A 72,089-nucleotide genomic window follows, 5' to 3' on the forward strand; every position below is an offset into this window, starting at 1 on the left:
GGTCTAGGTTAGGTCTGGGATTTTCACTCATCAGACTCATACTTTCGCATTCTTCACATACTTGTTGAACGGATCCTGGGTTTTTTCTGGTTTGGATCACGTAGTAGTGTGGTACCACTCTGAAACAGTCCATTAAACCTGGTTTGGATCAATATTTTAGAGGATAACGCATGTTAGGTCTAGGTTAGTTCGGGGATTTTCACTCATCAGACTCATACTTTCGCATTCTTCACATACTTGTTGACCGGATCCTGGGTTTTTTCTGGTTTGGATCACGTAGTAATGTGGTACCACACTGAAGCAGTCGATTAAACCTGGTTTCGATCAATATTTTAGAGGATAACTCATGCTAGGTCTAGGTTAGCCCTGGGATTTTCACTCATCAGACTCATACTTTTGCGTTTTTCACATACTTGTTGAACAGATCCTGGGTTTTTTCTGGTTTGGATCACGTAGTAGTGTGGTACCACACTGAAACAGTCCATTAAACCTGGTTTGGATCAATATTTTAGAGGATAACGCATGTTAGGTCTAGGTTAGGTCTGGGATTTTCACTCATCAGACTCATACTTTCGCATTCTTCACATACTTGTTGTACGGATCCTGGGTTTTTTCTGGTTTGGATCACGTAGTAATGTGGGACCACACTGAAACAGTCAATTAAACGTGGTTTCGATCAATATTTTTGAGAATAATACATGTTAGGTCTAGGTTAGGTCTGGGATTTGCTCTCATCAGGCTCATTCTTTCGCATATTTCTCATACTTGATGGCTAGATGCTGGGCTTTTTCTGGATGGTATCACGTAGTAATGAAGTACAACACAGAAACAGTCAATTAAACCTGGTTTCCATCAATATCTTAGAGGACAACGCAAGTCAGGTCTGGGATAGGTCTGGGATTTGCCCTCATCAGGCTCCTACTTTCGCGTTTTTCACATACATGTTGAACAGATCCTGGGTTTTTTCTGGTGTGGATCACGTAGTAGTATGGAACCACACTGAAACAGTCCATTAAACCTGGTTTGGATCAATATTTTAGAGGATAACGCATGTTAGGTCTAGGTTAGGTCTGGGATTTGCTCTCATCAGGCTCATTCTTTCGCATATTTCTCATACTTGATGGCTAGATGCTGGGCTTTTTCTGGATGGTATCACGTAGTAATGAAGTACAACACAGAAACAGTCAATTAAACCTGGTTTCCATCAATATCTTAGAGGACAACGCACATCAGGTCTGGGATAGGTCTGGGATTTGCCCTCATCAGGCTCATACTTTCGCGTTTTTCACATACATGTTGAACAGATCCTGGGTTTTTTCTGATTTGGATCACGTAGTAGTATGGAACCACACTGAAACAGTCCATTAAACCTGGTTTGGATCAATATTTTAGAGGATAACGCATGTTAGGTCTAGGTTAGTTCTGGGATTTTCACTCATCAGACTCATACTTTCGCATTCTTCACATACTTGTTGAACGGATCCTGGGTTTTTTCTGGTTTGGATCACGTAGTAGTGTGGTACCGCACTGAAACAGTCCATTAAACCTGGTTTGGATCAATATTTTAGAGGATAACGCATGTTAGGTCTAGGTTAGTTCGGGGATTTTCACTCATCAGACTCATACTTTCGCATTCTTCACATACTTGTTGACCGGATCCTGGGTTTATTCTGGTTTGGATCACGTAGTAATGTGGTACCACACTGAAGCAGTCGATTAAACCTGGTTTCGATCAATATTTTAGAGGATAACGCATGTTAGGTCTAGGTTAGCCCTGGGATTTTCACTCATCAGACTCATACTTTTGTGTTTTTCACATACTTGTTGAACAGATCCTGGGTTTTTTCTGGTTTGGATCACGTAGTAGTGTGGTACCACACTGAAACAGTCCGTTAAACCTGGTTTGGATCAATATTTTAGAGGATAACGCATGTTAGGTCTAGGTTAGGTCTGGGATTTTCACTCATCAGACTCATACTTTCGCATTCTTCACATACTTGTTGTACGGATCCTGGGTTTTTTCTGGTTTGGATCACGTAGTAATGTGGGACCACACTGAAACAGTCAATTAAACCTGGTTTCGATCAATATTTTTGAGAATAATACATGTTAGGTCTAGGTTAGGTCTGGGATTTGCTCTCATCAGGCTCATTCTTTCGCATATTTCTCATACTTGATGGCTAGATGCTGGGCTTTTTCTGGATGGTATCACGTAGTAATGAAGTACAACACAGAAACAGTCAATTAAACCTGGTTTCCATCAATATCTTAGAGGACAACGCACATCAGGTCTGGGATAGGTCTGGGATTTGCCCTCATCAGGCTCATACTTTCGCGTTTTTCACATACATGTTGAACAGATCCTGGGTTTTTTCTGGTTTGGATCACGTAGTAGTATGGTACCACACTGAAACAGTCCATTAAACCTGGTTTGGATCAATATTTTAGAGGATAACGCATGTTAGGTCTAGGTTAGGTCTGGGATTTTCACTCATCAGACTCATACTTTCGCATTCTTCACATACTTGTTGAACGGATCCTGGGTTTTTTCTGGTTTGGATCACGTAGTAATGTGGTACCACACTGAAACAGTCGATTAAACCTGGTTTCGATCAATATTTTAGAGGATAACGCATGTTAGGTCTAGGTTAGTTCGGGGATTTTCACTCATCAGACTCATACTTTCGCATTCTTCACATACTTGTTGAACGGATCCTGGGTTTTTTCTGGTTTGGATCACGTAGTAATGTGGTACAACACAGAAACAGTCAATTAAACCTGGTTTCCATCAATATCTTAGAGGACAACGCAAGTCAGGTCTGGGATAGGTCTGGGATTTGCCCTCATCAGGCTCCTACTTTCGCGTTTTTCACATACATGTTGAACAGATCCTGGGTTTTTTCTGATTTGGATCACGTAGTAGTATGGTACCACACTGAAACAGTCCATTAAACCTGGTTTGGATCAATATTTTAGAGGATAACGCATGTTAGGTCTAGGTTAGGTCTGGGATTTTCACTCATCAGACTCATACTTTCGCATTCTTCACATACTTGTTGAACGGATCCTGGGTTTTTTCTGGTTTGGATCACGTAGTAATGTGGTACCACACTGAAACAGTCGATTAAACCTGGTTTCGATCAATATTTTAGAGGATAACGCATGTTAGGTCTAGGTTAGTTCGGGGATTTTCACTCATCAGACTCATACTTTCGCATTCTTCACATACTTGTTGAACGGATCCTGGGTTTTTTCTGGTTTGGATCACGTAGTAATGTGGTACAACACAGAAACAGTCAATTAAACCTGGTTTCCATCAATATCTTAGAGGACAACGCAAGTCAGGTCTGGGATAGGTCTGGGATTTGCCCTCATCAGGCTCCTACTTTCGCGTTTTTCACATACATGTTGAACAGATCCTGGGTTTTTTCTGATTTGGATCACGTAGTAGTATGGTACCACACTGAAACAGTCCATTAAACCTGGTTTGGATCAATATTTTAGAGGATAACGCATGTTAGGTCTAGGTTAGGTCTGGGATTTTCACTCATCAGACTCATACTTTCGCATTCTTCACATACTTGTTGAACGGATCCTGGGTTTTTTCTGGTTTGGATCACGTAGTAGTGTGGTACCACACTGAAACAGTCCATTAAACCTGGTTTGGATCAATATTTTAGAGGATAACGCATGTTAGGTCTAGGTTAGTTCGGGGATTTTCACTCATCAGACTCATACTTTCGCATTCTTCACATACTTGTTGACCGGATCCTGGGTTTTTTCTGGTTTGGATCACGTAGTAATGTGGTACCACACTGAAGCAGTCGATTAAACCTGGTTTCGATCAATATTTTAGAGGATAACTCATGTTAGGTCTAGGTTAGCCCTGGGATTTTCACTCATCAGACTCATACTTTTGCGTTTTTCACATACTTGTTGAACAGATCCTGGGTTTTTTCTGGTTTGGATCACGTAGTAGTGTGGTACCACACTGAAACAGTCCATTAAACCTGGTTTGGATCAATATTTTAGAGGATGACGCATGTTAGGTCTAGGTTAGGTCTGGGATTTTCACTCATCAGACTCATACTTTCGCATTCTTCACATACTTGTTGTACGGATCCTGGGTTTTTTCTGGTTTGGATCACGTAGTAATGTGGGACCACACTGAAACAGTCAATTAAACGTGGTTTCGATCAATATTTTTGAGAATAATACATGTTAGGTCTAGGTTAGGTCTGGGATTTGCTCTCATCAGGCTCATTCTTTCGCATATTTCTCATACTTGATGGCTAGATGCTGGGCTTTTTCTGGATGGTATCACGTAGTAATGAAGTACAACACAGAAACAGTCAATTAAACCTGGTTTCCATCAATATCTTAGAGGACAACGCAAGTCAGGTCTGGGATAGGTCTGGGATTTGCCCTCATCAGGCTCCTACTTTCGCGTTTTTCACATACATGTTGAACAGATCCTGGGTTTTTTCTGGTGTGGATCACGTAGTAGTATGGAACCACACTGAAACAGTCCATTAAACCTGGTTTGGATCAATATTTTAGAGGATAACGCATGTTAGGTCTAGGTTAGGTCTGGGATTTGCTCTCATCAGGCTCATTCTTTCGCATATTTCTCATACTTGATGGCTAGATGCTGGGCTTTTTCTGGATGGTATCACGTAGTAATGAAGTACAACACAGAAACAGTCAATTAAACCTGGTTTCCATCAATATCTTAGAGGACAACGCACATCAGGTCTGGGATAGGTCTGGGATTTGCCCTCATCAGGCTCATACTTTCGCGTTTTTCACATACATGTTGAACAGATCCTGGGTTTTTTCTGGTTTGGATCACGTAGTAGTATGGTACCACACTGAAACAGTCCATTAAACCTGGTTTGGATCAATATTTTAGAGGATAACGCATGTTAGGTCTAGGTTAGGTCTGGGATTTTCACTCATCAGACTCATACTTTCGCATTCTTCACATACTTGTTGAACGGATCCTGGGTTTTTTCTGGTTTGGATCACGTAGTAATGTGGTACCGCACTGAAACAGTCGATTAAACCTGGTTTCGATCAATATTTTAGAGGAGAACGCATGTTAGGTCTAGGTTAGCCCTGGGATTTTCACTCATCAGACTCATACTTTTGCGTTTTTCACATACTTGTTGAACAGATCCTGGGTTTTTCCTGATTTGGATCACGTAGTAGTGTGGTACCACACTGAAACAGTCCATTAAACCTGGTTTGGATCAATATTTTAGAGGATAACGCATGTTAGGTCTAGGTTAGGTCTGGGATTTTCACTCATCAGACTCATAATTTCGCACACTTCACATACTCCTTGTACAGATCCTGGGTTATTTTCTGGTTTGGATCACATAGTAATGTGGTACCACACTGAAACAGTCGATTAAACCAGGTTTCGATCAATATATTAGAGAATAATTCATGTTAGGTCTAGGTTAGGTCAAGGATTTGCTCTCATCAGGTTCATTCTTTCGCATATTTCTCATACTTGATGGCTAGATCCTGGACTTTTTCTGGATTGCATCACGTAGTAATGAAGTACAACACTGAAACAGTCAATTAAACCTGGTTTCGATCAATATTTTAGAGAATAATTCATGTTAGGTCTAAATTAGGTCTGGGATTTGCTCTCATCAGGCTCATTCTTTCGCATATTTCTCATACTTGATGGCTAGATCCGGGGCTTTTTCTGGATTGCATGACGTAGTAATGAAGTACAACTCTGAAACTGTCAATTAAACCTGGTTTCCATCAATATTTTAGAGAATAACGCATGTTAGGTCTGGATTAGGTCTAGGATTTGCCCTCATCAGGCTCATATTTTCGCATATTTCTCATACTTCATGGCTAGATCCTGGGCTATTTCTGGATTGGATCACGTAGTAATGTGGTACCACACTGAAACAGTCAATGAAACCTACTTTTGATCAATATTTTAGAGAATAATTCATGTTAGGTCTAGGTTAGGTCAGGGATTTGCTCTCATCAGGCTCATTCTTTCGCATATTTCTCATACTTGATGGCTAGATCCTGGGCTTTTTCTGGATTGCATAATAATTCATGTTAGGTCTAGGTTAGGTCTGGGATTTGCTCTCATCAGGCTCATATTTTCGCATATTTCTCATACTTCATGGCTAGATCCTGGGCTATTTCTGGATTGGATCACATAGTAATGTGGTACCACACTGAAACAGTCGATTAAACCAGGTTTCGATCAATATTTTAGAGAATAACTCATGTTAGGTCTAGGTTAGGTCAAGGATTTGCTCTCATCAGGTTCATTCTTTCGCATATTTCTCATACTTGATGGCTAGATCCTGGACTTTTTCTAGATTGCATCACGTAGTAATGAAGTACAACACTAAAACAGTCAATTAAACCTGGTTTCGATCAATATTTTAGAGAATAATTCATGTTAGGTCTAGGTTAGGTCTGGGATTTGCACTCATCAGGCTCATTCTTTCGCATATTTCTCATACTTGATGGCTAGATCCTGGGCTTTTTCTGGATTGCATCACGTAGTAATAAAGTACAACACTGAAACAGTCAATTAAACCTGGTTTCGATCAATATTTTAGAGAATAATTCATGTTAGGTCTGGGTTAGGTCTAGGATTTGCCCTCATCAGGCTCATTCTTTCGCATATTTCTCATACTTGATGGCTACATCCTGGGCTGTTTCTGGATTGCATCACTTAGTAATGAAGTGCAACACTGAAACAGTCAATTAAACCTGTTTTCGATCAATATTTTAGAGGATAACGGAAGTTAGGTCTGGGATAGGTCTAGGATTTGCCCTCATCAGGCTCTTACTTTCGCATATTTCTCATACTTCATGGCTAGATCCTGGGCTGTTTCTGGATTGTATCACGTAGTAATGTGGTACCACGCTGAAACAGTCAATTAAACCTGGTTTCGATCAATATTTTAGAGGATAACGGAAGTTAGGTCTGGGATAGGTCTAGGATTTGCCCTCATCAGGCTCTTACTTTCGCATATTTCTCATATTTCATGGCTAGCTCCTGGGCGATTTCTGGATTGGATCACGTAGTAAAGTGGTACCACACTGAAACATTCAATGAAACCTGGTCTGGATAAATATCTTAGAGGATATCGCATGTTAGGTCAAGGTTAGGTCTAAGATTTGCCCTCATCAGGCTCACAGTTTCGCGTTTTTCACATACTTGTTGAACAGATCCTGGGCTATTTCGGGATTGGATCACGTAGTAAAGTGGTACCACACTGAAACAGTCCATTAAACCTGGTTTCGCTCAATATTTTAGAGGATAACGCATGTTAGGTCTAGGTTAGGTCTGGGATTTGCTGTCATCAGGCTCATTCTTTCGCATATTTCTCACACTTGATGGCTAGATCCTGGGCTTTTTCTAGATTGCATCACGTAGTAATGTAGTACCACACTGAAACAGTCAATGAAACCAGGTTTCCATGAATATTTTAGAAGACAACGCAAGTTAGGTCTAGGTAAGGCCTGAGATTTTCACTGATCAGACTCATACCTTCGCATTCTTCGCATACTTGTTGAACGGATCCTGGGTTTTTTCTGGTTTGGATGACGTAGTAATGTGGTACCGCACTGAAACATTCAATTAAACCTGGTCTTGATAAATATTTTAGAGAATAACGCATGTTAGGTCTGGGTTAGGTCTAGGATTTGCCCTCATCAGGCTCATACTTTCGCATATTTCTCATACTTCATGGCTAGCTCCTGGGCTATTTCTGGATTGGATCACGTAATAAAGTGGTACCACACTGAAACATTCAATGAAACCTGGTCTGGATAAATATCTTAGAGGATAACGCATGTTAGGTCAAGGTTAGGTCTAAGATTTGCCCTCATCAGGCTCACAGTTTCGCGTTTTTCACATACTTGTTGAACAGATCCTGGGTTTTTTCTGGTTTGGATCACGTAGTAATGTGGGACCACACTGAAACAGTCAAGTAAACCTGGTTTCGATCAATATTTTAGAGAATCATTCATGTTATGTCTAGGTTAGGTCTGGGATTTGCTCCCATCAGGCTCATTCTTCCGCATATTTCTCATACATGTTGAACAGATCCTGGGTATTTTCAGGCATGGAACACGTAGTAATGTGGGACCACACTGAAACAATCAATTAAACCTGGTCTTGATAAATATTTTAGAGGATAACGCATGTTAGGTCTGGGTTAGGTCTAGGATTTGCCCTCATCAGGCTCATACTTTCGCATATTTCTCATACTTCATGGCTAGATCCTGGGCTGTTCCTGGATTGTATCACGTAGTAATGTGGTACCACGCTGAAACAGTCAATTAAACCTGGTTTCGATCAATATTTTAGAGGATAACGGAAGTTAGGTCTGGGATAGGTCTAGGATTTGCCCTCATCAGGCTCTTACTTTCGCATATTTCTCATACTTCATGGCTAGATCCTGGGCTATTTCTGGATTGGATCACGTAGTAAAGTGGTACCACACTGAAACATTCAATGAAACCTGGTCTGGATAAATATTTTAGAGGATAACGCATCTTAGGTCTGGGTTAGGTCTAAGATTTGCCCTCATCACGCTCACAGTTTAGCGTTTTTCGCATACTTGTTGAACAGATCCTGGGTTTTTTCTGGTTTGGATCACGAAGTAGTGTGGTACCACACTGAAACAGTCCATTAAACCTGGTTTCGCTCAATATTTTAGAGGATAACGCATGTTAGGTCTAGGTTAGGTCTGGGATTTGCTCTCATCAGGCTCATTCTTTCGCATATTTCCCATACTTGATGGCTAGATCCTGGGCTTTTTCTGGATTGCATCACGTAATAATGTAGTACCACACTGAAACAGTCAATGAAACCTGGTTTCCATCAATATTTTAGAGGACAACGCAAGTTAGGTCTAGGTAAGGCCTGAGATTTGCTCTCATCAGGGTCATACTTTCGCAGTTTTAACATACATGTTGACCTGATCGACGGTTTTTTCTGCTTTGGATCACGTAGTAAGGTGGTACCACACTGAAACAGTCCATTAAACCTGGTTTGGATCAATATTTTTGAGGATAACGCATGTTAGGTCTAGGTTAGGCCGGGGATTTTCACTCATCAGGCTCTTACTTTCGCATATTTCTCATACTTCATGGCTAGATCCTGGGCTGTTTCTGCATTGTATCACATAGTAATGTGGTACCACGCTGAAACAGTCGATTAAACCTGGTTTCGATCAATATTTTAGAGGATAACGCAAGTTAAGTCTGGGATAGGTCTGGGATTTGATCTCATCAGACTCATACTTTCGCGTTTTTCACATACTTTTTGAACAGATCCGGGGTTTTTTCTGGTTTGGATCACGTAGTAGTGTGGTACCACACTGAAACAGTCAATTAAACCTGGTTTTGATCAATATTTTAGAGAATAATTCATGTTAGGTCTAGGTTAGGTCTGGGACTTGCTCTCATCAGGCTCATTATTTCGCATATTTCTCATACTTGATGGCTAGATCCTGGGCTATTTCTGGATTAGATCACGTAGTAATGTGGTACCACACTGAAACAGTCAATTAAACCTGGTTTCCATCAAACTCTTAGAGGACAACGCAAGTTAGGTCTGGGATAGGTCTTGGATTTGCCCTCATCAGGCTCATACTTTCGCGTTTTTCACATACTTTTTGAACAGATCCTGGGTTATTTTCTGGTTTGGATCACGTAGTAGTGTGGTACCACACTGAAACAGTCCATTAAACCTGGTTTGGATCAATATTTTAGAGGATAACGCATGTTAGGTCTAGGTTAGGTCTGGGAATTTCACTCATCAGACTCATACTTTCGCACACTTCACATACAAGTTGAACAGATCCTAGGTTATTTTCTGGTTTGGATCACATAGTAATGTGGTACCACACTGAAACAGTCGATTATACCAGGTTTCGATCAATATTTTTGAGGATAACGCATGTTAGGTCTAGGTTAGGCCTGGGATTTTCACTCATCAGGCTCATACTTTCGCATTGTTCGCATACTTGTTGTACGGATCCTGGGTTTTTTCTGGTTTGGATCACGTAGTAATGTGGGACCACACTGAAACAGTCAATTAAACCAGGTTTCGATCAATATTTTTGAGAATAATACATGTTAGGTCTAGGTTAGGTCTGGGATTTGCTCTCATCAGGCTCATTCTTTCGCATATTTCTCATACTTGATGGCTAGATGCTGGGCTTTTTCTGGTTTGGATCAGGTAGTAATGTGGTACCACGCTGAAACAGTCGATTAGACCCGGTTTCGATCAATATTTTAGAGGATAACGCAAGTTAAGTCTGGGATAGGTCTGGAATTTGACCTCATCAGACTCATACTTTCGCGTTTTTCACATACTTGTTGAACAGATCCTGGGTTTCTTCTGGTTTGGATCACGTAGTAGTGTGGTACCACACTGAAACAGTCCATTAAACCTGGTTGCGATCAATATTTTTGAGGATAACGCATGTTAGGTCTGGGTTAGCTCTAGGATTTGCCCTCATCAGGCTCATACTTTCGCATTCTTCACATACTTGTTGAACGGAGCCTGGGTTTTTTCTGGTTTGCATCACGTAGTAATGTGGTACCACACTGAAGCAGTCAATTAAATCTGGTTTCGATCAATATTTTAGAGGATAACCCATCTTAGGTCTGGGTTAGGTCTAGGATTTGCTCTCGTCAGGCTCATACTTTCGCATATTTCTGATACTTCATGGCTAGATCCTGGGCTATTTCTGGATTGGATCACGTAGTAATGTGGTACCACACTGAAACATTCAATTAAACCTGGTCTTGGTAAATATTTTAGAGGATAACGCATGTTAGGTTTGGGTTAGGTCTAGGATTTGCCCTCATCAGGCTCATACTTTCGCATATTTCTCATACTTCATGGCTAGATCCTGGGCTGTTTCTGGTTTTGATCACATAGTAATGTGGTACCACACTGAAACAGTCGATTAAACCAGGTTTCGATCAATATTTTTGAGGGTAACACATGTTAGGTCTAGGTTAGGCCTGGGATTTTCACTCATCAGACTCATACTTTCGCATTCTTCACATGCTTGTTGAACGGATCCTGGGTTTTTTCTGGTTTGGATCACGTAGTAATGTGGGACCACACTGAGACAGTCAATTAAACCTGGTTTCGATCAGTATTTTAGAGACTAATTCATGTTAGGTCTAGGTTAGGTCTGGTATTTGCTCTTTTCAGGCTCATTGTTTCGCATATTTCTCATACTTGATGGCTAGATCCTGGGCTTTTTCTGGATTGCATAACGTAGTAATGAAGAACAACACTGAAACAGTCAATTAAACCTGGTTTCCATCAATATTTTAGAGGACAACGCATATTAGGTGTAGGTTAGGCCTGGGATTTGCCCTCATCAGGGTCATACTTTCGCAGTTTTAACATACATGTTGGCCTGATCGAGGGTTTTTCCAGCTTTGGATCACGTAGTAAAGTGGTGCCACTCTGAAACAGTCCATTAAACCTGGTTTCGATCAATATTTTAGAGGATAACGCAAGTTAGGTCTGGGATAGGTCTGGGATTTGACCTCGTCAGACTCATACTTTCGCACCCTTCACATACTCGTTGAACAGATCCTGGGTTATTTTCTGGTTTGGATCACATAGTAATGTGGTACCACACTGAAACATTCAATTAAACCTGGTCTTGATAAATATTTTAGAGGATAACGCATGTTAGGTTTGGGTTAGGTCTAGGATTTGCCCTCATCTGGCTCATACTTTCGCATATTTCTCATACTTCATGGCTAGATCCTGGGCTGTTCCTGGATTGTATCACGTAGTAATGTGGTACCACGCTGAAACAGTCGATTAAACCTGGTTTCGATCAATATTTTAGAGGATAACGCAAGTTAAGTCTGGGATAGGTCTGGGATTTGATCTCATCAGACTCATACTTTCGCGTTTTTCACATACTTGTTGAACAGATCCTGGGTTTTTTCTGGTTTGGATCACGTTGTAGTGTGGTACCACACTGAAACAGTCCATTAAACCTGGTTGCGATCAATATTTTAGGGTTAGGTCTAGGATTTGCCCCCTTCAAGCTTATTCTTTTGCATATTTCTCAAACTTGATGGCTAGATCCTGGGCTTTTTCTGGATTGCATCACGTAGTAATGTGGTACCACACTGAAACATTCAATTAAACCTGGTCTTGATAAATATTTTAGAGGATAACGCATGTTAGGTCTGGGTTAGGTCTAGGATTTGACCTCGTCAGACTCATACTTTCGCACCCTTCACATACTCGTTGAACAGATCCTGGGTTATTCTCTGGTTTGGATCACATAGTAATGTGGTACCACACTGAAACAGTCCATTAAACCTTGTTTCGATCAATATTTTCGAGGATAACGCAAGTTAAGTCTGGTATTGGTCTGGAATTTGACCTCATCAGACTCATACTTTCGCACACTTCACATACTCGTTGAACAGATCTTGGGTTATTTTCTGGTTTGGATCACATAGTAATGTGGTACCACACTGAAACAGTCGATTAAACCAGGTTTCGATCAATATTTTTGAGGATAACGCATGTTAGGTCTAGGTTAGGCCTGGGATTTTCACTCATCAGACTCATACTTTCGCATTCTTCACATACTTGTTGAACGGATCCTGGGTTTTTTCTGGTTTGGATCACGTAGTAATGTGGGACCACACTGAAACAGTCAATTAAACCTGGTTTCGACCAACATTTTAGAGAATAACGCATGTTAGGTCTAGGTTAGGTCTGGGATTTTCACTAATCAGACTCATACTTTCGCATACTTCACATACTTGTTGAACGGATCCTGGGTTTTGTCTGGTTTGGATCACTTAGTAATGTGGTACCACACTGAAACAGTCGATTAAACCAGGTTTCGATCAATATTTTTGAGGATAACGCATGTTAGGTCTGGGATAGGTCTGGGATTAGCCCTCATCAGACTTATACTTTCGCACACTTCACATACTCGTTGATCAGATCCTGGGTTTTTTTCTGCTTTGGATCACGTAGTAATGTGGTACCACACTGAAACAGTCGATTAAACCTGGTTTCGATCAATATTATTCAGGATAACGCATGTTTAGGTCTAGGTTAGGCCTGGGATTTTCACTCATCAGACTCATACTATCGCATTCTTCACATACTTGTTGAACGGATCCTGGGTTTTTTCTCGTTTAGATCACGTAGTAATGTGGGACCACACTGAAACAGTCAATTACACCTGGTATCAATATTATAGAGAATAATTCATGGTCGATCAATATTATAGAGAATAATTCATGTGAGGTCTAGGTTAGGTCTGGGATTTACTCTCATCAGGCTCATTCTTTCGCATATTACTCATACTTGACGGCTAGATCCTGGGCTTTTTCTGGATTGGATCACGTAGTAATGTGGGACCACACTGAAACAGTGAATTGAACCTGGTTTCCATGAATATCTTAGAGGACAACGCATGTTAGGTCTGGGATAGGTCTGGGATTTGCCCTCATCAGACTCATACTTTCGCATTCTTCACATACTTGTTGAATGGTTTTGGGGGTTTTTTCTGGTTTGGATCACGTAGTAATGTGGGACCACACTGAAACAATCAATTAAACCTGGTCTTGATAAATATTTTAGAGGATAACGCATGTTAGGTCTGGGTTAGGTCTAGGTTTGCCCTCGTCAGGCTCATACTTTCGCATATTTCTCATACTTCATGGCTAGATCCTGAGCTATTTCTGGATTGGATCACGTAGTAATGAAGTAGAACACTGAAACAGTCAATTAAACCTGGTTTCGACCAGTATTTTAGAGGATAACGCATGTTAGGTCTAGGTTAGCCCTGGGATTTTCACTCATCAGACTCATACTTTCGCATTCTTCTCATACTTGTTGAACTAAACCTGGGTTTTTTCAGGTTTGGATCACGTAGTAATGTGGTACCACACTGAAACAGTCCATTAAACCTTGTTTCGATCAATATTTTAGAGGATAACGCAAGTTAAGTCTGGTATTGGTCTGGGATTTGACCTCATCAGACTCATACTTTCGCACACTTCACATACTCGTTGAACAGATCTTGGGTTATTTTCTGGTTTGGATCACATAGTAATGTGGTACCACACTGAAACAGTCGATTAAACCAGGTTTCGATCAATATTTTTGAGGATAACGCATGTTAGGTCTAGGTTAGGCCTGGGATTTTCACTCATCAGACTCATACTATCGCATTCTTCACATACTTGTTGAACGGATCCTGGGTTTTTTCTGATTTGGATCACGTAGTAGAGTGGTACCACAATAAAACAGTCAATTAAACCTGGTTTCGATCAATATTTTAGAGGATATCGCAAGTTAGGTCTGGCATTGGTCTGGGATTCGCCCTCATCAGGCTCATACTTTCGCATTCTTCACATACTTGTTGGACGGATCCTGGGTTTTTTCTGGTTTGGATCACGTAGTAATGTGGTACCACACTGAAACAGTCCGTTAAACCTGGTTTGGATCAATATTTTAGAGGATAACGCATGTTAGGTCTAGGTTAGCCCTGGGATTTTCACTCATCAGACTCATACTTTCGCATTCTTCACATACTTGTTGAATGGTTTTGGGGTTTTTTTCTGGTTTGGATCACGTAGTAATGTGGGACCACACTGACACAATCAATTAAACCTGGTCTTGATAAATATTTTAGAGGATAACGCATGTTAGGTCTGGGTTAGGTCTAGGATTTGCCCTCGTCAGGCTCATACTTTCGCATATTTCTCATACTTCATGGCTAGATCCTGGGCTATTTCTGGATTGGATCACGTAGTAATGAAGTACAACACTGAAACAGTCAATTAAACCTGGTTTCGACCAGTATTTTAGAGGATAACGCATGTTAGGTCTTGGTTTGCCCTGGGATTTTCACTCATCAGACTCATACTTTCGCATTCTTCTCATACTTGTTGAACTGAACCTGGGTTTTTTCAGGTTTGGATCACGTAGTAATGTGGTACCACACTGAAACAGTCCATTAAACCTTGTTTCGATCAATATTTTCGAGGATAACGCAAGTTAAGTCTGGTATTGGTCTGGGATTTGACCTCATCAGACTCATACTTTCGCACACTTCACATACTCGTTGAACAGATCTTGGGTTATTTTCTGGTTTGGATCACATAGTAATGTGGTACCACACTGAAACAGTCGATTAAACCAGGTTTCGATCAATATTTTTGAGGATAACGCATGTTAGGTCTAGGTTAGGCCTGGCATTTTCACTCATCAGACTCATACTTTCGCATTCTTCACATACTTGTTGAACGGATCCTGGGTTTTTTCTGGTTTGGATCACGTAGTAATGTGGGACCACACTGAAACAGTCAATTAAACCTGGTTTCGACCAACATTTTAGAGAATAACGCATGTTAGGTCTAGGTTAGGTCTGGGATTTTCACTAATCAGACTCATACTGTCGCATTCTTCACATACTTGTTGAACGGATCCTGGGTTTTGTCTGGTTTGGATCACTTAGTAATGTGGTACCACACTGAAACAGTCGATTAAACCAGGTTTCGATCAATATTTTTGAGGATAACGTAAGTTAGGTCTGGGATAGGTCTGGGATTTGCCCTCATCAGGCTCATACTTTCGCGTTTTTCACATACTTGTTGAACAGATACTGGGATTTTTCTGGTTTGGGTCACGTAGTAGTGTGGTACCACACTGAAACAGTCGATTAAACCTGGTTTGGATCAATATTTTAGAGGATAACGCATGTTAGGTTTGGGTTAGGTCTAGGATTTGCCCTCGTCAGGCTCATACTTTGGCATATTTCTCATACTTCATGGCTAGATCCTGGGCTGTTTCAGGATTGTATCACGTAGTAACGTGGTACCACGCTGAAACAGTCAATTAAACCTGGTTTCGATCAATATTTTAGAGGATAACGCAAGTTAGGTCTGGGATCGGTCTGGGATTTGCCCTCATCAGGCTCATACTTTCGCGTTTTTCACATACTAGTTGAACAGATCCTGGGTTTTTTTCTGGTTTGGATCACGTAGTAGTGTGGTACCACACTGAAACTGTCCATTAAACCTGGTTTCGATCAATATTTTTGAGGATAACGCATGTTAGGTCTAGGTTAGGCCGAGGATTTTCACTCATCAGACTCATACTTTCGCATTCTTCTCATACTTGTTGAACGGATCCTGGGGTTTTACTGGTTTGGATCACGTAGTAATGTGGTACCACACTGAAACAGTCAATTAAACCTGGTTTCGATCAATATCTTAGAGAATAATCCATGTTAGGTCTAGGTTAGGTCTGGGATTTGCTCTCATCAGGCTCATTCTTTCGCATATTTCTCATACTTGATGGCTAGATCATGGGCTTTTTCTGGATTGCATCACGTAGTAATGAAGTACAACACTGAAACAGTCAATTAAACCAAGTTTCCATCAATATTTTAGAGGACAACGCATGCTAGGTCTAGGTTAGGCCTGGGATTTGCCCTCATCAGGGTCATACTTTCGCAGTTTTAACATACATGTTGACCTGATCGAGGGTTTTTTCTGCTTTGGATCACGTAGTAAAGTGGTATCACACTGATGCTGTCCATTAAACCTGGTTTGGATCAATATTTTAGAGGATAACGCATGTTAAGTTTGGGTTAGGTCTAGGATTTGCCCTCGTCAGGCTCATACTTTCGCATATTTCTCATACTTCATGGCTAGATCCTGCGCTGTTTCAGGATTGTATCACGTAGTAACGTGATACCACGCTGAAACAGTCAATTAAACCTGGTTTCGATCAATATTTTAGAGGATAACGCAAGTTAGGTCTGGGATAGGTCTGGGATTCGCCTTTATCAGGCTCATACCTTCGCGTTTTTCACATACTTCTTGAACTGATCCTGGGTTTTTTCTGGTTTGGTTCACGTAGTAATGTGGTACCACACTGAAACAGTCCATTAAACCTGGTTTCGCTCAATATTTTAGAAGATAACGCATGTTAGGTATAGGTTTGGCCTGGGATTTGCCCTCATCAGGGTCATACTTTCGCAGTTTTAACATGCATGTTGACCTGATCGAGGGTTTTTTCTGCTTTGGATCACGTAGTAATGTGGTACCACACTGAAACAGTCAATTAAACCTGGTTTCGATCAATATTTTAGAGAATAATCCATGTTTGGTCTAGGTTAGGTCTGGGATTTACTCCCATCAGGCTCATTCTTTCGCATATTTCTCATACTTGATGGCTAGATCCTGGTCTTTTTCTGGATTGCATCACGTAGTAATGAGGTACCACACTGAAACAGTCAATTAAACCTGGTTTCGATCAATATTTTAGAGGACAACCCAAGTTAGGTCTGGGATAGGTCTGGGATTTGCCCCCATCAGGATCATACTTTCGCATTTTTCACATACTTGTTGAACAGATCCTGGGCTATTTCTGGATTGTATCACGTAGTAATGTGGTACCACGCTGAAACAGTCAATTAAACCTGGTTTCGATCAATATTTTAGAGGATAACGCAAGTTAGGTCTGAGATAGGTCTGGGATTCGCCCTTATCAGGCTCATACTGGTTTCGATCAATATTTTAGAGGACAACACAAGTTAGGTCTGGGATAGGTCTGGGATTTGCCCTCTTCAGGGTCATACTTTCGCATATTTCTCATACTTGATGGCTAGATCCTGGGCTATTTCTGGATTGTATCACGTAGTAATGTGGTACCACGCTGAAACAGTCAATTAAACCTGGTTTCGATGAATATTTTAGAGGATAACGCAAGTTAGGTCTGAGATAGGTCTGGGATTCGCCCTCATCAGGCTCATACTTTCGCGTTTTTCACATACTTGTTGAACTGATCCTGGGTTTTTTCTTGTTTGGATCACGTAGTAATGTGGTACCACACTGAAACAGTCCATTAAACCTGGTTTCGGTCAATATTTTAGAGGATAACGCATGTTCGGTCTGGGATAGGTCTGGGATTTGCCCTCATCAGGCTCATACTTTCGCGTTTTTCACATACTTGTTGAACTGATCCTGGGTTCTTTCTGGTTTGGATCACGTAGTAATGTGGTACCACACTGAAACAGTCCATTAAACCTGGTTTCGTTCAATATTTTAGAAGATAACGCATGTTAGGCCTGGGATTTGCCCTCATCAGGGTCATACTTTCGCAATTTTAACATGCATGTTGACCTGATCGAGGGTTTTTTCTGCTTTGGATCACGTAGTAAAGTGGTACCACAAATAAAACAGTCAATTAAACCTGGTTTCTATCAATATTTTAGAGGATAACGCAAGCTAGGTCTGGGATAGGTCAGAGATTTGCCCTCATCAGACTCATACTTTCGCACACTTCACATACTCGTTGAACAGATCCTGGATTTTTTTCTGGTTTGGATCACGTAGTATTGTGGTACCACACTGAAACTGTCGATTAAACCTGGTTTCGATCAATATTATTGAGGATAACGCATGTTAGGTCTAGGTTAGGCCTGGGATTTTCTCTGATCAGACTCATACTTTCGCGTTTTTCACATACCTGTTGAACAGATCCTGGGTTTTTTCTGGTTTGGATCACGTAGTAGTGTGGTACCACACTGAAACAGTCCATTAAACCTGGTTTCGATCAATATTTTAGAGAATAATTTATGTTAGGTCTAGGTTAGGTCTGGCATTTGCTCCCATCAGGCTCATTCTTTCGCATATTTCTCATACTTGATGGCTAGATCCTGGTCTTTTTCTGGATTGCATCACGTAGTAATGTGGTACCACACTGGAACAGTCCATTAAACCTGGTTTCGATCAATATTTTAGAGGACAACCCAAGTTAGGTCTGGGATAGGTCTGGGATTTGCCCTCATCAGGATCATACTTTCGCATTTTTCACATACTTGTTGAACAGATCCTGGGCTATTTCTGGATTGTATCACGTAGTAATGTGGTACCACGCTGAAACAGTCACTTAAACCTGGTTTCGATCAATATTTTAGAGGATAACGCAAGTTAGGTCTGGGATAGGTCTGGGATTCGCTCTTATCAGGCTCATACTGGTTTCGATCAATATTTTAGAGGATATAGCATGTTAGGTCTGGGTTAGGTCTAGGATTTGCCCTCATCAGGCTCATACCTTCGCGTTTCTCACATACTTGTTGAACAGATCCTGGGTTTTTTCTGATTTGGATCACGTAGTAATGTGGTACCACACTGAAACAGTCCATTAAACCTGGTTTCGATCAATATTTTTGAGGATAACGCATGTTAGGTCTAGGTTAGGCCGAGGATTTTCACTCATCAGACTCATACTTTCGCATTCTTCACATACTTGTTGTACGGATCCTGGGGTTTTACTGGTTTGGATCACGTAGTGATGTGGTACCACACTGAAACAGTCAATTAAACCTGGTTTCGATCAATATTTTAGAGAATAATCCATGTTAGGTCTAGGTTAGGTCTGGGATTTGCTCTCATCAGGCTCATTCTTTCGCATATTTCTCATACTTGATGGCTAGATCCTGGGCTGTTTCAGGATTGTATCACGTAGTAACGTGGTACCACGCTGAAACAGTCAATTAAACCTGGTTTCGATCAATATTTTAGAGGATATCGCATGTTAGGTCTGGGTTAGGTCTAGGATTTGCCCTCATCAGGATCATACTTTCGCATTTTTCACATACTTGTTGAACAGATCCTGGGCTATTTCTGGATTGTATCACGTAGTAATGTGGTACCACGCTGAAACAGTCAATTAAACCTGGTTTCGATCAATATTTTAGAGGATAACGCAAGTTAGGTCTGAGATAGGTCTGGGATTCGCCCTCATCACGCTCATACTGGTTTCGATCAATATTTTAGAGCACAACGCAAGTTAGGTCTGGGATAGGTCTGGGATTTGCCCTCATCAGGGTCATACTTTCGCATATTTCTCATACTTCATGGCTAGATTCTGGGCTATTTCTGGATTGGATCACGTAGTAATGTGGTGCCACACTGAAACAGTCAATTAAACCTGGTTTCGATCAATATTTTAGAGGATAACGCATGTTAGGTCTAGGTTAGGCCGAGGATTTTCACTCATCAGACTCATACTTTCGCATTCTTCACATACTTGTTGTACGGATCCTGGGGTTTTACTGGTTTGGATCACGTAGTAATGTGGTACCACACTGAAACAGTCAATTAAACCTGGTTTCGATCAATATTTTAGAGAATAATCCATGTTAGGTCTAGGTTAGGTCTGGGATTTGCTCTCATCAGGCTCATTCTTTCGCATATTTCTCATACTTGATGGCTAGATCCTGGGCTTTTTCTGGATTGCATCACGTAGTAATGAAGTACAACACTGAAACAGTCAATTAAACCAAGTTTCCATCAATATTTTGGAGGAGAACGCATGTTAGGTCTGGGATCGGTCTGGGATTTGCCTTCATCAGGGTCATACTTTCGCAGTTTTAACATACATGTTGACCTGATCGAGGGTTTTTTCTGCTATGGATCACGTAGTAAAGAAGTACCACACTGAAGCTGAACATTAAACCTTGTTTGGATCAATATTTTAGAGGATAACGCATGTTAGGTTTGGGTTAGGTCTAGGATTTGCCCTCGTCAGGCTCATACTTTGGCATCTTTCTCATACTTCATGGCTAGATCCTGGGCTGTTTCAGGATTGTATCACGTAGTAACGTGGTACCACGCTGAAACAGTCAATTAAACCTGGTTTCGATCAATATTTTAGAGGATAACGCAAGTTAGGTCTGGGATCGGTCTGGGATTTGCCCTCATCAGGCTCATACTTTCGCGTTTTTCACATACTAGTTGAACAGATCCTGGGTTTTTTTCTGGTTTGGATCACGTAGTAGTGTGGTACCACACTGAAACTGTCCATTAAACCTGGTTTCGATCAATATTTTTGAGGATAACGCATGTTAGGTCTAGGTTAGGCCGAGGATTTTCACTCATCAGACTCATACTTTCGCATTCTTCACATACTTGTTGAACGGATCCTGGGGTTTTACTGGTTTGGATCACGTAGTAATGTGGTACCACACTGAAACAGTCCATTAAACCTGGTTTCGATCAATGTTTTAGAGGATAACGCGTGTTAGGTCTGGGTTAGGCCTGGGATTTGCGCTCATCAGACTCATACTTTCGCATACTTCACATACTTGTTGATCGGATCCTGGGTTTTTTCCGGTTTGGTTCACGTAGTAATGTGGTACCACACTGAAACATTCAATTAAACCTTGTCTTGATAAATTTTTTAGAGGATAACGTATGTTAGGTCTGGGTTACGTGTAGGGTGCCCTCATCAGGCTCATACTTTCGCATATTTCTCATACTTCATGGCTAGATCCTGGGCTATTTCTGGATTGTATCACGTAGTAATGTGGTACCACGCTGAAACAGTCAATTAAACCTGGTTTCGATCAATATTTTAGAGGATAGCGCATGTTAGGTCCAGGTTAGGCCGTGGATTTTCACTCATCAGACTCATACTTTCGCATTCTTCACATACTTGTTGAACGGCTCCTGTGTTTTTTCTGGTTTGGTTCACGTAGTAATGTGGTACCACACTGAAACAGTCCATTAAACCTGGTTTCGATCAATATTTTAGAGGATATCGCATGTTAGGTCTGGGTTAGGTCTAGGATTTGCCCTCATCAGGCTCATACCTTCGCGTTTCTCACATACTTGTTGAACAGATCCTGGGTTTTTTCTGATTTGGATCACGTAGTAATGTGGTACCACACTGAAACAGTCAATTAAACCTGGTTTCGATCAATATTTTTGAGGATAACGCGTGTTAGGTCTGGGTTAGGCCTGGGATTTTCACAAATCAGACTCATACCTTCGCATTCTTCACATACTTGTTGAACGGATCCTGGGTTTTTCCTGGTTTGGATCACGTAGTAATGTGGGACCACACTGAAACAATCAATTAAACCTGGTCTTGATAAATATTTTAGAGGATAACGCATGTTAGGTCTGGGATAGGTCAGAGATTTGCCCTCATCAGACTCATACTTTCGCACACTTCACATACTCGTTGAACAGATCCTGGATTTTTTTCTGGTTTGGATCACGTAGTATTGTGGTACCACACTGAAACTGTCGATTAAACCTGGTTTCGATCAATATTATTGAGGATAACGCATGCTAGGTCTAGGTTAGGCCTGGGATTTTCTCTGATCAGACTCATACTTTCGCATTCTTCACATACTTGTTGAACAGATCCTGGGTTTCTTCCGGTTTGGTTCGCGTAATAATGTGGTACCACACTGAAACATTCAATTAAACCTGGTCTTGATAAACATTTTAGAGGATAACGTATGTTAGGTCTGGGTTACGTCTAGGATTTGCCCTCATCAGGCTCATACTTTCGCATATTTCTCATACTTCATGGCTAGATCCTGGATTTTCTTCTGGTTTGGATCACGTAGTATTGTGGTACCACACTGAAACTGTCGATTAAACCTGGTTTCGATCAATATTATTGAGGATAACGCAAGTTAGGTCTGGGATAGGTCTGGGATTTGCCCTCATCAGGCTCATACTCGCTTCGATCAATATTTTAGAGCACAACGCAAGTTAGGTCTGAGATAGGTCTGGGATTCGCCCTCATCAGGCTCTTACTTTCGCGTTTTTCACATACTTGTTGAACTGATCCTGGGTTATTTCTGGTTTGGATCACGTAGTAATGTGGTACCACACTGAAACAGTCGATTAAACCTGGTTTCGATCAATATTTTAGAGGACAACACAAGTTAGGTCTGGGATAGGTCTGGGATTTGCCCTAATCAGGGTCATACTTTCGCAGTTTTAACATACATGTTGACCTGATCGAGGGTTTTTTCTACATTGGATCACGTAGTAGTGTGGTACCACACTGAAACAGTCCATTAAACCTGGTTTCGATCAATATTTTAGAGAATAATTCATGGTAGGTCTAGGTTAGGCCTGAGATTTTCACTCATCAGACTCACAGCTTCGCATTCTTCACATACTTGTTGAACGGATCCTGGGTTTTTTCTGGTTTGGTTCACGTAGTAATGTGGTACCACACTGAAACATTCAATTAAACCTGGTCTTGATAAATATTTTAGAGGATAACGTATGTTAGGTCTGGGTTACGTCTAGGATTTGCCCTCATCAGGCTCATACTTTCGCATATTTCTCATACTTCATGGCTAGATCCTGGGCTATTTCTGGATTGTATCACGTAGTAATGTGGTACCACGCTGAAACAGTCCATTTAACCTGGTTTCGATCAATATTTTAGAGGATAACGCAAGTTAGGTCTGAGATAGGTCTGGGATTCGCCCTCATCAGGCTCTTACTTTCGCGTTTTTCACATACTTGTTGAACTGATCCTGGGTTATTTCTGGTTTGGATCACGTAGTAATGTGGTACCACACTGAAACAGTCGATTAAACCTGGTTTCGATCAATATTTTTGAGGATAACGCAAGTTAGGTCTGGGATAGGTCTGGGATTTGCCCTCATCAGACACATACTTTCGCACACTTCACATACTCGTTGAACAGATCCTGGGTTATTTTCTGGTTTGGATCACATAGTAATGTGGTACCACACTGAAACAGTCCATTAAACCTGGTTTCGATCAATATTTTAGAGGATAACGCATGTTAGGTCTAGGTTAGGCCTGGGATTTTCACTGATCAGACTCATACTTTCGCATTCTTCACATACTTGTTGAACGGATCCTGGGTTTTTTCCGGTTTGGTTCACGTAGTAATGTGGTACCACACTGAAACATTCAATTAAACCTTGTCTTGATAAATTTTTTAGAGGATAACGTATGTTAGGTCTGGGTTACGTCTAGGGTGCCCTCATCAGGCTCATACTTTCGCATATTTCTCATACTTCATGGCTAGATCCTGGGCTATTTCTGGATTGTATCACGTAGTAATGTGGTACCACGCTGAAACAGTCAATTAAACCTGGTTTCGATCAATATTTTAGAGAATAATTCATGTTAGGTCTAGGTTAGGTCTAGGATTTGCACTCATCAGGCTCATACTTTCGCATATTTCTCATACTTCATGGCTAGATCCTGGGCTGTTTCTGGATTGTATCACGTAGTAATGCGGTACCACGCTGAAACAGTCAATTAAACCTGGTTTCGATCAATATTTTAGAGGATAACGCAAGTTAGGTCTGGGATAGGTCTGGGATTCGCCCTCATCAGGCTCATACTTTCGCGTTTTTCACGTACTTGTTGAACTGATCCTGTGTTTTTTCTGGTTTGCATCACGTAGTAAAGTGGTACCACACTGAAGCAGTCCATTAAACCTGGTTTGGATCAATATTTTAGAGGATAACGCATGTTAGGTTTGGTTAGGTCTAGGATTTTCCCTCATCAGGCTCATACTTTCGCATATTTCTCATACTTCATGGCTAGATCCTGGGCTGTTTCTGGATTGTATCACGTAGTAATGCGGTACCACGCTGAAACAGTCAATTAAACCTGGTGTCGATCAATATTTTAGAGGATAACGCAAGTTAGATCTGGGATAGGTCTGGGATTCGCCCTCATCAGGGTCATACTTTCGCGTTTTTCACGTACTTGTTGAACTGATCCTGGGTTTTTTCTGGTTTGGATCACGTAGCAATGTGGTACCACACTGAAACGGTCGATTAAACCTGGTTTCGATCAATATTTTAGAGGATAACGCAAGTTTGGTCTGGGATAGGTCTGGGATTTGCCCTCATCAGGCTCATACTTTCGCGTTTTTCACATACTTGTTGAACAGATCCTGGGTTTTTTCTGGTTTGGGTCACGTAGTAATGTGGTACCACACTGAAACAGTCGATTAAACCAGGTTTCGATTAATAATTTTGAGGATAACGCATGTTAGGTCTAGGTTAGGCCTGGGATTTTCACTCATCAGACTCATACTTTCGCGTTCTTCACATACTTGTTGAACGGATCCTGGGTTTTTTCTGGTTTGGGTCATGTAGTAATGTGGTACCACACTGAAACAGTCGATTAAACCAGGTTTCGATCAATATTTTTGAGGATAACGCATGTTAGGTCTAGGTTAGGCCTGGGATTTTCACTCATCAGACTCATACTTTCGCGTTCTTCACATACTTGTTGAACGGATCCTGGGTTTTTTCTGGTTTGGGTCACGTAGTAATGTGGTACCACACTCAAACAGTCGATTAAACCAGGTTTCGATTAATAATTTTGAGGATAACGCATGTTAGGTCTAGGTTAGGCCTGGGATTTTCACTCATCAGACTCATACTTTCGCGTTCTTCACATACTTGTTGAACGGATCCTGGGTTTTTTCTGGTTTGGGTCACGTAGCAATGTGGTACCACACTGAAACAGTCGATTAAACCTGGTTTCGATCAATATTTTGGAGGATAACGCAAGTTTGGTCTGAGATAGGTCTGGGATTTGCCCTCATCAGGCTCATACTTTCGCGTTTTTCACATACTTGTTGAACAGATCCTGGGTTTTTTCTGGTTTGGATCACGTAGTAGTGTGGTACCACACTGAAACAGTCCATTAAACCTGGTTTGGATCAATATTTTAGAGGATAACGTATGTTCGGTCTAGGTTAGGTCTGGGATTTTCACTCTTCAGACTCATACTTTCGCATTCTTCACATACTTGTTGAACGGATCCTGGGTTTTTTCTGGTTTGGATCACGTAGTAATGTGGGACCACACTGAAACAATCAATTAAACCTGGTCTTGATAAATATTTTACAGGATAACGCATGTTAGGTCTGGGATAGGTCTGGGATTTGCCCTCATCAGACCCATACTTTCGCACACTCCACATACTCGTAGAACAGATCCTGGGTTATTTTCTGGTTTGGATCACATAGTAATGTGGTACCACACTGAAACAGTCGATTAAACCAGGTTTCGATCAATATTTTTGAGGATAACGCGTGTTAGGTCTAGGCCTGGGATTTTCACTCATCAGACTCATACCTTCGCATTCTTCACATACTTGTTGAACGGATCCTGGGTTTTTTCTGGTTTGCATCACGTAGTAATGAAGTACAACACTGAAACAGTCAATTAAACCAGGTTTCGATCAATATTTTTGAGGATAACGCATGTTAGGTCTAGGTTAGGCCTGGGATTTTCACTCTTCAGACTCATACTTTCGCATTCTTCACATACTTGTTGAACGGATCCTGGGTTTTTTCTGGTTTGGATCACGTAGTAATTTTGGACCACACTGAAACAATCAATTAAACCTGGTCTTGATAAATATTTTAGAGGACAACGCATGTTAGTTCTGGGTTAGGTCTAGGATTTGCCCTCATCAGGCTCATACTTTCGCATATTTCTCATACTTCATGGCTAGATCCTGGGCTATTCCTGGATTGGATCACGTAGTAATGTGGTACCACACTGAAACAGTCAATTAAACCTGGTTTCGCTCAATATTTTAGGAGATAACGCATGTTAGGTCTAGGTTAGGCCTGGGATTTGCCCTCATCAGAGTCATACTTTCGCAGTTTTAACATGCATGTTGACCTGATCAAGAGTTTTTTCTGCTTTGGATCACGTAGTAAAGTGGTACCACAACTAAAACAGTCAATTAAACCTGGTTTCGATCACTATTTTAGCGGATAACGCAAGTTAGGTCTGGGATAGGTCTGGGATTATCCCTCATCAGACTCATACTTTCGCGTTTTTCACATACTTGTTGAACTGATCCTGGGTTTTTTCTGGTTTGGATCACGTAGCAATGTGGTACCACACTGAAACAGTCGATTAAACCTGGTTTCGATCAATATTTCAGAGCATAACGCAAGTTTGGTCTGGGATAGGCCTGGGATTTTCACTCATCAGACTCATACTTTCGCATTCTTCACATACTTGTTGAACGGATCCTGGGTTTTTTCTGGTTTGGATCACGTAGTAATGTGGGACCACACTGAAACAATCAATTAAACCTGGTCTTGATAAATATTTTAGAGGATAACGCAAGTTTGGTCTGGGATAGGTCTGGGATTTGCCCTCATCAGACTCATACTTTCGCACACTTCACATACTCGTTGAACAGATCCTGGGTTATTTTCTGGTTTGGATCACATAGTAATGTGGTACCACACTGAAACAGTCGATTAAACCAGGTTTCGATCAATATTTTTGAGGATATCGCATGTTAGGTCTAGGTTAGGCCTGGGATTTTCACTCATCAGACTCATACTTTCGCATTCTTCACATACTTGTTGAACCGATCCTGGGTTTTTTCTGGTTTGGATCACGTAGTAATGTGGGACCATACTGAAACAATCAATTAAACCTGGTCTTGATAAATATTTTAGAGGACAACGCATGTTAGGTCTGGGTTAGGTCTAGGATTTGCCCTCATCAGGCTCATACTTTCGCATATTTCTCATACTTCATGGCTATATCCTGGGCTGTTTCTGGATTGTATCACGTAGTAATGCGGTACCACGCTGAAACAGTCAATTAAACCTGGTTTGGATCAATATTTTAGAGGATAACGCATGTTAGGTTTGGTTAGGTCTAGGATTTTCCCTCGTCGGGCTCATACTTTCGCATATTTCTCATACTTCATGGCTAGATCCTGCGCTTTTTCTGGTTTGCATCACGTAGTAATGAAGTACAACACTGAAACAGTCGATTAAACATGGTTTCCATCAATATCTTAGAGGACAACGCAAGTTAGGTCTTGCATAGGTCTGGGATTTGCCCTCATCAGGCTCATACTTTCGTGATTTTCACATACTTGTTGAACAGATCCTGGGTTTTTTCTGGTTTGGATCACGTAGTAGTGTGGTACCACACTGAAACGGTCCATTAAACCTGGTTTGGATCAATATTTTAGAGGATAACGCATGTTAGGTCTAGGTTAGGTCTGTGATTTTCACTCATCAGACTCATACTTTCGCATTCTTCACATACTTGTTGAACGGATCCTGGGTTTTTTCTGGTTTGGATCACGTAGTAATGTGGGACCACACTGAAACAATCAATTAAACCTGGTCTTGATAAATATTTTAGAGGACAACGCATGTTAGGTCTGGGATAGGTCGGGGATTTGCCCTCACCGGACTCATACTTTCGCACACTTCACATACTCGTTGAACTGATCCTGGGTTATTTTCTGATTTGGATCACATAGTAATGTGGTACCACACTGAAACAGACGATTAAACCAGGTTTCGATAAATATATTTGAGGATAACGCATGTTAGGTCTAGGTTAGGCCGGGGTTTTTCACTCATCACACTCATACTTTCGCATTCTGCACATACTTGTTGAACGGATCCTGGGTTTTTACTGGTTTGGATCACGTAGTAATGAAATGCAACACTGAAACAGTCAATTAAACCTGGTTTCCATCAATATTTTTGAGGATAACGCAAGTTAGGTCTGGGATAGGTCTGGGATTCGCCCTCATCAGGCTCATACTTTCGCATATTTCTCATACTTGATGGCTAGATCCTGGGTTTTTTCCGGTTTGGGTCACGTAGTAGTGTGGTACCACACTGAAACAGTCGATTAAACCTGGTTTCGAACAATATTTTTTAGGATAACGCACGTTAGGTCTAGGTTAGGCCGGGGATTTTCACTCATCAGACTCTTACTTTCGCATTCTTCACATACTTGTTGAACGGATCCTGGGTTTTTACTGGATTGTACCACGTAGTAATGAAGTACGACACTGAAACAGTCAATTAAACCTGGTTTCCATCAATGTTTTATAGGATAAGGCATGTTAGGTCTGGGTTTGGCCTGGGATTTTCACTCATCAGACTCATACTTTCGCATACTTCACATACTTGTTGAACGGATCCTGGGCTATTGCTGGATTGGATCACGTAGTAATGTGGTACCCCACTGAAACAGTCAATTAAACCTGGTTTCGATGAATATTTTACAGAATAATTCATGTTAGGTCTGGGTTAGGTCTGGGATATGCTCTCATCAGGCTCATTCTTTCGCATATCTCTTATACTTGATGGCCAGATCCTGGGCTTTTTCTTGATTGCACCACGTAGTAATGAAGTACAACACTGAAACAGTCAATTAAATCAGGTTTCGATCAATATTTTAGAGAATAATTCATGTTGGGTCTAGGTTAGGCCTGGGATTTGCCCTCATCAGGCTCATACTTTCGCATATTTCTCATACTTCATGGCTAGATCCTGGGCTGTTTCTGGATTGTATCACATAGTAATGTGGCACCACGCTGAAACAGTCGATTAAACCTGGTTTCCATCAATATTTTAGAGGACAACGCATGTTAGGTCTAGGTTAGGCCTGGTATTTGCCCTCATCAGGGTCATACTTTCGCAGTTTTAACATACATGTTGACCTGATCGAGGGTTTTTTCTGCTTTGGATCACGTAGTAAAGTGGTACCACACTGAAACAGTCCATTAAACCTGGTTTGGATCAATATTTTAGAGGATAACGCATGTTAGGTCTAGGTTAGCCCTGGGATTTTCACTCATCAGACTCATACTTTCGCATTCTTCACATACTTGTTGAACGGATCCTGGGTTTTTTCTGGTTTGGTTCACGTAGTAATGTGGTACCACACTGAAACATTCGATTAAACCTGATCTTGATAAATATTTTAGAGGATAACGCATGTTAGGTTTGGGTTAAGTCTAAGATTTGCCCTCATCAGGCTCATACTTTCGCATATTTCTCATACTTCATGGCTAGATCCTGGGCTGTTTCTGGATTGTATCACGTAGTAATGTGGTACCACGCTGAAACAGTCAATTAAACCTGGTTTCGATCAATATTTTAGAGGATAACGCAAGTTAGGTCTGGCATCGGTCTGGGATTCGCCCTCATCAGGCTCATACTTTCGCGTTTTTCACATACTTGTCGAACTGATCCTGGGCTTTTTCTGGTTTGGATCACGTAGTAATGTGGTACCACACTGAAACAGTCGATTAAACCAGGTTTCGATCAATATTTTTGAGGATAACGCATGTTAGGTCTAGGTTAGGCCTGGGATTTTCACTCATCAGACTCATACTTTCGCATTATTCACATACTTGTTGAACGGATCCTGGGTTTTTTCTGGTTTGGATCACGTAGTAATGTGGGACCACACTGAAACAGTCAATTAAACCTGGTTTCGATCAATATATTAGAGAATAATTCATGTTAGGTCTAGGTTAGGTCTGGGATTTACTCTCATCAGGCTCATTCTTTCGCATATTTCTCATACTTGATGGCTAGATCCTGGGCTTTTTCTGGATTGCATCACGTAGTAATGAAGTACAACACTGAAACAGTCAATTAAACCTGGTTTCCATCAATATCTTAGAGGACAACGCAAGTTAGGTCTGGGATAGGTCTGGGATTTGCCCACATCCGGCTCATACTTTCGCGTTTTTCACATACTTGTTGAACAGATCCTGGGTTTTTTCTGGTTTGGATCACGTAGTAGTGTGGTACCACACTGAAGCAATCAATTAAACCTGGTCTTGATAAATATTTTAGAGGATAACGCATGTTAGGTCTAGGTTAGGCCTGGAATTTTCACTCATCAGACTCATACTTTCGCATTCTTCTCATACTTGTTGAACGGATCCTGGGTTTTTTCTGGATTGGGTCACGTAGTAGTGCGGTACCACACTGAAACAGTCGATTAAACCTGGTTTCGATCAATATTTTTGAGGATAACGCAAGTTAGGTCTGGGATAGGTCTGGGATTTTCCCTCATCAGGCTCATACTTTCGCGTTTTTCACATACTTGTTGAACAGATCCTGGGTTTTTTCTGGATTGGGTCACGTAGTAGTGTGGTACCACACTGAAACAGTCGATTAAACCTGGTTTCGATCAATATTTTTGAGGATAACGCATGTTAGGTCTGGGTTAGGTCTGGGATTTGCTCTCATCAGGCTCATTCTTTCGCATATCTCTTATACTTGATGGCCAGATCCTGGGCTTTTTCTGGATTGCACCACGTAGTAATGAAGTACAACACTGAAACAGTCAATTAAATCTGGTTTCGATCAATATTTTAGAGAATAATTCATGTTGGGTCTAGGTTAGGCCTGGGATTTGCCCTCATCAGGCTCATACTTTCGCATATTTCTCATACTTCATGGCTAGATCCTGGGCTATTTCTGGATTGTATCACGTAGTAATGTGGTACCACACAGAAACAGTCAATTAAACCTGGTTTCGATCAATATTTTAGAGGATAACGCAAGTTAGGTCTGGGATAGGTCTGGGATTTTCACTCATCAGACTCATACTTTCGCATTCTTAACATACTTGTTGAACGGATCCTGGGTTGTTTCTGGTTTGGATCACGTAGTAATGTGGTACCACACTGAAACAATCAATTAAACCTGGTCTTGATAAATATTTTAGAGGACAACGCATGTTAGGTCTGGGATAGGTCGGGGATTTGCCCTCACCGGACTCATACTTTCGCACACTTCACATACTCGTTGAACAGATCCTGGGTCATTTTCTGATTTGGATCACATAGTAATGTGGTACCACACTGAAACAGACGATTAAACCAGGTTTCGATAAATATTTTTGAGGATAACGCATGTTAGGTCTAGGTTAGGCCGGGGTTTTTCACTCATCACACTCATACTTTCGCATTCTTCACATACTTGTTGAACGGATCCTGGGTTTTTACTGGTTTGGATCACGTAGTAATGAAATGCAACACTGAAACAGTCAATTAAACCTGGTTTCCATCAATATTTTTGAGGATAACGCAAGTTAGGTCTGGGATAGGTCTGGGATTCGCCCTCATCAGGCTCATACTTTCGCATATTTCTCATACTTGATGGCTAGATCCTGGGTTTTTTCCGGTTTGGGTCACGTAGTAGTGTGGTACCACACTGAAACAGTCGATTAAACCTGGTTTCGAACAATATTTTTTAGGATAACGCACGTTAGGTCTAGGTTAGGCCGGGGATTTTCACTCATCAGACTCTTACTTTCGCATTCTTCACATACTTGTTGAACGGATCCTGGGTTTTTACTGGATTGTATCACGTAGTAATATGGGACCACACTGAAACAATCAATTAAACCTGGTCTTGATAAATATTTTAGAGGATAACGCATGTTAGGTCTGGGTTAGGTCTAGGATTTGCACTCGTCAAGCTCAAACTTTCGCATATTTCTCATACTTCATGGCTGGATCCTGGGCTATTGCTGGATTGGATCACGTAGTAATGTGGTACCCCACTGAAACAGTCAATTAAACCTGGTTTCGATGAATATTTTAGAGAATAATTCATGTTAGGTCTGGGTTAGGTCTGGGATTTGCTCTCATCAGGCTCATTCTTTCGCATATCTCTTATACTTGATGGCCAGATCCTGGGCTTTTTCTGGATTGCACCACGTAGTAATGAAGTACAACACTGAAACAGTCAATTAAATCTGGTTTCGATCAATATTTTAGAGAATAATTCATGTTGGGTCTAGGTTAGGCCTGGGATTTGCCCTCATCAGGCTCATACTTTCGCATATTTCTCATACTTCATGGCTAGATCCTGGGCTGTTTCTGGATTGTATCACATAGTAATGTGGCACCACGCTGAAACAGTCGATTAAACCTGGTTTCCATCAATATTTTAGAGGACAACGCATGTTAGGTCTAGGTTAGGCCTGGTATTTGCCCTCATCAGGGTCATACTTTCGCAGTTTTAACATACATGTTGACCTGATCGAGGGTTTTTTCTGCTTTGGATCACGTAGTAAAGTGGTACCACACTGAAACAGTCCATTAAACCTGGTTTGGATCAATATTTTAGAGGATAACGCATGTTAGGTCTAGGTTAGCCCTGGGATTTTCACTTATCAGACTCATACTTTCGCATTCTTCACATACTCGTTGAACAGATCCTGGGTTATTTTCTGGTTTGGATCACATAGTAATGTGGTACCACACTGAAACAGTCGATTAAACCAGGTTTCGATCAATATTTTTGAGGATATCGCATGTTAGGTCTAGGTTAGGCCTGGGATTTTCACTCATCAGACTCATACTTTCGCATTCTTCACATACTTGTTGAACCGATCCTGGGTTTTTTCTGGTTTGGATCACGTAGTAATGTGGGACCATACTGAAACAATCAATTAAACCTGGTCTTGATAAATATTTTAGAGGACAACGCATGTTAGGTCTGGGTTAGGTCTAGGATTTGCCCTCATCAGGCTCATACTTTCGCATATTTCTCATACTTCATGGCTATATCCTGGGCTGTTTCTGGATTGTATCACGTAGTAATGCGGTACCACGCTGAAACAGTCAATTAAACCTGGTTTGGATCAATATTTTAGAGGATAACGCATGTTAGGTTTGGTTAGGTCTAGGATTTTCCCTCGTCGGGCTCATACTTTCGCATATTTCTCATACTTCATGGCTAGATCCTGCGCTTTTTCTGGTTTGCATCACGTAGTAATGAAGTACAACACTGAAACAGTCGATTAAACATGGTTTCCATCAATATCTTAGAGGACAACGCAAGTTAGGTCTTGCATAGGTCTGGGATTTGCCCTCATCAGGCTCATACTTTCGTGATTTTCACATACTTGTTGAACAGATCCTGGGTTTTTTCTGGTTTGGATCACGTAGTAGTGTGGTACCACACTGAAACGGTCCATTAAACCTGGTTTGGATCAATATTTTAGAGGATAACGCATGTTAGGTCTAGGTTAGGTCTGTGATTTTCACTCATCAGACTCATACTTTCGCATTCTTCACATACTTGTTGAACGGATCCTGGGTTTTTTCTGGTTTGGATCACGTAGTAATGTGGGACCACACTGAAACAATCAATTAAACCTGGTCTTGATAAATATTTTAGAGGACAACGCATGTTAGGTCTGGGATAGGTCGGGGATTTGCCCTCACCGGACTCATACTTTCGCACACTTCACATACTCGTTGAACTGATCCTGGGTTAGTTTCTGAGTTGGATCACATAGTAATGTGGTACCACACTGAAACAGACGATTAAACCAGGTTTCGATAAATATTTTTGAGGATAACGCATGTTAGGTCTAGGTTAGGCCGGGGTTTTTCACTCATCACACTCATACTTTCGCATTCTGCACATACTTGTTGAACGGATCCTGGGTTTTTACTGGTTTGGATCACGTAGTAATGAAATGCAACACTGAAACAGTCAATTAAACCTGGTTTCCATCAATATTTTTGAGGATAACGCAAGTTAGGTCTGGGATAGGTCTGGGATTCGCCCTCATCAGGCTCATACTTTCGCATATTTCTTATACTTGATGGCTAGATCCTGGGTTTTTTCCGGTTTGGGTCACGTAGTAGTGTGGTACCACACTGAAACAGTCGATTAAACCTGGTTTCGAACAATATTTTTTAGGATAACGCACGTTAGGTCTAGGTTAGGCCGGGGATTTTCACTCATCAGACTCTTACTTTCGCATTCTTCACATACTTGTTGAACGGATCCTGGGTTTTTACTGGATTGTACCACGTAGTAATGAAGTACGACACTGAAACAGTCAATTAAACCTGGTTTCCATCAATGTTTTATAGGATAAGGCATGTTAGGTCTGGGTTTGGCCTGGGATTTTCACTCATCAGACTCATACTTTCGCATACTTCACATACTTGTTGAACGGATCCTGGGCTATTGCTGGATTGGATCACGTAGTAATGTGGTACCCCACTGAAACAGTCAATTAAACCTGGTTTCGATGAATATTTTACAGAATAATTCATGTTAGGTCTGGGTTAGGTCTGGGATATGCTCTCATCAGGCTCATTCTTTCGCATATCTCTTATACTTGATGGCCAGATCCTGGGCTTTTTCTGGATTGCACCACGTAGTAATGAAGTACAACACTGAAACAGTCAATTAAATCAGGTTTCGATCAATATTTTAGAGAATAATTCATGTTGGGTCTAGGTTAGGCCTGGGATTTGCCCTCATCAGGCTCATACTTTCGCATATTTCTCATACTTCATGGCTAGATCCTGGGCTGTTTCTGGATTGTATCACATAGTAATGTGGCACCACGCTGAAACAGTCGATTAAACCTGGTTTCCATCAATATTTTAGAGGACAACGCATGTTAGGTCTAGGTTAGGCCTGGTATTTGCCCTCATCAGGGTCATACTTTCGCAGTTTTAACATACATGTTGACCTGATCGAGGGTTTTTTCTGCTTTGGATCACGTAGTAAAGTGGTACCACACTGAAACAGTCAATTAAACCTGGTTTCCATCAATATCTTAGAGGACAACGCAAGTCAGGTCTGGGATAGGTCTGGGATTTGCCCTCATCAGGCTCCTACTTTCGCGTTTTTCACATACATGTTGAACAGATCCTGGGTTTTTTCTGATTTGGATCACGTAGTAGTATGGTACCACACTGAAACAGTCCATTAAACCTGGTTTGGATCAATATTTTAGAGGATAACGCATGTTAGGTCTAGGTTAGCCCTGGGATTTTCACTCATCAGACTCATACTTTCGCATTCTTCACATACTTGTTGAACGGATCCTGGGTTTTTTCTGGTTTGGTTCACGTAGTAATGTGGTACCACACTGAAACATTCGATTAAACCTGATCTTGATAAATATTTTAGAGGATAACGCATGTTAGGTTTGGGTTAAGTCTAAGATTTGCCCTCATCAGGCTCATACTTTCGCATATTTCTCATACTTCATGGCTAGATCCTGGGCTGTTTCTGGATTGTATCACGTAGTAATGTGGTACCACGCTGAAACAGTCAATTAAACCTGGTTTCGATCAATATTTTAGAGGATAACGCAAGTTAGGTCTGGCATCGGTCTGGGATTCGCCCTCATCAGGCTCATACTTCCGCGTTTTTCACATACTTGTCGAACTGATCCTGGGCTTTTTCTGGTTTGGATCACGTAGTAATGTGGTACCACACTGAAACAGTCAATTAAACCTGGTTTCGATCAATATTTTAGAGAATAATTCATGTTAGGTCTAGGTTAGGTCTGGGATTTGCTCTCATCAGGCTCATACTTTCGCACACTTCACATACTCGTTTGACAGATCCTGTGTTATTTTCTGGTTTGGATCGCATAGTAATGTGGTACCACACTGAAACAGTCGATTAAACCAGGTTTCGATCAATATTTTTGAGGATAACGCATGTTAGGTCTAGGTTAGGCCTGGGATTTTCACTCATCAGACTCATACTTTCGCATTATTCACATACTTGTTGAACGGATCCTGGGTTTTTTCTGGTTTGGATCACGTAGTAATGTGGGACCGCACTGAAACAGTCAATTAAACCTGGTTTCGATCAATATATTAGAGAATAATTCATGTTAGGTCTAGGTTAGGTCTGGGATTTACTCTCATCAGGCTCATTCTTTCGCATATTTCTCATACTTGATGGCTAGATCCTGGGCTTTTTCTGGATTGCATCACGTAGTAATGAAGTACAACACTGAAACAGTCAATTAAACCTGGTTTCCATCAATATCTTAGAGGACAACGCAAGTTAGGTCTGGGATAGGTCTGGGATTTGCCCACATCCGGCTCATACTTTCGCGTTTTTCACATACTTGTTGAACAGATCCTGGGTTTTTTCTGGTTTGGATCACGTAGTAGTGTGGTACCACACTGAAGCAATCAATTAAACCTGGTCTTGATAAATATTTTAGAGGATAACGCATGTTAGGTCTAGGTTAGGCCTGGAATTTTCACTCATCAGACTCATACTTTCGCATTCTTCTCATACTTGTTGAACGGATCCTGGGTTTTTTCTGGATTGGGTCACGTAGTAGTGCGGTACCACACTGAAACAGTCGATTAAACCTGGTTTCGATCAATATTTTTGAGGATAACGCAAGTTAGGTCTGGGATAGGTCTGGGATTTTCCCTCATCAGGCTCATACTTTCGCGTTTTTCACATACTTGTTGAACAGATCCTGGGTTTTTTCTGGATTGGGTCACGTAGTAGTGTGGTACCACACTGAAACAGTCGATTAAACCTGGTTTCGATCAATATTTTTGAGGATAACGCATGTTAGGTCTGGGTTAGGTCTGGGATTTGCTCTCATCAGGCTCATTCTTTCGCATATCTCTTATACTTGATGGCCAGATCCTGGGCTTTTTCTGGATTGCACCACGTAGTAATGAAGTACAACACTGAAACAGTCAATTAAATCTGGTTTCGATCAATATTTTAGAGAATAATTCATGTTGGGTCTAGGTTAGGCCTGGGATTTGCCCTCATCAGGCTCATACTTTCGCATATTTCTCATACTTCATGGCTAGATCCTGGGCTATTTCTGGATTGTATCACGTAGTAATGTGGTACCACACAGAAACAGTCAATTAAACCTGGTTTCGATCAATATTTTAGAGGATAACGCAAGTTAGGTCTGGGATAGGTCTGGGATTTTCACTCATCAGACTCATACTTTCGCATTCTTAACATACTTGTTGAACGGATCCTGGGTTGTTTCTGGTTTGGATCACGTAGTAATGTGGTACCACACTGAAACAATCAATTAAACCTGGTCTTGATAAATATTTTAGAGGACAACGCATGTTAGGTCTGGGATAGGTCGGGGATTTGCCCTCACCGGACTCATACTTTCGCACACTTCACATACTCGTTGAACAGATCCTGGGTCATTTTCTGATTTGGATCACATAGTAATGTGGTACCACACTGAAACAGACGATTAAACCAGGTTTCGATAAATATTTTTGAGGATAACGCATGTTAGGTCTAGGTTAGGCCGGGGTTTTTCACTCATCACACTCATACTTTCGCATTCTTCACATACTTGTTGAACGGATCCTGGGTTTTTACTGGTTTGGATCACGTAGTAATGAAATGCAACACTGAAACAGTCAATTAAACCTGGTTTCCAACAATATTTTTGAGGATAACGCAAGTTAGGTCTGGGATAGGTCTGGGATTCGCCCTCATCAGGCTCATACTTTCGCATATTTCTCATACTTGATGGCTAGATCCTGGGTTTTTTCCGGTTTGGGTCACGTAGTAGTGTGGTACCACACTGAAACAGTCGATTAAACCTGGTTTCGAACAATATTTTTTAGGATAACGCACGTTAGGTCTAGGTTAGGCCGGGGATTTTCACTCATCAGACTCTTACTTTCGCATTCTTCACATACTTGTTGAACGGATCCTGGGTTTTTACTGGATTGTATCACGTAGTAATATGGGACCACACTGAAACAATCAATTAAACCTGGTCTTGATAAATATTTTAGAGGATAACGCATGTTAGGTCTGGGTTAGGTCTAGGATTTGCACTCGTCAAGCTCAAACTTTCGCATATTTCTCATACTTCATGGCTGGATCCTGGGCTATTGCTGGATTGGATCACGTAGTAATGTGGTACCCCACTGAAACAGTCAATTAAACCTGGTTTCGATGAATATTTTAGAGAATAATTCATGTTAGGTCTGGGTTAGGTCTGGGATTTGCTCTCATCAGGCTCATTCTTTCGCATATCTCTTATACTTGATGGCCAGATCCTGGGCTTTTTCTGGATTGCACCACGTAGTAATGAAGTACAACACTGAAACAGTCAATTAAATCTGGTTTCGATCAATATTTTAGAGAATAATTCATGTTGGGTCTAGGTTAGGCCTGGGATTTGCCCTCATCAGGCTCATACTTTCGCATATTTCTCATACTTCATGGCTAGATCCTGGGCTGTTTCTGGATTGTATCACATAGTAATGTGGCACCACGCTGAAACAGTCGATTAAACCTGGTTTCCATCAATATTTTAGAGGACAACGCATGTTAGGTCTAGGTTAGGCCTGGTATTTGCCCTCATCAGGGTCATACTTTCGCAGTTTTAACATACATGTTGACCTGATCGAGGGTTTTTTCTGCTTTGGATCACGTAGTAAAGTGGTACCACACTGAAACAGTCCATTAAACCTGGTTTGGATCAATATTTTAGAGGATAACGCATGTTAGGTCTAGGTTAGCCCTGGGATTTTCACTTATCAGACTCATACTTTCGCATTCTTCACATACTTGTTGAACGGATCCTGGGTTTTTTCTGGTTTGGTTCACGTAGTAATGTGGTACCACACTGAAACAGTCAATTAAACCTGGTTTCCATCAATATCTTAGAGGACAACGCAAGTTAGGTCTGGGATAGGTCTGGGATTTGCCCACATCAGGCTCATACTTTCGCGTTTTTCACATACCTGTTGAACAGATCCTGGGTTTTTTCTGGTTTGGATCACGTAGTAGTGTGGTACCACACTGAAACAATCAATTAAACCTGGTCTTGATAAATATTTTAGAGGATAACGCATGTTAGGTTTGGGTTAAGTCTAAGATTTGCCCTCATCAGGCTCATACTTTCGCATATTTCTCATACTTCATGGCTAGATCCTGGGCTGTTTCTGGATTGTATGACGTAGTAATGTGGTACCACGCTGAAACAGTCAATTAAACCTGGTTTCGATCAATATTTTAGAGGATAACGCAAGTTAGGTCTGGCATAGGTCTGGGATTCGCCCTCATCAGGCTCATACTTTCGCGTTTTTCACATACTTGTTGAACTGATCCTGGGCTTTTTCTGGTTTGGATCGCATAGTAATGTGGTACCACACTGAAACAGTCGATTAAACCAGGTTTCGATCAATATTTTTGAGGATAACGCATGTTAGGTCTAGGTTAGGCCTGGGATTTTCACTCATCAGACTCATACTTTCGCATTATTCACATACTTGTTGAACGGATCCTGGGTTTTTTCTGGTTTGGATCACGTAGTAATGTGGGACCACACTGAAACAGTCAATTAAACCTGGTTTCCATCAATATCTTAGAGGACAACGCAAGTTAGGTCTGGGATAGGTCTGGGATTTGCCCACATCAGGCTCATACTTTCGCGTTTTTCACATACCTGTTGAACAGATCCTGGGTTTTTTCTGGTTTGGATCACGTAGTAGTGTGGTACCACACTGAAACAATCAATTAAACCTGGTCTTGATAAATATTTTAGAGGATAACGCATGTTAGGTCTAGGTTAGGCCTGGAATTTTCACTCATCAGACTCATACTTTCGCATTCTTCTCATACTTGTTGAACGGATCCTGGGTTTTTTCTGGATTGGGTCACGTAGTAGTGCGGTACCACACTGAAACAGTCGATTAAACCTGGTTTCGATCAATATTTTTGAGGATAACGCAAGTTAGGTCTGGGATAGGTCTGGGATTTTCCCTCATCAGGCTCATACTTTCGCGTTTTTCACATACTTGTTGAACAGATCCTGGGTTTTTTCTGGATTGGGTCGCGTAGTAGTGTGGTACCACACTGAAACAGTCGATTAAACCTGGTTTCGATCAATATTTTTGAGGATAACGCATGTTAGGTCTGGGTTAGGTCTGGGATTTTCACTCATCAGACTCATACTTTCGCATTCTTCACACACTTGTTGAACGGATCCTGGGTTTTTTCTGGTTTGGATCACGTAGTAATGTGGGACCACACTGAAGCAGTCAATTAAACCTGGTTTCGATCATTATATTAGAGAATAATTCATGTTAGGTCTAGGTTAGGTCTGGGATTTGCTCTCATCAGGCTCATACTTTCGCATGTTTCTCATACTTCATGGCTAGATCCTGGGCTATTTCTGGATTGTATCACGTAGTAATGTGGTACCACACAGAAACTGTCAATTAAACCTGGTTTCGATCAATATTTTAGAGGATAACGCATGTTAGGTCTGGGATAGGTCTGGGATTTGCCCTCATCAGACTCATACTTTCGCACACTTCACATACTCGTTGAACAGATCCTGGGTTATTTTCTGGTTTGGATCGCATAGTAATGTGGTACCACACTGAAACAGTCGATTAAACCAGGTTTCGATCAATATTTTTGAGGATAACGCATGTTAGGTCTAGGTTAGGCCTGGGATTTTCACTCATCAGACTCATACTTTCGCATTCTTCACACACTTGTTGAACGGGTCCTGGGTTTTTTCTGGTTTGGATCACGCAGTAATGTGGGGCCACACTGAAACGGTCAACTAAACCTGGTTTCGATCAATATATTAGAGAATAATTCATGTTAGGTCTAGGTTAGGTCTGGGATTTGCTCTCATCAGGCTCATTCTTTCGCATATTTCTCATACTTGATGGCTAGATCCTGGGCTTTTTCTGGATTGCATCACGTAGTAATGAAGTACAACACTGAAACAGTCAGTTAAACATGGTTTCCATCAATATCTTAGAGGACAACGCAAGTTAGGTCTGGGATAGGTCTGGGATTTGCCCACATCAGGCTCATACCTTCGCGTTTTTCACATACTTGTTGAACAGATCCTGGGTTTTTTCTGGTTTGGATCACGTAGTAGTGTGGTACCACACTGAAACAGTCCATTAAACCTGGTTTCGATCAACATTTTAGAGGATAACGCATGTTAGGTCTAGGTTAGGTCAGGGATTTTCACTCATCAGACTCATACTTTCGCATTCTTCACATACTTGTTGAACGGATCCTGGGATTTTTCTGGTTTGGATCACGTAATAATGTGGGACCACACTGAAACAATCAATTAAACCTGGTCTTGATAAATATTTTAGAGGATAACGCATGTTAGGTCTGGGATAGGTCTGGGATTTGCCCTCATCAGACTCATACTTTCGCACACTTCACATACTTGTTGAACAGATACAGGGTTTTTTCTGGTTTGGTTCACGTAGTAATGTGGTACCACACTGAAACATTCAATTAAACCTGGTCTTGATAAATATTTTAGAGGATAACTCATGTTAGGTTTGGGTTAGGTCTTGGATTCGCCCTCATCAGGCTCATACTTTCGCATATTTCTCATACTTGTTGAACTGATCCTGGGCTTTTTCTGGTTTGGATCACTTAGTAATGTGGTACCACACCGAAACAGTCAATTAAACCTGGTTTCGATCAATATTTTAGAGAATAATTCATGTTAGGTCTAGGTTAGGTCTGGGATTTGCTCTCATCAGGCTCATACTTTCGCACACTTCAGATACTCGTTTGGCAGATCCTGTGTTATTTTCTGGTTTGGATCGCATAGTAATGTGGTACCACACTGAAACAGTCGATTAAGCCAGGTTTCGATCAATATTTTTGAGGATAACGCATGTTAGGTCTAGGTTAGGCCTGGGATTTTCACTCATCAGACTCATACTTTCGCATTCTTCACATACTTGTTGAACGGATCCTGGGTTGTTTCTGGTTTGGATCACGTAGTAATGTGGGACCACACTGAAACAGTCGATTAAACCTGGTTTCGATCAATATTTTTGAGGATAACGCAAGTTAGGTCTGGGATAGGTCTGGGATTTTCCCTCATCAGGCTCATACTTTCGCACACTTCACATACTCGTTGAACAGATCCTGGGTTATTTTCTGGTTTGGATCGCATAGTAATGTGGTACCACACTGATATAGTCGATTAAACCAGGTTTCGATCAATATTTTTGAGGATAACGCATGTTAGGTCTAGGTTAGGCCTGGGATTTTCACTCATCAGACTCATACTTTCGCATTCTTCTCATACTTGTTGAACGGATCCTGGGTTTTTTCTGGTTTGGATCACGTAGTAATGTGGTACCACACTGAAACAGTCAATTAAACCTGGTTTTGATCAATATTTTAGAGAATAATTCATGTTAGGTCTAGGTTAGGTCTGGGATTTGCTCTCATCAGGCTCATTCTTTCGCATATTTCTCATACTTGATGGCTAGATCCTGGCCTTTTTCTGGATTGCATCACGTAGTAATGAAGTACAACACTGAAACAGTCAATTAAACCTGGATTCCATCAATATCTTAGAGGACAACGCAAGTTAGGTCTGGGATAGGTCTGGGATTTGCCCACATCAGGCTCATACTTTCGCGTTTTTCACATACTCGTTGAACAGATCCTGGGTTATCTTCTGGTTTGGATCGCATAGTAATGTGGTACCACACTGAAACAGTCGATTAAACCAGGTTTCGATCAATATTTTTGAGGATAACGCATGTTAGGTCTAGGTTAGGCCTGGGATTTTCACTCATCAGACTCATACTTTCGCATTCTTCTCATACTTGTTGAACGGATCCTGGGTTTTTTCTGGATTGGGTCACGTAGTAGTGCGGTACCACACTGAAACAGTGATTTAAACCTGGTTTCGATCAATATTTTTGAGGATAACGCAAGTTAGCTCTGGGATAGGTCTGGGATTTTCCCTCATCAGGCTCATACTTTCGCGTTCTTCTCATACTTGTTGAACAGATCCTGGGTTTTTTCTGGATTGGGTCACGTAGTAGTGTGGTACCACACTGAAACAGTCGATTAAACCTGGTTTCGATCAATATTTTTGAGGATAACGCATGTTAGGTCTAGGTTAGGCCGGGGATTTTCACTCATCAAACTCATACTTTCGCATTCTTCACACACTTGTTGAACGGATCCTGGGTTTTTTCTGGTTTGGATCACGCAGTAATGTGGGGCCACACTGAAACGGTCAACTAAACCTGGTTTCGATCAATATATTAGAGAATAATTCATGTTAGGTCTAGGTTAGGTCTGTGATTTGCTCTCATCAGGCTCATTCTTTCGCATATTTCCCATACTTGATGGCTAGATCCTGGGCTTTTTCTGGATTGCATCACGTAGTAATGAAGTACAACACTGAAACAGTCAATTAAACCTGGTTTCCATCAATATCTTAGAGGACAACGCAAGTTAGGTCTGGGATAGGTCTGGGATTTGCCCACATCAGGCTCATACCTTCGCGTTTTTCACATACTTGTTGAACAGATCCAGGGTTTTTTTGGTTTGGATCACGTAGTAGTGTGGTACCACACTGAAACAGTCCATTAAACCTGGTTTGGATCAACATTTTAGAGGATAACGCATGTTAGGTCAAGGTTAGGTCAGGGATTTTCACTCATCAGACTCATACTTTCGCATTCTTCACATACTTGTTGAACGGATCCTGGGTTTTTTCTGGTTTGGATCACGTAATAATGTGGGACCACACTGAAACAATCAATTAAACCTGGTCTTGATAAATATTTTAGAGGATAACGCATGTTAGGTCTGGGATAGGTCTGGGATTTGCCCTCATCAGACTCATACTTTCGCACACTTCACATACTTGTTGAACAGATACAGGGTTTTTTCTGGTTTGGTTCACGTAGTAATGTGGTACCACACTGAAACATTCAATTAAACCTGGTGTTGATAAATATTTTAGCGGATAACTCATGTTAGGTTTGGGTTAGGTCTTGGCTTTGCCATCATCAGGCTCATACTTTCGCATATTTCTCAGACTTCATGGCTAGATTCTGGGCTGTTTCTGGATTGTATCAAGTAGTAATGTGGTACCACGCTGAAACAGTCAATTAAACCTGGTTTCGATCAATATTTTAGAGGATAACGGAAGTTAGGTCTGGGATAGGTCTAGGATTTGCCCTCATCAGGCTCTTACTTTCGCATATTTCTCATACTTCATGGCTAGATCCTGGGCTATTTCTGGATTGGATCACGTAGTAAAGTGGTACCACACTGAAACATTCAATGAAACCTGGTCTGGATAAATATTTTAGAGGATAACGCATCTTGGGTCTGGGTTAGGTCTAAGATTTGCCCTCATCACGCTCACAGTTTAGCGTTTTTCGCATACTTGTTGAACAGATCCTGGGTTTTTTCTGGTTTGGATCACGAAGTAGTGTGGTACCACACTGAAACAGTCCATTAAACCAGGTTTCGCTCAATATTTTAGAGGATAACGCATGTTAGGTCTAGGTTAGGTCTGGGATTTGCTCTCATCAGGCTCATTCTTTCGCATATTTCTCATACTTGATGGCTAGATCCTGGGCTTTTTCTGGATTGCATCACGTAATAATGTAGTACCACACTGAAACAGTCAATGAAACCTGGTTTCCATCAATATTTTAAAGGACAACGCAAGTTAGGTCTAGGTAAGGCCTGAGATTTGCTCTCATCAGGGTCATACTTTCGCAGTTTTAACATACATGTTGACCTGATCGAGGGTTTTTTCTGCTTTGGATCACGTAGTAAGGTGGTACCACACTGAAACAGTCCATTAAACCTGGTTTGGATCAATATTTTTGAGGATAACGCATGTTAGGTCTGGGATAGGTCTAGGATTTGCCCTCATCAGGCTCTTACTTTCGCATATTTCTCATACTTCATGGCTAGATCCTGGGCTATTTCTGGATTGGATCACGTGGTAAAGTGGTACCACACTGAAACATTCAATGAAACCTGGTCTGGATAAATATTTTAGAGGATAACGCATCTTTGGTCTGGGTTAGGTCTAAGATTTGCCCTCATCACGCTCACAGTTTAGCGGTTTTCGCATACTTGTTGAACGGATCCTGGGTTTTTTCCGGTTTCGATCACGTAGTAATGTGGTACCACACTGAAACATTCAATTAAACCTGGTCTTGATAAATATTTTAGAGGATAACGCATGTTAGGTTTGGGTTAGGTCTAGGACTTGCCCTCATTAGGCTCATACTTTCGCATATTTCTCATACTTCATGGCTAGATCCTGGGCTTTTTCTGGATTGCATCACGTAGTAATGTAGTACCACACTGAAACATTCAATTAAACTTGGTCTTGATAAATATTTCAGAGGATAACGCATGTTAGGTCTGGGTTAGGTCTAGGATTTGCACTCATAAGGCTCATACTTTCGCGTTTTTCACATACTTGTTGAACAGATCCTGGGTTTTTTCTGGTTTGGATCACGTAGTAGTGTGGTACCACACTGAAACAGTCCATTAAACCTGGTTGCGATCAATGTTTTAGAGGATAACGCATGTTAGGTCTGGGTTAGGTCTAGTATTTGCCCTCATCAGGCTCATTCTTTCGCATATTTCTCAAACTTGATGGCTAGATCCTGGGCTTTTTCTGGATTGCATCACGTAGTAATGTAGAACCACACTGAAACATTCAATTAAACCTGGTCTTGATAAATATTTCAGAGGATAACGCATGTTAGGTCTGGGTTAGGTCTAGGATTCGCACTCATCAGGCTCATACTTTCGCATATTTCTCATACTTCATGGCTAGATCCTGGGCTATTTCTAGATTGTATCACGTAGTAATGTAGTACCACACTGTAACAGTCAATGAAACCTGGTTTCCATCAATATTTTAGAGGACAACGCATGTCAGGTCTAGGTTAGGCCTGGGATTTGCTCTCATCAGGGTCATACTTTCGCAGTTTTAACATACATGTTGACCTGATCGAGGGTTTTTTCTCCTTTGGATCACGTAGTAAGGTGGTACCACACTGAAACAGTCCATTAAACCTGGTTTGGATCAATATTTTTGAGGATAACGCATGTTAGGTCTAGGTTAGGTCTGGGATTTGCTCTCATCAGGCTCATTCTTTCGCATATTTCTCATACTTGTTGGCTAGATCCTGGGCTTTTTCTGGATTGCATCACGTAATAATGTAGTACCACACCGAAACAGTCAATGAAACCTGGTTTTCATCAATATTTTAGAGGACAACGCAAGTTAGGTCTAGGTACGGCCTGAGATTTTCACTGATCAGACTCATACTTTCGCATTCTTCACATACTTGTTGAACGGATCCTGGGTTTTTTCTGGTTTGGATGGCGTAGTAATGTGGTACCACACTGAAACATTCAATTAAACCAGGTCTTGATAAATATTTTAGAGAATAACGCATGTTAGGTCTGGGTTAGGTCTAGGATTTGCCCTCATCAGGCTCATACTTTCGCATATTTCTCATACTTCATGGCTAGATCCTGGGCTATTTCTGGATTGGATCACGTAGTAAAGTGGTACCACACTGAAACATTCAATGAAACCTGGTCTGGATAAATATTTTAGAGGATAACGCATCTTGGGTCTGGGTTAGGTCTAAGATTTGCCCTCATCACGCTCACAGTTTAGCGTTTTTCGCATACTTGTTGAACAGATCCTGGGTTTTTTCTGGTTTGGATCACGAAGTAGTGTGGTACCACACTGAAACAGTCCATTAAACCAGGTTTCGCTCAATATTTTAGAGGATAACGCATGTTAGGTCTAGGTTAGGTCTGGGATTTGCTCTCATCAGGCTCATTCTTTCGCATATTTCTCATACTTGATGGCTAGATCCTGGGCTTTTTCTGGATTGCATCACGTAATAATGTAGTACCACACTGAAACAGTCAATGAAACCTGGTTTCCATCAATATTTTAAAGGACAACGCAAGTTAGGTCTAGGTAAGGCCTGAGATTTGCTCTCATCAGGGTCATACTTTCGCAGTTTTAACATACATGTTGACCTGATCGAGGGTTTTTTCTGCTTTGGATCACGTAGTAAGGTGGTACCACACTGAAACAGTCCATTAAACCTGGTTTGGATCAATATTTTTGAGGATAACGCATGTTAGGTCTGGGATAGGTCTAGGATTTGCCCTCATCAGGCTCTTACTTTCGCATATTTCTCATACTTCATGGCTAGATCCTGGGCTATTTCTGGTTTGGATCACGTGGTAAAGTGGTACCACACTGAAACATTCAATGAAACCTGGTCTGGATAAATATTTTAGAGGATAACGCATCTTTGGTCTGGGTTAGGTCTAAGATTTGCCCTCATCACGCTCACAGTTTAGCGTTTTTCGCATACTTGTTGAACGGATCCTGGGTTTTTTCCGGTTTCGATCACGTAGTAATGTGGTACCACACTGAAACATTCAATTAAACCTGGTCTTGATAAATATTTTAGAGGATAACGCATGTTAGGTTTGGGTTAGGTCTAGGACTTGCCCTCATTAGGCTCATACTTTCGCATATTTCTCATACTTCATGGCTAGATCCTGGGCTTTTTCTGGATTGCATCACGTAGTAATGTAGTACCACACTGAAACATTCAATTAAACTTGGTCTTGATAAATATTTCAGAGGATAACGCATGTTAGGTCTGGGTTAGGTCTAGGATTTGCACTCATAAGGCTCATACTTTCGCGTTTTTCACATACTTGTTGAACAGATCCTGGGTTTTTTCTGGTTTGGATCACGTAGTAGTGTGGTACCACACTGAAACAGTCCATTAAACCTGGTTGCGATCAATGTTTTAGAGGATAACGCATGTTAGGTCTGGGTTAGGTCTAGTATTTGCCCTCATCAGGCTCATTCTTTCGCATATTTCTCAAACTTGATGGCTAGATCCTGGGCTTTTTCTGGATTGCATCACGTAGTAATGTAGAACCACACTGAAACATTCAATTAAACCTGGTCTTGATAAATATTTCAGAGGATAACGCATGTTAGGTCTGGGTTAGGTCTAGGATTCGCACTCATCAGGCTCATACTTTCGCATATTTCTCATACTTCATGGCTAGATCCTGGGCTATTTCTGGATTGTATCACGTAGTAATGTAGTACCACACTGAAACAGTCAATGAAACCTGGTTTCCATCAATATTTTAGAGGACAACGCATGTCAGGTCTAGGTTAGGCCTGGGATTTGCTCTCATCAGGGTCATACTTTCGCAGTTTTAACATACATGTTGACCTGATCGAGGGTTTTTTCTCCTTTGGATCACGTAGTAAGGTGGTACCACACTGAAACAGTCCATTAAACCTGGTTTGGATCAATATTTTTGAGGATAACGCATGTTAGGTCTAGGTTAGGTCTGGGATTTGCTCTCATCAGGCTCATTCTTTCGCATATTTCTCATACTTGTTGGCTAGATCCTGGGCTTTTTCTGGATTGCATCACGTAATAATGTAGTACCACACCGAAACAGTCAATGAAACCTGGTTTTCATCAATATTTTAGAGGACAACGCATGTTAGGTCTAGGTTAGGCCTGGGATTTGCCCTCATCAGGGTCATACTGCCGCAGTTTTAACATACTTGTTGAACGGATCCTGGGTTTTTTCTGGTTTGGTTCACGTAGTAATGTGGTACCACACTGAAACATTCAATTAAACCTGGTCTTGATAAATATTTTAGGGGATAACGCATGTTAGGTTTGGGTTAGGTCTGGGATTTGCCCTCATCAGGCTCATACTTTCGCATATTTCTCATACTTCATAGCTAGATCCTGGGCTTTTTCTGGATTGCATCACGTAGTAATGTGGTACCACGCTGAAACAGTCAATTGAACCTGGTCACCATCAATATCTTAGAGGACAACGCAAGTTAGGTCTGGGATAGGTCTGGGATTTGCCCACATCAGGCTCATACCTTCGCGTTTTTCACATACTTGTTGAACAGATCCAGGGTTTTTTTGGTTTGGATCACGTAGTAGTGTGGTACCACACTCAAACAGTCCATTAAACCTGGTTTGGATCAACATTTTAGAGGATAACGCATGTTAGGTCAAGGTTAGGTCAGGGATTTTCACTCATCAGACTCATACTTTCGCATTCTTCACATACTTGTTGAACGGATCCTGGGTTTTTTCTGGTTTGGATCACGTAATAATGTGGGACCACACTGAAACAATCAATTAAACCTGGTCTTGATAAATATTTTAGAGGATAACGCATGTTAGGTCTGGGATAGGTCTGGGATTTGCCCTCATCAGACTCATACTTTCGCACACTTCACATACTTGTTGAACAGATACAGGGTTTTTTCTGGTTTGGTTCACGTAGTAATGTGGTACCACACTGAAACATTCAATTAAACCTGGTCTTGATAAATATTTTAGCGGATAACTCATGTTAGGTTTGGGTTAGGTCTTGGATTTGCCATCATCAGGCTCATACTTTCGCATATTTCTCAGACTTCATGGCTAGATTCTGGGCTGTTTCTGGATTGTATCAAGTAGTAATGTGGTACCACGCTGAAACAGTCAATTAAACCTGGTTTCGATCAATATTTTAGAGGATAACGGAAGTTAGGTCTGGGATAGGTCTAGGATTTGCCCTCATCAGGCTCTTACTTTCGCATATTTCTCATACTTCATGGCTAGATCCTGGGCTATTTCTGGATTGGATCACGTAGTAAAGTGGTACCACACTGAAACATTCAATGAAACCTGGTCTGGATAAATATTTTAGAGGATAACGCATCTTGGGTCTGGGTTAGGTCTAAGATTTGCCCTCATCACGCTCACAGTTTAGCGTTTTTCGCATACTTGTTGAACAGATCCTGGGTTTTTTCTGGTTTGGATCACGAAGTAGTGTGGTACCACACTGAAACAGTCCATTAAACCAGGTTTCGCTCAATATTTTAGAGGATAACGCATGTTAGGTCTAGGTTAGGTCTGGGATTTGCTCTCATCAGGCTCATTCTTTAGCATATTTCTCATACTTGATGGCTAGATCCTGGGCTTTTTCTGGATTGCATCACGTAATAATGTAGTACCACACTGAAACAGTCAATGAAACCTGGTTTCCATCAATATTTTAAAGGACAACGCAAGTTAGGTCTAGGTAAGGCCTGAGATTTGCTCTCATCAGGGTCATACTTTCGCAGTTTTAACATACATGTTGACCTGATCGAGGGTTTTTTCTGCTTTGGATCACGTAGTAAGGTGGTACCACACTGAAACAGTCCATTAAACCTGGTTTGGATCAATATTTTTGAGGATAACGCATGTTAGGTCTGGGATAGGTCTAGGATTTGCCCTCATCAGGCTCTTACTTTCGCATATTTCTCATACTTCATGGCTAGATCCTGGGCTATTTCTGGATTGGATCACGTGGTAAAGTGGTACCACACTGAAACATTCAATGAAACCTGGTCTGGATAAATATTTTAGAGGATAACGCATCTTTGGTCTGGGTTAGGTCTAAGATTTGCCCTCATCACGCTCACAGTTTAGCGTTTTTCGCATACTTGTTGAACGGATCCTGGGTTTTTTCTGGTTTGGATCACGTAGTAATGTGGGACCACACTGAGACAGTCAATTAAACCTGGTTTCGATCAGTATTTTAGAGACTAATTCATGTTAGGTCTAGGTTAGGTCTGGTATTTGCTCTTTTCAGGCTCATTGTTTCGCATATTTCTCATACTTGATGGCTAGATCGTGGGCTTTTTCTGGATTGCATCACGTAGTAATGTAGAACCACACTGAAACATTCAATTAAACCTGGTCTTGATAAATATTTCAGAGGATAACGCATGTTAGGTCTGGGTTAGGTCTAGGATTCGCACTCATCAGGCTCATACTTTCGCATATTTCTCATACTTCATGGCTAGATCCTGGGCTATTTCTAGATTGTATCACGTAGTAATGTAGTACCACACTGTAACAGTCAATGAAACCTGGTTTCCATCAATATTTTAGAGGACAACGCATGTCAGGTCTAGGTTAGGCCTGGGATTTGCTCTCATCAGGGTCATACTTTCGCAGTTTTAACATACATGTTGACCTGATCGAGGGTTTTTTCTCCTTTGGATCACGTAGTAAGGTGGTACCACACTGAAACAGTCCATTAAACCTGGTTTGGATCAATATTTTTGAGGATAACGCATGTTAGGTCTAGGTTAGGTCTGGGATTTGCTCTCATCAGGCTCATTCTTTCGCATATTTCTCATACTTGTTGGCTAGATCCTGGGCTTTTTCTGGATTGCATCACGTAATAATGTAGTACCACACCGAAACAGTCAATGAAACCTGGTTTTCATCAATATTTTAGAGGACAACGCAAGTTAGGTCTAGGTACGGCCTGAGATTTTCACTGATCAGACTCATACTTTCGCATTCTTCACATACTTGTTGAACGGATCCTGGGTTTTTTCTGGTTTGGATGGCGTAGTAATGTGGTACCACACTGAAACATTCAATTAAACCAGGTCTTGATAAATATTTTAGAGAATAACGCATGTTAGGTCTGGGTTAGGTCTAGGATTTGCCCTCATCAGGCTCATACTTTCGCATATTTCTCATACTTCATGGCTAGATCCTGGGCTATTTCTGGATTGGATCACGTAGTAAAGTGGTACCACACTGAAACATTCAATGAAACCTGGTCTGGATAAATATTTTAGAGGATAACGCACCTTGGGTCTGGGTTAGGTCTAAGATTTGCCCTCATCACGCTCACAGTTTAGCGTTTTTCGCATACTTGTTGAACAGATCCTGGGTTTTTTCTGGTTTGGATCACGAAGTAGTGTGGTACCACACTGAAACAGTCCATTAAACCAGGTTTCGCTCAATATTTTAGAGGATAACGCATGTTAGGTCTAGGTTAGGTCTGGGATTTGCTCTCATCAGGCTCATTCTTTCGCATATTTCTCATACTTGATGGCTAGATCCTGGGCTTTTTCTGGATTGCATCACGTAATAATGTAGTACCACACTGAAACAGTCAATGAAACCTGGTTTCCATCAATATTTTAAAGGACAACGCAAGTTAGGTCTAGGTAAGGCCTGAGATTTGCTCTCATCAGGGTCATACTTTCGCAGTTTTAACATACATGTTGACCTGATCGAGGGTTTTTTCTGCTTTGGATCACGTAGTAAGGTGGTACCACACTGAAACAGTCCATTAAACCTGGTTTGGATCAATATTTTTGAGGATAACGCATGTTAGGTCTGGGATAGGTCTAGGATTTGCCCTCATCAGGCTCTTACTTTCGCATATTTCTCATACTTCATGGCTAGATCCTGGGCTATTTCTGGATTGGATCACGTGGTAAAGTGGTACCACACTGAAACATTCAATGAAACCTGGTCTGGATAAATATTTTAGAGGATAACGCATCTTTGGTCTGGGTTAGGTCTAAGATTTGCCCTCATCACGCTCACAGTTTAGCGTTTCTCGCATACTTGTTGAACGGATCCTGGGTTTTTTCCGGTTTCGATCACGTAGTAATGTGGTACCACACTGAAACATTCAATTAAACCTGGTCTTGATAAATATTTTAGAGGATAACGCATGTTAGGTTTGGGTTAGGTCTAGGACTTGCCCTCATTAGCCTCATACTTTCGCATATTTCTCATACTTCATGGCTAGATCCTGGGCTTTTTCTGGATTGCATCACGTAGTAATGTAGTACCACACTGAAACATTCAATTAAACTTGGTCTTGATAAATATTTCAGAGGATAACGCATGTTAGGTCTGGGTTAGGTCTAGGATTTGCACTCATAAGGCTCATACTTTCGCGTTTTTCACATACTTGTTGAACAGATCCTGGGTTTTTTCTGGTTTGGATCACGTAGTAGTGTGGTACCACACTGAAACAGTCCATTAAACCTGGTTGCGATCAATGTTTTAGAGGATAACGCATGTTAGGTCTGGGTTAGGTCTAGTATTTGCCCTCATCAGGCTCATTCTTTCGCATATTTCTCAAACTTGATGGCTAGATCCTGGGCTTTTTCTGGATTGCATCACGTAGTAATGTAGAACCACACTGAAACATTCAATTAAACCTGGTCTTGATAAATATTTCAGAGGATAACGCATGTTAGGTCTGGGTTAGGTCTAGGATTCGCACTCATCAGGCTCATACTTTCGCATATTTCTCATACTTCATGGCTAGATCCTGGGCTATTTCTGGATTGTATCACGTAGTAATGTAGTACCACACTGAAACAGTCAATGAAACCTGGTTTCCATCAATATTTTAGAGGACAACGCATGTCAGGTCTAGGTTAGGCCTGGGATTTGCTCTCATCAGGGTCATACTTTCGCAGTTTTAACATACATGTTGACCTGATCGAGGGTTTTTTCTCCTTTGGATCACGTAGTAAGGTGGTACCACACTGAAACAGTCCATTAAACCTGGTTTGGATCAATATTTTTGAGGATAACGCATGTTAGGTCTAGGTTAGGTCTGGGATTTGCTCTCATCAGGCTCATTCTTTCGCATATTTCTCATACTTGTTGGCTAGATCCTGGGCTTTTTCTGGATTGCATCACGTAATAATGTAGTACCACACCGAAACAGTCAATGAAACCTGGTTTTCATCAATATTTTAGAGGACAACGCAAGTTAGGTCTAGGTACGGCCTGAGATTTTCACTGATCAGACTCATACTTTCGCATTCTTCACATACTTGTTGAACGGATCCTGGGTTTTTTCTGGTTTGGATGGCGTTGTAATGTGGTACCACACTGAAACATTCAATTAAACCAGGTCTTGATAAATATTTTAGAGAATAACGCATGTTAGGTCTGGGTTAGGTCTAGGATTTGCCCTCATCAGGCTCATACTTTCGCATATTTCTCATACTTCATGGCTAGATCCTGGGCTATTTCTGGATTGGATCACGTAGTAATGTGGCACCACACTGGAACAGTCAATTAAACTTGGTTTCCATCAATATTTTAGAGGACAACGCATGTTAGGTCTAGGTTAGGCCTGGGATTTGCCCTCATCAGGGTCATACTGCCGCAGTTTTAACATACTTGTTGAACGGATCCTGGGTTTTTTCTGGTTTGGTTCACGTAGTAATGTGGTACCACACTGAAACATTCAATTAAATCTGGTCAGGATAAATATTTTAGAGGATAACGCATGTTAGGTTTGGGTTAGGTCTAGGATTTGCCCTCATTAGGCTCATACTTTCGCATATTTCTCAAACTTGATGGCTAGATCCTGGGCTGTTTCTGGATTGTATCACGTAGTAATGTGGTGCCACGCTGAAACAGTCGATTAAACCTGGTTTCGATCAATATTTTAGAGGATAACGCAAGTTAAGTCTGGGATAGGTCTGGGATTTGACCTCATCAGACTCATACTTTCGCGTTTTTCACGTACTTGTTGAACAGATCCTGGGTTTTTTCTGGTTTGGATCACGTAGTAGTGTGGTACCACACTGAAACAGTCCATTAAACCTGGTCTCCATCAATATCTTAGAGGACAACGCAAGTTAGGTCTGGGATAGGTCTTGGATTTGCCCTCATCAGGCTCATACTTTCGCATATTTCTCATACTTCATGGCTAGATCCTGGGCTATTTCTGGATTGGATCACGTAGTAAAGTGGTACCACACTGAAACATTCAATGAAACCTGGTCAGGATAAATATTTTAGAGGATAACGCATGTTTGGTCTGGGTTAGGTCTAGGATTTGCCCTCATCAGGCTCATTCTTTCGCAAATTTCTGATACTTGATGGCTAGATCCTGGGCGTTTTCTGGATTGCATCACGTAGTAATGTAGTACCACACTGAAACAGTCAATGAAACCTAGTTTCCATCTATATTTTAGAGGACAACGCAAGTTAGGTCTAGGTAAGGCCTGAGATTTTCACTGATCAGACTCATACTTTCGCATTCTTCACATACTTGTTGAACGGATCCTGGGTTTTTTCTGGTTTTGATCACGTAGTAATGTGGTACCACACTGAAACATTCAATTAAACCTTGTCTTGATAAATATTTTGGAGAATAACGCATGTTAGGTCTGGGTTAGGTCTAGGATTTGCCCTCATCAGGCTCATACTTTCGCATATCTCTCATACTTCATGGCTAGATCCTGGGCTATTTCTGGATTGGATCATGTAGTAATGTGGCACCACACTGAAACAGTCAATTAAACCTGGTTTTGATCAATATTTTAGAGAATAATTCATGTTAGGTCTAGGTTAGGTCAGGGATTTGCTCTCATCAGGCTCATTCTTTCGCATATTTCTCATACTTGATGGCTAGATCCTGGCTATTTCTGGATTGCATCACGTAGTAATGAAGCACAACACTGAAACAGTCAATTAAACTTGGTTTCCATCAATATTTTAGAGGACAACGCATGTTAGGTCTAGGTTAGGCCTGGGATTTGCCCTCATCAGGGTCATACTGCCGCAGTTTTAACATACTTGTTGAACGGATCCTGGGTTTTTTCTGGTTTGGTTCACGTAGTAATGTGGTACCACACTGAAACATTCAATTAAACCTGGTCTTGATAAATATTTTAGGGGATAACGCATGTTAGGTTTGGGTTAGGTCTGGGATTTGCCCTCATCAGGCTCATACTTTCGCATATTTCTCATACTTCATAGCTAGATCCTGGGCTTTTTCTGGATTGCATCACGTAGTAATGTGGTACCACGCTGAAACAGTCAATTGAACCTGGTCACCATCAATATCTTAGAGGACAACGCAAGTTAGGTCTGGGATAGGACTTGGATTTGCCCTCATCAGGCTCATACTTTCGCATATTTCTCATACTTCATAGCTAGGTCCTGGGCTATTTCTGGATTGGATCACGTAGTAAAGTGGTACCACACTGAAACATTCAATGAAACCTGGTCTGGATAAATATTTTAGAGGATAACGCATGTTAGGTCTGGGTTAGGTCTAGGATTTGCCCTCATCAGGCTCATTCTTTCGCATATTTCTCATACTTGATGGCTAGATCCTGGGCTTTTTCTGGATTGCATCACGTAGTAATGTGGTACCACGCTGAAACAGTCAATTAAACCTGGTTTCGATCAATATGTTAGAGGATAACGCAAGCTAAGTCTGGGATAGGTCTGGAATTTGACCTCATCAGACTCATCCTTTCGCGTTTTTCACATACTTGTTGAACAGATCCTGGGTTTTTCCTGGTTTGGATCACGTAGTAATGTGGGACTACAATGAAACAATCAATTAAACCTGATCTTGATAAATATTTTAGAGGATAACGCATGTTAGGTTTGGGTTAGGTCTAGGATTTGCCCTCGTCAGGCTCATACTTTCGCATATTTCTCATACTTGATGGCTAGATCCTGGGCTTTTTCTGGATCGCATCACGTAGTAATGAAGTACAACACTGAAACATTCAATTAAACCGGGTCTTGATAAATATTTTAGAAGATAACGCATGTTAGGTCTGGGTTAGGCCTAGGATTTGCCCTCATCAGGCTCATACTTTCGCATATTTCTCATACTTCATGGCTAGATCCTGGGCTATTTCTGGATTGGATCTCGTAGTAAAGTGGTACCACACTGAAACATTCAATGAAACCTGGTCTGGATAAATATTTTAGAGGATAACGCATGTTAGGTCTGGGTTAGGTCTAGGAATTGCCCTCATCAGGCTTATTCTTTCGCATATGTCTCATACATGATGGCTAGATCCTGGGCTTTTTCTTGATCGCATCACGTAGTAATGAGGTACAACACTGAAGCAGTCACTTAAACCTGGTTTCCATCAATATCTTAGAGGACAACGCAAGTTAGGTCTGGGATAGGTCTGAAATTTGCCCTCATCAGGCTCATACTTTCGCGTTTTCACATACTTGTTGAACAGATCCTGGGTTTTTTCTGGTTTGGATCACGTAGTAATGTGGTACCACGCTGAAACAGTCGATTAGACCCGGTTTCGATCAATATTTTAGAGGATAACGCAAGCTAAGTCTGGGATAGGTCTGGAATTTGACCTCATCAGACTCATCCTTTCGCGTTTTTCACATACTTGTTGAACAGATCCTGGGTTTTTTCTGGTTTGGATCACGTAGTAATGTGGGACCACACTGAAACAATCAATTAAACCTGGTCTTGATAAATATTTTGGAGGATAACGCATGTTAGGTCTAGGTTAGGTCTAGGATTTGCCCTCATCAGGCTCATACTTTCGCATATTTCTCATACTTCATGGCTAGATCCTGGGCTGTTTCTGGATTGTATCACGTAGTAATGTGGTACCACGCTGAAACAGTCAATTAAACCTGGTTTCGATCAATATTTTGGAGGATAACGCAAGTTAGGTCTGGGATAGGTCTAGGATTTGCCCTCATCAGGCTCTTACTTTCGCATATTTCTCATACTTCATGGCTAGATCCTGGGCTATTTCTGGATTGGATCACGTAGTAATGCGGTACCACGCTGAAACAGTCAATTAAACCTGGTTTCGATCATTATTTTGGAGGATAACGCAAGTTAGGTCTGGGATAGGTCTAGGATTTGCCCTCATCAGGCTCTTACTTTCGCATATTTCTCATACTTCATGGCTAGATCCTGGGCTATTTCTGGATTGGATCACGTAGTAAAGTGGTACCACACTGAAACATTCAATGAAACCTGGTCTGGATAAATATTTTAGAGGATAATGCATCTTAGGTCTAGGTTAGGTCTGGGATTTTCACTCATCAGACTCATACTTTCGCATTCTTCACATACTTGTTGAACGGATCCTGGGTTTTTCCTGGTTTCGATCACGTAGTAATGTGGGACCACAATGAAACAATCAATTAAACCTGGTCTTGATAAATATTTTAGAGGATAACGCATGTTAGGTTTGGGTTAGGTCTAGGATTTGCCCTCGTCAGGCTCATTCTTTCGCATATTTCTCATACTTCATGGCTAGATCCTGGGCTATTTCTGGATTGGATCACGTAGTAATGTGGTACCACACTGAAACATTCAATGAAACCTGGTCTGGATAAATATCTTAGAGGATAACGCATGTTAGGTCAAGGTTAGGTCTGGGATTTGCCCTCATCAGGCTCATACTTTCGCGTTTTTCACATACTTGTTGAACAGATCCTGGGTTTTTTCTAGTTTGGGTCACGTAGTAACGTGTTACCACACTGAAACATTCAATTAAACCTGGTCTTGATAAATATTTTAGAGGATAACGCATGTTAGGTCTGGGTTAGGTCTAGGATTTGCCCTCATCAAGCTCATACTTTCGCATATTTCTCATACTTGATGGCTAGATCCTGGGCTTTTTCTGGATTGCATCACGTAGTAATGAAGTACAACACTGAAACAGTCAATTAAACCTGGTTTCGATCAATATTTTAGAGAATAATTCATGTTAGGTCTAGGTTAGGTCTGGGATTTGCTCTCATCAGGCTCATTCTTTCGCATATTTCTCATACTTGATGGCTAGATCCTGGGCTTTTTCTGGATCGCATCACGTAGTAATGAAGTACAACACTGAAACAGTCAATTAAACCTGGTCTGGATAAATATCTTAGAGGACAACGCAAGTTAGGTCTGGGTTAGGTGTGGGATTTGCCCTCATCAGACTCATACTTTCGCGTTCTGCACATACTTGTTGGACAGATCCTGGGTTTTTTCTGGTTTGGATCACGTAGTAGTGTGGTGCCACACTGAAACAGTCCATTAAACGTGGTTTGGATCAATATTTTAGAGGATAACGCATGTTAGGTCTAGGTTAGGTCTGGGATTTTCACACATCAGACTCATACTTTCGCATTCTTCACATACTTGTTGAACGGAACCTGGGTTTTTTCTGGTTTGGATCACGTAGTAATGTGGTACCACACTGAAACAGTTGACTAAACCTGGTTACGATCAATATTTTAGAGGATAACGCAAGTTAGGTCTGGGATAGGTCTGGGATATGACCTCATCAGACTCTTACTTTCGCACACTTCACATACTCGTTGAACAGATCCTGGGATATTTTCTGGTTTGGATCACGTAGTAATGTGGTACCACACTGAAACAGTCGATTAAACCTGGTTTCGATCAATATTATTGAGGATAACGCATGTTAGGTCTAGGTTAGGCCTGGGATTTGCCCTCATCAGGGTCATACTGCCGCAGTTTTAACATACTTGTTGAACGGATCCTGGGTTTTTTCTGGTTTGGTTCACGTAGTAATGTGGTACCACACTGAAACATTCAATTAAACCTGGTCTTGATAAATATTTTAGAGGATAACGCATGTTAGGTTTGGGTTAGGTCTAGGATTTGCCCTCATTAGCCTCATACTTTCGCATATTTCTCAAACTTGATGGCTAGATCCTGGGCTGTTTCTGGATTGTATCACGTAGTAATGTGGTACCACGCTGAAACAGTCGACTAAACCTGGTTTCGATCAATATTTTAGAGGATAACGCAAGTTAAGTCTGGGATAGGTCTGGGATTTGACCTCATCAGACTCATACTTTCGCGTTTTTCACATACTTGTTGAACAGATCCTGGGCTTTTTCTGGATTGCATCACGTAGTAATGTAGTACCACACTGAAACATTCAATTAAACCTGGTCTTGATAAATATTTCAGAGGATAACGCATGTTAGGTCTGGGTTAGGTCTAGGATTTGCACTCATCAGGCTCATACTTTCGTATATTTCTCATACTTCATGACTAGATCCTGGGCTTTTTCTGGATTGCATCACGTAGTAATGAAGTACAACACTGAAATAGTCAATTGAACCTGGTCTCCATCAATATCTTAGACGACAACGCAAGTTAGGTCTGGGATAGGTCTTGGATTTGCCCTCATCAGGCTCATACTTTCGCATATTTCTCATACTTCATGGCTAGATCCTGGGCTATTTCTGGATTGGATCACGTAGTAAAGTGGTACCACACTGAAACATTCAATGAAACCTGGTCAGGATAAATATTTTAGAGGATAACGCATGTTAGGTCTGGGTTAGGTCTAGGATTTGCCCTCAACAGGCTCATTCTTTCGCATATTTCTGATACTTGATGGCTAGATCCTGGGCGTTTTCTGGATTGCATCACGTAGTAATGTAGTACCACACTGAAACAGTCAATGCAACCTAGTTTCCATCAATATTTTAGAGGACAACGCAAGTTAGGTCTAGGTAAGGCCTGAGATTTTCACTGATCAGACTCATACTTTCGCATTCTTCACATACTTGTTGAACGGATCCTGGGTTTTTTCTGGTTTTGATCACGTAGTAATGTGGTACCACACTGAAACATTCAATTAAACCTTGTCTTGATAAATATTTTAGAGAATAACGCATGTTAGGTCTGGGTTAGGTCTAGGATTTGCCCTCATCAGGCTCATACTTTCGCATATCTCTCATACTTCATGGCTAGATCCTGGGCTATTTCTGGATTGGATCATGTAGTAATGTGGCACCACACTGAAACAGTCAATTAAACCTGGTTTTGATCAATATTTTAGTGAATAATTCATGTTAGGTCTAGGTTAGGGCAGGGATTTGCTCTCATCAGGCTCATTCTTTCGCATATTTCTCATACTTGATGGCTAGATCCTGGGCTTTTTCTGGATTGCATCACGTAGTAATGTGGTACCACGCTGAAACAGTCAATTAAACCTGGTTTCGATCAATATGTTAGAGGATAACGCAAGTTAGGTCTGGGATAGGTCTAGGATTTGCCCTCATCAGGCTCTTACTTTCGCATATTTCTCATACTTCATGGCTAGATCCTCGGCTTTTTCTGGATTGCATCACGTAGTAATGAAGTACAACACTGAAACAGTCAATTAAACTTCGTTTCCATCAATATTTTAGAGGACAACGCATGTTAGGTCTAGGTTAGGCCTGGGATTTGCCCTCATCCGGGTCATACTGTCGCAGTTTTAACATACTTGTTGAACGGATCCTGGGTTTTTTCTGGTTTGGTTCACGTAGTAATGTGGTACCACACTGAAACATTCAATTAAACCTGGTCTTGATAAATATTTTAGGGGATAAGGCATGTTAGGTTTGGGTTAGGTCTAGGATTTGCCCTCATCGGGCTCATACTTTCGCATATTTCTCATACTTCATGGCTAGATCCTGTGCTGTTTCTGGATTGTATCACGTAGTAATGTGGTACCACACTGAAACATTCAATGGAACCTGGTCTGGATAAATATTTTAGAGGATAACGCATGTTAGGTCTGGCTTAGGTCTAGGATTTGCCCTCATCAGGCTCATTCTTTCGCATATTTCTCATACTTGATGGCTAGATCCTGGGCTTTTTCTGGATTGCATCACGTAGTAATGTGGTACCACGCTGAAACAGTCAATTAAACCTGGTTTCGATCAATATGTTAGAGGATAACGCAAGTTAGGTCTGGGATAGGTCTAGGATTTGCCCTCATCAGGCTCTTACTTTCGCATATTTCTCATACTTCATGGCTAGATCCTCGGCTTTTTCTGGATTGCATCACGTAGGAATGAAGTACGACACTAAAACAGTCAATTAAACCTGGTTTCCATCAATATTTTAGAGGACAACGCATGTTAGGTCTAGGTTAGGCCTGGGATTTGCCCTCATCAGGGTCATACTGTCGCAGTTTTAACGTACTTGTTGAGCGGATCCTGGGTTTTTTCTGGTTTGGTTCACGTAGTAATGTGGTACCACACTGAAACATTCAATTAAACCTGGTCTTGATAAATATTTTAGAGGATAACGCAAGTTAAGTCTGGGATAGGTCTGGGATTTGACCTCATCAGACTCATACTTTCGCGTTTTTCACATACTTGTTGAACAGATCCTGGGTTTTTTCTGGTTTGGATCACGTAGTAGTGTGGTACCACACTGAAACAGTCCATTAAACCTGGTTGCGGTCAATATTTTAGAGGATAACGCATGTTAGGTCTGGGTTAGCTCTAGGATTTGCCCTCATCAGGCTCATTCTTTCGCATATTTCTCAAACTTCATGGCTAGATCCTGGGCTTTTTCTGGATTGCATCACGTAGTAATGTGGTACCACACTGAAACATTCAATTAAACCTGGTCTTGATAAATATTTTAGAGGATAACGCATGTTAGGTCTGGGTTAGGTCTAGTATTTGCTCTCATCAGACTCATACTTTCGCATTCTTCACATACTTGTTGAACGGATCCTGGGTTTTTTCTGGTTTGGATCATGTAGTAATGTGGGACCACACTGAAACAGTCAATTAAACCTGGTTTCGATCAATATTTTAGAGAATAATTCATGTTAGGTCTAGGTTAGGTCTGGGATTTGCTCTTATCAGGATCATTCTTTCGCATATTTCTCATACTTGATGGCTAGATCCTGGGCTTTTTCTGGATTGCATAACGTAGTAATGAAGTACAACACTGAAACAGTCAATTAAACCTGGTTTCCATCAATATTTTAGAGGACAACGCAAGTTAGGTCTGGGATAGATCTGGGATTCGCCCTAATCAGGCTCATACTTTCGCGTTTTTCACATACTTGTTGAACAGATCCTGGGTTTTTTCCGGTTTGGATCACGTAGTAATGTGGTACCACACTGAAACAGTCGATTGAACCTGGCTTCGATCAATATTTTAGAGGATAACGCATGTTAGGTCTGGAATAGGTCTGGGATTTGACCTCGTCAGACTCATACTTTCGCACCCTTCACATACTCGTTGATCAGATCCTGGGTTATTTTCTGGTTTGGATCACATAGTAATATGGTACCACACTGAAACAGTCGATTAAACCAGGTTTCGGTCAATATTTTTGAAGATAACGCATGTTAGGTCTAGATTAGGCCTGGGATTTTCACTCATCAGACTCATACTTTCGCATTCTTCACATACTCGTTGAACAGATCCTGGGTTATTTTCTGGTTTGGATCACATAGTAATGTGGTACTACACTGAAACAGTCGATTATACCAGGTTTCGATCAATATTTTTGAGGATAACGCATGTTAGGTCTAGGTTAGGCCTGGGATTTTCACTCATCAGGCTCATACTTTCGCATTCTTCGCATACTTGTTGTACGGATCCTGGGTTTTTTCTGGTTTGGATCACGTAGTAATGTGGGACCACACTGAAACAGTCAATTAAACCAGGTTTCGATCAATATTTTTGAGAATAATACATGTTAGGTCTAGGTTAGGTCTGGGATTTGCTCTCATCAGGCTCATTCTTTCGCATATTTCTCATACTTGATGGCTAGATGCTGGGCTTTTTCTGGATTGCATCACGTAGTAATGAAGTACAACACAGAAACAGTCAATTAAACCTGGTTTCCATCAATATCTTAGAGGACAACGCAAGTTAGGTCTGGGATAGGTCTGGGATTTGCCCTCATCAGGCTCACACTTTCGCGTTTTTCACATACATGTTGAACAGATCCTGGGTTTTTTCTGGTTTGGATCACGTAGTAGTGTGGTACCACACTGAAACAGTCCATTAAACCTGGTTTGGATCAATATTTTAGAGGATAACGCATGTTAGGTCTAGGTTAGCCCTGGGATTTTCACTCATCAGACTCATACTTTTGCGTTTTTCACATACTTGTTGAACAGATCCTGGGCTTTTTCTGGATTGCATAACGTAGTAATGAAGTACAACACTGAAACAGTCAATTAAACCTGGTTTCCATCAATATTTTAGAGGACAACGCAAGTTAGGTCTGGGATAGATCTGGGATTCGCCCTAATCAGGCTCATACTTTCGCGTTTTTCACATACTTGTTGAACAGATCCTGGGTTTTTTCCGGTTTGGATCACGTAGTAATGTGGTACCACACTGAAACAGTCGATTAAACCTGGTTTCGATCAATATTTTAGAGGATAACGCATGTTAGGTCTGGAATAGGTCTGGGATTTGACCTCGTCAGACTCATACTTTCGCACCCTTCACATACTCGTTGATCAGATCCTGGGTTATTTTCTGGTTTGGATCACATAGTAATATGGTACCACACTGAAACAGTCGATTAAACCAGGTTTCGGTCAATATTTTTGAAGATAACGCATGTTAGGTCTAGATTAGGCCTGGGATTTTCACTCATCAGACTCATACTTTCGCATTCTTCGCATACTTGTTGTACGGATCCTGGGTTTTTTCTGGTTTGGATCACGTAGTAATGTGGGACCACACTGAAACAGTCAATTAAACCAGGTTTCGATCAATATTTTTGAGAATAATACATGTTAGGTCTAGGTTAGGTCTGGGATTTGCTCTCATCAGGCTCATTCTTTCGCATATTTCTCATACTTGATGGCTAGATGCTGGGCTTTTCCTGGATTGCATCACGTAGTAATGAAGTACAACACAGAAACAGTCAATTAAACCTGGTTTCCATCAATATCTTAGAGGACAACGCAAGTTAGGTCTGGGATAGGTCTGGGATTTGCCCTCATCAGGCTCATACTTTCGCGTTTTTCACATACATGTTGAACAGATCCTGGGTTTTTTCTGGTTTGGATCACGTAGTAGTGTGGTACCACACTGAAACAGTCCATTAAACCTGGTTTGGATCAATATTTTAGAGGATAACGCATGTTAGGTCTAGGTTAGCCCTGGGATTTTCACTCATCAGACTCATACTATTGCGTTTTTCACATACTTGTTGAACAGATCCTGGGTTTTTTCTGGTTTGGATCACGTAGTAGTGTGGTACCACACTGAAACAGTCCATTAAACCTGGTTTGGATCAATATTTTAGAGGGTAACGCATGTTAGGTCTAGGTTAGGTCTGGGATTTTCACTCATCAGACTCATACTTTCGCATTCTTCACATACTTGTTGTACGGATCCTGGGTTTTTTCTGGTTTGGATCACGTAGTAATGTGGGACCACACTGAAACAGTCAATTAAACCTGGTTTCGATCAATATTTTTGAGAATAATACATGTTAGGTCTAGGTTAGGTCTGGGATTTGCTCTCATCAGGCTCATTCTTTCGCATATTTCTCATACTTGATGGCTAGATGCTGGGCTTTTTCTGGATGGTATCACGTAGTAATGAAGTACAACACAGAAACAGTCAATTAAACCTGGTTTCCATCAATATCTTAGAGGACAACGCAAGTCAGGTCTGGGATAGGTCTGGGATTTGCCCTCATCAGGCTCCTACTTTCGCGTTTTTCACATACATGTTGAACAGATCCTGGGTTTCTTCTGGTGTGGATCACGTAGTAGTATGGTACCACACTGAAACAGTCCATTAAACCTGGTTTGGATCAATATTTTAGAGGATAACGCATGTTAGGTCTAGGTTAGGTCTGGGATTTGCTCTCATCAGGCTCATTCTTTCGCATATTTCTCATACTTGATGGCTAGATGCTGGGCTTTTTCTGGATGGTATCACGTAGTAATGAAGTACAACACAGAAACAGTCAATTAAACCTGGTTTCCATCAATATCTTAGAGGACAACGCACATCAGGTCTCGGATAGGTCTGGGATTTGCCCTCATCAGGCTCATACTTTCGCGTTTTTCACATACATGTTGAACAGATCCTGGGTTTTTTCTGGTTTGGATCACGTAGTAGTATGGTACCACACTGAAACAGTCCATTAAACCTGGTTTGGATCAATATTTTAGAGGATAACGCATGTTAGGTCTAGGTTAGCCCTGGGATTTTCACTCATCAGACTCATACTATTGCGTTTTTCACATACTTGTTGAACAGATCCTGGGTTTTTTCTGGTTTGGATCACGTAGTAGTGTGGTACCACACTGAAACAGTCCATTAAACCTGGTTTGGATCAATATTTTAGAGGGTAACGCATGTTAGGTCTAGGATAGGTCTGGGATTTTCACTCATCAGACTCATACTTTCGCATTCTTCACATACTTGTTGAACGGATCCTGGGTTTTTTCTGGTTTGGATCACGTAGTAATGTGGTACCACACTGAAACAGTCGATTAAACCTGGTTTCGATCAATATTTTAGAGGAGAAGGCATGTTAGGTCTAGGTTAGCCCTGGGATTTTCACTCATCAGACTCATACTTTTGCGTTTTTCACATACTTGTTGAACAGATCCTGGGTTTTTTCTGATTTCGATCACGTAGTAGTGTGGTACCACACTGAAACAGTCCATCAAACCTGGTTAGGATCAATATTTTAGAGGATAACGCATGTTAGGTCTAGGTTAGGTCTGGGATTTTCACTCATCAGACTCATACTTTCGCATTCTTCACATACTTGTTGAACGGATCCTGGGTTTTTTCTGGTTTGGATCACGTAGTAATGTGGGCCCACACTGAAACAATCATTTAAACCTGGTCTTGATAAATATTTTAGAGGATAACGCAAGTTAGGTCTGGGATAGGTCAGGGATTTGACCTCATCAGACTCATAATTTCGCACACTTCACATACTCCTTGTACAGATCCTGGGTTATTTTCTGGTTTGGATCACATAGTAATGTGGTACCACACTGAAACAGTCGATTAAACCAGGTTTCGATCAATATTTTAGAGAATAATTCATGTTAGGTCTAGGTTAGGTCAAGGATTTGCTCTCATCAGGTTCATTCTTTCGCATATTTCTCATACGTGATGGCTAGATCCTGGACTTTTTCTGGATTGCATCACGTAGTAATGAAGTACAACACTGAAACAGTCAACTAAACCTGGTTTCGATCAATATTTTAGAGGATATCGCAAGTTAGGTCTGGGATAGGTCTGGGATTTGCCCTCATCAGACTCATACTTTCGCACACTTGACATAATCGTTGATCAGATCCTGGGTTTTTTTCTGGATTGGATCACGTAGTAATGTGGTACCACACTGAAACAGTCAATTAAACCTACTTTTGATCAATATTTTAGAGAATAATTCATGTTAGGTCTAGGTTAGGTCAGGGATTTGCTCTCATCAGGCTCATTCTTTCGCATATTTCTCATACTTGATGGCTAGATCCTGGGCTTTTTCTGGATTACATAATAATTCATGTTAGGTCTAGGTTAGGTCTGGGATTTGCTCTCATCAGGCTCATATTTTCGCATATTTCTCATACTTCATGGCTAGATCCTGGGCTATTTCTGGATTGGATCACATAGTAATGTGGTACCACACTGAAACAGTCGATTAAACCAGGTTTCGATCAATATTTTAGAGAATAATTCATGTTAGGTCTAGGTTAGGTCAAGGATTTGCTCTAATCAGGTTCATTCTTTCGCATATTTCTCATACTTGATGGCTAGATCCTGGACTTTTTCTGGATTGCATCACGTAGTAATGAAGTACAACACTGAAACAGTCAATTAAACCTGGTTTCGATCAATATTTTAGAGAATAATTCATGTTAGGTCTAGGTTAGGTCTGGGATTTGCTCTCATCAGGCTCATTCTTTCGCATATTTCTCATACTTGATGGCTAGATCCTGGGCTTTTTCTGGATTGCATCACGTAGTAATAAAGTACAACACTGAAACAGTCAATTAAACCTGGTTTCGATCAATATTTTAGAGAATAATTCATGTTAGGTCTGGGTTAGGTCTAGGATTTGCCCTCATCAGGCTCATTCTTTCGCATATTTCTCATACTTGATGGCTTGATCCTGGGCTGTTTCTGGATTGCATCACTTAGTAATGAAGTGCAACACTGAAACAGTCAATTAAACCTGTTTTCGATCAATATTTTAGAGGATAACGGAAGTTAGGTCTGGGATAGGTCTAGGATTTGCCCTCATCAGGCTCTTACTTTCGCATATTTCTCATACTTCATGGCTAGATCCTGTGCTGTTTCTGGATTGTATCACGTAGTAATGTGGTACCACGCTGAAACAGTCAATTAAACCTGGTTTCGATCAATATTTTAGAGGATAACGGAAGTTAGGTCTGGGATAGGTCTAGGATTTGCCCTCATCAGGCTCTTACTTTCGCATATTTCTCATACTTCATGGCTAGCTCCTGGGCTATTTCGGGATTGGATCACGTAGTAAAGTGGTACCACACTGAAACAGTCCATTAAACCTGGTTTCGCTCAATATTTTAGAGGATAACGCATGTTAGGTCTAGGTTAGGTCTGGGATTTGCTGTCATCAGGCTCATTCTTTCGCATATTTCTCACACTTGATGGCTAGATCCTGGGCTTTTTCTAGATTGCATCACGTAGTAATGTAGTACCACACTGAAACAGTCAATGAAACCTGGTTTCGATCAATATTTTAGAGAATAATTCATGTTAGGTCTGGGTTAGGTCTGGGACTTGCTCTCATCAGGCTCATTATTTCGCATATTTCTCATACTTGATGGCTAGATATTGGGCTTTTTCTGGATTGCATCACGTAGTAATGAAGTACAACACTGAAACAGTCAATTAAACCTGGTTTCCATCAATATCTTAGAGGACAACGCAAGTTAGGTCTGGGATAGGTCTGGGATTTGCCCTCATCAGGCTCAAACGTTCCGCGTTTTTCACATACTTGTTGAACAGATCCTGGGTTTTTTCTGGTTTGGATGACGTAGTAATGTGGTACCGCACTGAAACATTCAATTAAACCTGGTCTTGATAAATATTTTAGAGAATAACGCATGTTAGGTCTGGGTTAGGTCTAGGATTTGCCCTCATCAGGCTCATACTTTCGCATATTTCTCATACTTCATGGCTAGCTCCTGGGCTATTTCTGGATTGGATCACGTAGTAAAGTGGTACCACACTGAAACATTCAATGAAACCTGGTCTGGATAAATATCTTAGAGGATAACGCATGTTAGGTCAAGGTTAGGTCTAAGATTTGCCCTCATCAGGCTCACAGTTTCGCGTTTTTCACATACTTGTTGAACAGATCCTAGGTTTTTTCTGGTTTGGATCACGTAGTAATGTGGGAACACACTGAAACAGTCAAGTAAACCTGGTTTCGATCAATATTTTAGAGAATAATTCATGTTATGTCTAGGTTAGGTCTGGGATTTGCTCCCATCAGGCTCATTCTTCCGCATATTTCTCATACATGTTGAACAGATCCTGGGTATTTTCTGGCATGGAACACGTAGTAATGTGGGACCACACTGAAACAATCAATTAAACCTGGTCTTGATAAATATTTTAGAGGATAACGCATGTTAGGTCTGGGTTAGGTCTAGGATTTGCCCTCATCAGGCTCATACTTTCGCATATTTCTCATACTTCATGGCTAGATCCTGGGCTGTTCCTGGATTGTATCACGTAGTAATGTGGTACCACGCTGAAACAGTCGATTAAACCTGGTTTCGATCAATATTTTAGAGGATAACGCAAGTTAAGTCTGGGATAGGTCTGGGATTTGATCTCATCAGACTCATACTTTCGCGTTTTTCACATACTTTTTGAACAGATCCGGGGTTTTTTCTGGTTTGGATCACGTAGTAGTGTGGTACCACACTGAAACAGTCAATTAAACCTGGTTTTGATCAATATTTTAGAGAATAATTCATGTTAGGTCTAGGTTAGGTCTGGGACTTGCTCTCATCAGGCTCATTATTTCGCATATTTCTCATACTTGATGGCTAGATATTGGGCTTTTTCTGGATTGCATCACGTAGTAATGAAGTACAACACTGAAACAGTCAATTAAACCTGGTTTCCATCAATATCTTAGAGGACAACGCAAGTTAGGTCTGGGATAGGTCTGGGATTTGCCCTCATCAGGCTCAAACGTTCCGCGTTTTTCACATACTTGTTGAACAGATCCTGGGTTTTTTCTGGTTTGGATCACGTAGTAGTGTGGGACCACACTGAAACAATCAATTAAACCTGGTCTTGATAAATATTTTAGAGGATAACGCATGTTAGGTCTGGGATAGGTCTGGGATTTGCCCTCATCAGACTCATACTTTCGCACACTTCACATACTCGTTGAACAGATCCTGGGTTATTTTCTGGTTTGGATCACATAGTAATGTGGTACCACACTGAAACAGTCGATTAAACCAGGTTTCGATCAATATTTTTGAGGATAACGCATGTTAGGTCTTGGTTAGGTCTGGGATTTTCACTCATCAGACTCATACTTTCGCATTCTTCACATACTTGTTGAACGGATCATGGGTGTTTTCTGGTTTGGATCACGTAGTAATGTGGGACCACACTGAAACAATCAATTAAACCTGGTCTTGATAAATATTTTAGAGGATAACGCATGTTAGGTCTGGGATAGGTCGGGGATTTGCCCTCATCAGACTCATACTTTCGCACACTTCACATACTCGTTGATCAGATCCTGGGTTTTTTCTGGTTTGGATCACGTAGTAATGTGGAACTACACTGAAACAATCAATTAAACCTGGTTTCGATCAATATTTTAGAGAATAATTCATGTTAGGTCTGGGTTAGGTCTAGGATTTGCCCTCATCAGGCTCATTCTTTCGCATATTTCTCATACTTGATGGCTTGATCCTGGGCTGTTTCTGGATTGCATCACTTAGTAATGAAGTGCAACACTGAAACAGTCAATTAAACCTGTTTTCGATCAATATTTTAGAGGATAACGGAAGTTAGGTCTGGGATAGGTCTAGGATTTGCCCTCATCAGGCTCTTACTTTCGCATATTTCTCATACTTCATGGCTAGATCCTGTGCTGTTTCTGGATTGTATCACGTAGTAATGTGGTACCACGCTGAAACAGTCAATTAAACCTGGTTTCGATCAATATTTTAGAGGATAACGGAAGTTAGGTCTGGGATAGGTCTAGGATTTGCCCTCATCAGGCTCTTACTTTCGCATATTTCTCATACTTCATGGCTAGCTCCTGGGCTATTTCGGGATTGGATCACGTAGTAAAGTGGTACCACACTGAAACAGTCCATTAAACCTGGTTTCGCTCAATATTTTAGAGGATAACGCATGTTAGGTCTAGGTTAGGTCTGGGATTTGCTGTCATCAGGCTCATTCTTTCGCATATTTCTCACACTTGATGGCTAGATCCTGGGCTTTTTCTAGATTGCATCACGTAGTAATGTAGTACCACACTGAAACAGTCAATGAAACCTGGTTTCGATCAATATTTTAGAGAATAATTCATGTTAGGTCTGGGTTAGGTCTGGGACTTGCTCTCATCAGGCTCATTATTTCGCATATTTCTCATACTTGATGGCTAGATATTGGGCTTTTTCTGGATTGCATCACGTAGTAATGAAGTACAACACTGAAACAGTCAATTAAACCTGGTTTCCATCAATATCTTAGAGGACAACGCAAGTTAGGTCTGGGATAGGTCTGGGATTTGCCCTCATCAGGCTCAAACGTTCCGCGTTTTTCACATACTTGTTGAACAGATCCTGGGTTTTTTCTGGTTTGGATGACGTAGTAATGTGGTACCGCACTGAAACATTCAATTAAACCTGGTCTTGATAAATATTTTAGAGAATAACGCATGTTAGGTCTGGGTTAGGTCTAGGATTTGCCCTCATCAGGCTCATACTTTCGCATATTTCTCATACTTCATGGCTAGCTCCTGGGCTATTTCTGGATTGGATCACGTAGTAAAGTGGTACCACACTGAAACATTCAATGAAACCTGGTCTGGATAAATATCTTAGAGGATAACGCATGTTAGGTCAAGGTTAGGTCTAAGATTTGCCCTCATCAGGCTCACAGTTTCGCGTTTTTCACATACTTGTTGAACAGATCCTAGGTTTTTTCTGGTTTGGATCACGTAGTAATGTGGGACCACACTGAAACAGTCAAGTAAACCTGGTTTCGATCAATATTTTAGAGAATAATTCATGTTATGTCTAGGTTAGGTCTGGGATTTGCTCCCATCAGGCTCATTCTTCCGCATATTTCTCATACATGTTGAACAGATCCT

The sequence above is a fragment of the Colletes latitarsis genome, unplaced genomic scaffold (assembly GCF_051014445.1).
Source record: "Colletes latitarsis isolate SP2378_abdomen unplaced genomic scaffold, iyColLati1 scaffold0006, whole genome shotgun sequence".
In the NCBI taxonomy this organism is placed as follows: Eukaryota; Metazoa; Arthropoda; class Insecta; order Hymenoptera; family Colletidae; genus Colletes; species Colletes latitarsis.